The sequence below is a fragment of the Lontra canadensis genome, unplaced genomic scaffold (genome assembly GCF_010015895.1).
Source record: "Lontra canadensis isolate GAN:19392208 unplaced genomic scaffold, GSC_riverotter_1.0 scaffold42, whole genome shotgun sequence".
In the NCBI taxonomy this organism is placed as follows: domain Eukaryota; kingdom Metazoa; phylum Chordata; class Mammalia; order Carnivora; family Mustelidae; genus Lontra; species Lontra canadensis.
Window position 1 is genome coordinate 3536855 of NW_022631036.1, and position 72089 is coordinate 3608943.

Below are 72089 nucleotides of genomic sequence, written 5' to 3' on the forward strand. Positions count from 1 at the left end.
TTCTAGCAAAGGAGGTAATTAAAGTAAATGTTCAATATAGACGTGAAGGAGAGGAAAATTGGGTGTTCATAGTTAAGCAAAATATTTTTTATCATTTTGACGTGCTATAAGATTGGGTGTTCATAGTTAAGCAAAATATTTTTTATCATTTTGACGTGCTATAAGATGAAGGTTGTGAGGTGGTCTGTTGAGGGCTTGAAAAAAGTGATGAATATTCAGAAAAGCCTTTGGGAAGTCAACCCAGAAATGAAAATTTACTTGAAGTTATAAATCTCTTCCAGGTAACGATTATTTCTTGATCTGATGGATTATTCTCGTTAGTTTAGTTTTGACATCTCTTGCAAAGACTACTGCTTGATGCAGTCATTTTTTTCAATAAATATTTATTCAGCACTTATTAATGTTAGACCCTAAAATACTAATATCTGACATTTAGTGTGTGCTTACTGTATGGTTAGCATTTTTCTACCTATTATTTAATCCTCCTAAAAACCTTTAAGGTAAGTATTGTTTCCTTGTCATATTTCACATAAGAAGTCATTGAAATCAGAGAAGTCAAGGTCAGAAAGTTATGACTAGCAAAGCGTGGCTTGAATCCAGGCAGTCCAGCTCCAGAGCCTACACCTTTAACTTTTATGTTGCATGTTTCTGGTCAAGGTACAGTAAACAAAACTGCTCTTTGGAGCTTATAGTATGGGAACAAACAGAAAGAAATAAAATATGTATATAAGTGAAATAATTAAAAATTTTAGTAAATGCTAAGGAGGAAATGTATAGCTAGCCGGAGATAATGGCTAAGGTAGAAGAGATGTGGAAAGGGACTCTGATTTAGAGCGGTTGTCAGGGATCCTAAGAGGAATAATCTTAAGGTAAAATTGAGAGCTGAGAGGGAGCCAGTCAAGAGAGAAGCAGGGGACAGAATATAATCAGCAGAAGAAAATATCTGAAAGAACTAGAATGGGGAGGACCTTGTGGTTTTGAAGACCTGAGAGAAATCTGAAGCATAAAGAGGGGAAGACAAAGAAGCATGAGATAAAGAGGGAGAGAAAAATAGTTATCATATCAATTGAGGCTTTGAGGATCATGGTAAGAAGGTAATATTCTAAGTGACTGTAAGAAGTCATTGAAGACATTTAAGCAGGGAAATGACAATATCTGGTATATACTTTAAATTGGTATCTCTGAGTGATTTCGTGATTTTGGAAAAGAATGGATAGGTATGGGTGAAGGTGGCAGCTGGGAGACTGGTCGGTGACTGCCATAGCAGATCAAGAATGGTGACCTTGACTAGGGAAATGGCCAAGGAGACTGCAAAAAGTGAAATGGTTCCACATGTCCTGTGAAGAAGGAATCAACCAGTCCTACAGAGAGGAAAAATCCCTGCTATTCTCAGGGATGACTTCTAAGGTTTTGGTTTGAGCAGTTGGGTGGATAGAGATACAGTTTTGTAATGGGGAGAGGCTGTCAGTATGGAAAGCTTTAGAGATAAAAATCAAGAGCTGATTTTGGATATGCTAAACATGGGAAACATCCAAGTGGAGATACTATGTCATTCGATATGCAAGTCTAGAGGGGCATGTGGGTAGCTTATTTGGTTAAGTGTCTGCCTTTGGTTCAGGTCATAATCCTGGGGTTCTGGGATTACATCCTGCATCGGGCTCCCTGTTCCATGGGAAGCCTCTGTCTTCCTCTCCCACTCCCCCTGCTTGTATTCCCTCTCTCACTGTGTCTCTTTCTGTCAAGTAAATAAATAAAATCTTTAAAAAACAATAATGAGTTCAGGGAAGACTTTGATTTCTTAACATTTTTCCATGAATCAAATAAAATTTTTAAACTATATCTTACCAGTGATGACTTACTAACTAGAAATGTGGGAGTAGGGTCTCTGCATGTATACAAGCAAGACCAAGTCACTTGCTATTTCTCGGTAGGAGTTTGAGGGTATGACCAATTCTGTTGTCAAGTTCTATATGCACCAGCTCTGATCATAGTGAAAGATTTTCCACATATCATTTTGGCAAATACAAGGCATATACTGAGCCTGTGTACATGTACATTGTCTCTGACATTCTCAAACTGAAAAATCGACCACTGATACTCTGTTTCGTTGCTCCCCCCCGCCAAAAAAAAAAAAAAAAAAACCCAAAGTGGGCTGTATAATATTTGTGCACCTGTAAATCAAGCATTAAGCATTGGCCTGACAAGGACCTTCATAGTCATCTGGCATAACTATCCATTTCTTGATTCTCTGTAATGTTCTTGCCAAGGGGAAATCAGACAATTCTCAAATACTCCTGGTGTTATATAAATCTCTAGTTAAGGAGTCTGTTTTTTTCATTGGAAAGTCAAACTATTAGAAAGTTTCTTCAGTGAGTCAAAATTTATCTCATTATTTTAGTACAGCTGTCCTTCTTCAGTCTCTTGGGGACATGGAGCAAAATTTCACTTTCTTAGGTGAGAGTCCTTCATATATCCCCTCTGGTTCTCCTTTCTTTCTTTCCTTCTTTCTTTAGAGATATAAATCAAGAGCTGATTTTGGATATGCTAAATACAGGAAACATCCAAGAGGAGATACTAGGTCATTGAATATGAAAGTCTAGTATTAACTCCCTCCCTCCCTTCCTCCTTCTTTTCCTCCCTCTCTCCCCCTCCCCTTCCCTTCCTCCTCTTTCTTCCTTCCTTTCCCTTTCTTTCTTTCTTTCTTTCTTTCTTTCTTTCTTTCTTTCTTTCTTTCTTTTTCCTTCCTTCCTTCCTTCCTTCCTTCCTTCCTTCCTTCCCTCCCTCCCTCCTTCCTCCTTCCCTCCCTCCCAATTCAAGTATAATTATTATATGGTGGTGTTAGTTTCAGGTGTACAGTATAGTAATTCAACAATCCCATACATTTCTCCATGTACATCAAGATAAGTGTACTCTTAATCCCCTTTATCTATTTCATCCATTCCCCACCCACCTTCCCTCTGTTAACCACCAGTTCTATGTTTAAGAGTCTGTTGTTTTTTGGGAGATTTTTGATTACTGCTTCAATTTCCTTGCTGTTATGGGTCTGTTCAGGTTTTCTATTTCTTCCTGTTTCAGTTTTGGTAGTTTATATGTTTCTAGGAATGCATCCATTTCTTCCAGATTGCCTAATTTGTTATATAGTTGTTCCTAATATGTTCTTCAAATTATTTATATTTCCTTGGTGTTGGTCATGATCTCACCTCTTTCACTCTTGATTTTATTAATTTGAATCCTTTCTCTTTTCTTTTTTGATAAGTCTGGCTATAAGTTTATTGATCTTGTTAGTCTTTCAAGGAACTATCTTCTAGTTTCATTGAGCTATTGTACTGTTCTTTTGGTTTCTATTTCATTGATTTCTTCTCTAATCTTTATTATTTCTTTTCTCCTGCTTGGTTTAGGCTTTCTTTGTTCTTTCTCCAGCTCCTTTAGGTGTGAGGTTAGCTTGTGTATTTGAGACTTTTCTCGTTTCTTGAGAAAGGCTTGTATTGCTATGTACTTCCCTAGTAGGACCACCTTTGCTACATCTCAAAGGTTTTGAACAGTTGTGTTTTCATTTTCATTTGTTTCCATGATTTTTAAAAAATTCCTCTTTAATATTCTGGTTGACCCATTCATTCTTTGGTAGGTTGCTCATTAACCTCCAAGTATTTGAGTTCCTTCCAATTTTTCTCTTGTGATTCGTGTTTCAAAGCATTGTGGTCTGAAAATATGCAGGGAATAATCCCAATTTTTGGTGCTCTTCAAGACCTGCTTTGTGATCTCGTATGTGATTTATTCTGGAGGATGTTCCACATACACTTGTGAGATACCACTTCACTCCAGTCAGAATGGTAAAATTAACAAGTCAGGAAACAACAAATGTTGGCAAGGATGTGGAGATCCAACAGGATCTGACACTGTTGGTGGGAATGCAAGCTGGTGCAGCTACTCTGGAAAACAGTATAGAGGTTCCTCAAGAAGTTGCAAATAGAGCTACCCTATGACCCAACAATTGCACTACTAGGTATTTACCCCAAAGATACAAATAGAGTGATATGAAAGGGTACCTACACCCCAATATTTATAACAGGAATGTCCACAATAGCCAAACTGTGGAAAGAGCCGAGATGTCCATTGACAGATGAATGGATTAAGAACATGTGGTTTATATATATACCATGGAATCTTACCCATCAGAAAGTATGAATACTTAGCATTTACATCTAAGTATTCATCTTAGATGTATACTTAGTTACATCTATCCAACTAAGTTACCATGGGACTGGAGGGTATTAAGTTGAGTGAAATAAGTCAGTCAGAGAAAGACAATTACACGGTTTCACTCTTATGTGGAATATAAGAAATAGCACAGAGGATCATAGGGGAAGGGAGGGTACACAGGATGGAAAGAAATCAGAGAGGGAGAGAAACCATGAGAGACTCTTAACTATAGGAAACAAACTGAGGGTTGCTGGAGGGGAGGAGGGTGGGAGGATGGAGTAATTGAGTAATGGAAATTAAGGGAGGGTACGTGGTATGAGAACTGGGTATTATGTGCAACTGATTAATTACTGAACTCTACATCTGAAACTCATGATATATTGGCTAATTGAGTTTAAATAGAAGAGTCTTATTTTGTCTTTTGTCCTTTGTTTTATTTCTGAAATTCCACATATGAGTGAATTCATACGGTATTTGTGTTTCTCTGAATGTCTTATTACACTTAGCCTTATACTCTTTAGGTCCATCCATATTGTTGCAAGTGACTAGATAGCGTTCTTTATTATGGTTGATCAAACATCCTCATTTCCTCAACATTCTTCACATGATGTGTTGACCACCAAGGGCAGCATGTCTGCAACCATTACATAATCAAATACAATATTTTATGTGTGGTTTCATAAGTATACAATAAATTAAAATTATTTCCTACTCTGTTAGATATTGTACATCTATTAATTTATCCTAAAACTGCATTAGCTTATTTGAGAGACATATAAAAATGAAAATAATCATGACAACAAAAATACCATGCACTCAATATTGGTTATATACCAGTCAATATCCTAAGCAATTTATATATCCTATCTTTTGGCATTTGGATTTACAGTTGACCAAAACCCAGTGTCTTTTTTTACATATACTGCTACAAACCACATCTTCCAACCCAAACTTAAAAATACAGGTCTTGGACTCAAGAGAAGAACTTTACACTTTTCCTTTTAAATTTAGTTTTATCGTATTTGGCACGTACTTTCAGAATAAATTCCAACTTAATTTTTTTTTTTCATTTATAGATTTATTTAACATGTATCCATTCTCTAATTTTATTTAAAAAAATTGAGGAATTCAAGACCAAAGGTATTGTAAATTACCACATCACTAGATACTTTCTAATAGAATCATACTAATTCCTAATAAGAGCCCTTTAAGAACAAAGTAATTTAACTCTAGATTTTTCCCATCTCCACCACACATCATCAAACTTGTTCCTTTGCTAGTCTTCTTTTATCTCTGTAAATACATTTATCATCCTACCTGGATGCTCAAGACAACACCTAGAAGTTCTCTTTAATTTCTTCTTTTCCATATCCAACCCATCAACAAATTTTCCAAAACATATTGTGAATAGATTCACTTCTCTCCAACTCCACGAATCACTGCCCTGGTCTAGGCTGCCATCACCTCTCCCTCTCTCCCTCTCTCCCTCTCCTCTTCCCACCCACTGGGTATCTATTGGTCATACTGCAGTGTATCAGATTATATCACTGTCCTGCTTAAGAGTCATAAATACATTCTCTTCTCACTTACAATGAGACTCAAAGTCCTTACCACATCTTAGGTTCTTATATGATTTTGGCTTTGCCTTTCTCCATCATCTTCTTTCGTTTCCTTGAATAAATCAAGCTTGTTCCATTTCAGATAGATCTTCAGATCTTTTCTTTCTGTCTGGAATGTTCTCTTTCCTTTTCTTCATGTAGCTGTCTATTCCCAAGCTTTAAATTGTAAATCGAGGATAATGACATCAGGAAGACTTTCCTAGACTGTCAGAAATACCTGCTCTTCCCACATACCTCACTATTTATCTCATCATTTTGCTTGATTACTTTGTACCATCTATCGCTGTCTAGAATATTTTGTTTGTGGTCTGAATTTTCCACTAGGCTACAAGGTCTTCAAATAGTGGGACCTTACCTATTTTATGCATTATTTTGTTCCTATTGCTTATAATAAATGGCATATAATAGGTGTTTGTGAATATTTGTTAGATGAATAGCAAACTAATTTTACTAATAGCCAGCTCACAATTTTGGTCATATTGTCCTCAAGAATATGATGATTTTATCAAAATGTCTTGTTTAAATCAACACATATATTGACCCTTTTTATAGATCTACTAGTTAACAATGTTGCCAAGGAAGAAATGATTTCAATTAGGTATGATCTTAGTGTCTTATTAGCCAAGTCATAAATGAAATTAAGGGGGTTTATAAACTTTCTGAAACTGTCTGCAAATTTTAGTTTATGTGTATATAGATATTTTGGAAGTATGGATATCCATTCTATATTTCAGGTAAACATCTCCTATTTTAGGGGAAACATCTCCATAACTTAAGTGAGACTCCTAAAAGGATCTTCTGTCATTCACGAAAGGTTACCAACCTCTGAGCTCATGATGCTTACACACTTTCCTTTCTTAATTGAATCCTGCCTGGAATTTAAGTTTGTACTAAATATACTTGTTCCATTTGAAAATTAAAATCACATTTACTTTTTTTTTCTTAAAGATTTTATTTATTTATTTATTTGACAGAGAGAGATCACATACATTTACTTTTTTTTAAAAAAAAGATTTTATTTATTTGGGAGAGAGAGAGCGCATGAGTGGGGGGAGGGGCAAAAGGAGAGGGAGAAGTAGACGCCACACTGATGTGGAGCTTGATCCCAGGACCCTGGGATCACGACCTGAGCTGAAGGCAGACACTTAACCAACTGAGCCAGCCAGGTGCCCCAACACATTTACTTTCTTGATTCTTTATGCAAATTTAAGTTTTTTCACCATTCTCTAAACATTACTTAGAGCAGTTTGTTAACTTCAAGTGAAGGTTTGTTCAGTAACGTGAATAATTCTCAGGCCAAAAGATTTGAACTTATATATGGCCTATAAATGCTCCCTAACAAACTTCTCCATTTTGAGCTTCAATTCCCAGGAAAGAAATATTTATTCTACTCATTTTAGTCTAGATGTCATTTCCTTTGACAGCGAGTACAAAAGCAAAATGAGAGTAGGGGAGTGCCATTTTCTTCTTGTCATCTATCAACAATACATTATCAACTTCAAGTGGCAGGTGTACTTCTTTCTGGATGGGTTTGTTTGGAGGAACTTCTATTTGTAGGTACCAAACTAAGAGGTATATGAGTGAGGCTAAAAGAGAGCAACAGAAACAATACTGTTGTGGGTAGATAAGAAAGACTTCCTGGGGTAAATGATTGATTGAGAGACATATTGATATGTTCCTGACATTGGGACAGAAAGAAGATATGGCTGTTCAGATACAAGCATCTTCACATGACTGTTACTGGGAAATCTCCGTCAGTTATTACCACCTTTCAGATTATAAATTACCCAGCAACCTAGGAAGAAAATCTCTAAGGGTTTGAGAGAACTCTTCACCTTTCCCCATTCTAGTGTCTTCTTTAAGGTGCATTCAGTGCTTTCTAGATGGTACATATGTTTTCAGTGACATAACCTTCCCTCGATGGATAAATACATACCTTTGACTATCTGACTTTTATTGTTTTTTTTATCTGTTCTGTACTTTTTCTTCAGGGCCTAGAGGAGAAAGTAGCCTTAGGATGGGGAATGAGGTTCAGCAAGAAGGGTAGAAGATTTAAATTTGGGGGAGGTGGGCAATGAGAGAAGTCCTAACCAAAAGTGTGTCATGAGACATGGCAAAAAAATATTAACTTGAAAAATTTAAGCATATATGGGAGAATTCATGTTACTCTCTTATCTTGTTTTAGGTCAATTAGCAAACTTAGCCACTAGTAGCGATGGAAAAACCTCTGAGAGCCATGAGAATGTGAGTCCACACATTTACCCAAGGTTTTCTCAAACCAGGGCCATAAAATGCCAGGAACATAATTATGCAGCTCAGAAATGGTTCAGCCTATATTCCTGAGATGGAGACAAAGCAGTTTCACAGCTATTTCTCTGTAGCTATGAATTTTCTGACAGTTTATCTACATAAGTGGAATGTGCAAAATGGCTTAAGTATCCTTAAGATTGGGATTGAGTGAAGACGTGAACTATAATTTTCTTTTTCTTTCCCTCTTCCTCCATCCCTCCATTTCTCACATTTTCCACATTTTGTGATCTCACAGAGTGACACACCCTTCTTTATGTCAATTATGTCAAATCAATAAGTTGTTGCAATCAATGAATTGTTGCATCATAGTTTAGACAAATCAGCCACTCCATAGAAGGGTTTTCTCTTTTCACTGGGATGTAATAGCATATTGTAATTGCAAGTTTTTATTGCATACTTTAGATCTGCCCTATGGAGTCATTCCCATAAGAGTTCACCCTCCCCTCTTATGATGAATCTTTAACAAATAAATTCAATTTCAATGTGTTCTTCCCAGCATACTTTGGCTGAATTAATGCAGAATCTTTTACCTATACCTAAGGAGACAAATGTGCTACTATGAGGATTATTTCTTAAATTACACTAACTATGGATAGTGTTAATAACTTCAAAGACAGTTTAAAACTTAACACTTTTAAGTCATGAAGATAAATGCCCTGACTTTCCCTAAGCAAGCAAGCAAGCAAGCAAGCAAGCAACCTTCTAGTCACGTAACCAACCAAATAAGTCAACCAATAAACAAAAGAAGGTGGGAAAGAGGGAAGAGAATTAAAGAAACTGAAAGAAAAATCATTTTACCCATGATTCATTTCTGCTATATTTGGTTTTATAATGGAGGGGATTTGGGTGTATGTTTAGAGAATATTTGAAATATAGTTTAAGAAGAGGCTTGTTTGGAAGTCTGATTGCTTTGGGAGTAGATAAGGCCATGGTGATAGCCTATACAAAAGTAAGAAAGACTAAAGATACAGAAGTTTGTTGAAGGTTTGTTGAATGCTTTGGGTATATGACCCTTTGGAAAGTGAGGAACATAGAGCTATTTTGGATTTTTTAGTTTACAGCAACTTACACACACACACACACACACACACACACTTCCTTTTCTATTTCCTCTTTGGAAGCTCTGTGATTTTTATAAACACATTTCACCCCAAAGATCTTGAAATGAATTTTATAGGAGTCTGCAGTGGAAAACATTAACATGCTTCAGAATACAACTGAATTTGGCACCTGTAATAAATTTCCAGTGTCATTCTCTGAACCTGATATAACTTGCTAGAATTTTAATAGCTTCTCCACATACCTGGAAATACAGCTAAAGAGTCTGTCACCTTTAGAAAATAATCATTCTGACATGCTTTATTCACTTACAACTCATTTGACACATTTTCAGTTACATTTAAATGTGAGCTTCATTTAGTCCCTCATTTCACATAGCAAAGGTTAGGTATTCATTACGTAAGTTGTTTCCAGAGGTAGAAAGACCCAGATCAACAGAATTAGAATGTAATGTGAGCATGGTATTCTTGTTAAATCTCTGTGTTCAAAATATATTTGCAATTAATTACAAATGTCTCTAGTGGGATTTCAGGATAATGGAAATATCAATATTGACTGTATCACTACCTACCTGCACTTTCTCCTAGAAAAGAATAATTTCTTCTTCTCATTAGGAAATATTTTAAACTTGAAAATATGCAGTTTGCTGAAGGGAGGAGAGAACTGAGTCATTATTCAGATCTTGCATTTGAAATCTTCAATTTGAAGTATTTTCCTTTTCATTTAAGTTTGAGAAGGCACAGAAAATGTTCACATTTTGGAGGCAGGGTAGTTTATTTCCAAGCTAGAATGATTTGGCAATCTGTTAAGGACACAGGTGGACCAGGAACTCAGATTTTCCCTTTTTACTGAAATGGAATTTGGGGCTGAGGGAAACTCATAAAGAAGACAAAGCTCAAGAATTGGCTAGCTTTTCACTTAGTGATTAGTTTTCTGTTGCCAAACTCTAGTCTTCAGGATTAATGCTGCTTCATTTTTCCAGCCCCCAATGAATGTCTTGGCAGATGATTTGGATGATATAGGGCTTATGTCTACTAGGTAGGTAGCTCTGTGGCAGGGGATTGTGGCTGACATTCAATTTATGGCCTGGGAGTGGAGGCAAAGGATGATTTCAGCTTCCCCCAGGTAGAACATGGTGTGTTGAAGAGGGCTCAAAATAGGATCTTGTTCACTCTCAAGCTCAGGCAGCTGGACTGTTTGCTAAATAGATGTGCAAATTGTTAAATTAATTAAACAATTAAACAGAGGTGGTTTTAAGACTTTAGCAGACTATGTAAGCAATCCAGTACCTAAGCCTGTAAATGCCTCAATGTTAAGAAATCAAAACATAAAGACAAGGACTAAGTTATAGCCAATCAAATAATTTCCTTGCTTTGTTTCTGCCTTTTTCTATGAAATTTCACTTAGCTCCTGTAGGTGGAGCACTTCCAACCACATCTGGTTTGGCGTGGCCCTACTTCCATTGATTTTTGCTCAAATAAACTCTTAAAATGCTTAATATGCCTCAGTTCATTTTTTTTTTTTTTTAAACAAAATGTATTGTTTAACTATGGCTTCACATGGCCCTTAGTAGAAAAGGAAAGGCGGAAGAGGAAGGAAGGAAGATGTGGGTTTGGGGCATGCTTACTCTTACTCTGCAGAGAATGCCAGTTAGAGAACATCAGGTCTCAGTTTGACATGGAAATGCTCTCTCGATTGATTGTTTATAGGATGAAAAGTTCCAAGTAAGGAATGATTCTTCCTTCCAGGCACAGTGTAGGAAGTGAGCTTAAAGGAAGATTGTTCATTTAAAGTGGTGCTTGTTCAATTACGTTTGTACTGGCCTTTGGATTTTTCAAAGTGCCTTAATTTTTCATAATCTCTTTTGTCCTCTAAAACAGCCCTGTGAAGTAGTTCAGGCAGGCATTTTTCTCAGAGGCAAATGAGAACTCTAAAGTAGGCTTTCTGAAGCATGTTTACTCCAGTTCCCTGGAGGAGCAGTAAAAGGAGAAAGATAAAACATTCTCATGGTGAACACAGTAGGGTCACATCATTTATTCATTTAATCCAGACACTTGTTCTAGTTTCTTACTTCAACCAGCATTGCTCCTCCACTTCACTCCTTCATGCCAAGATGCACATTAGAGCTTGGAGTATGGAATTGGGCAATCCCCTGCAAAAAACAAACAAAACTTTAACTCCCATAGAACCTAGCCACACAAAACATAACCACAATGGATCACAGATCTAAATATAAGATGCAAAACTATAAAACTTCCCGAAGAAAATATAGGCAAAAAGTCTGTATAACCTTGGGTTTGAAAATGAGTTTTAACATATAATACCAAAAGCTTGTTTTATGAAATAAAAATTTGATAAATTAGACATTATTAAAGTTAAAACTCTGCTCTGTGAAACACACTGTTAAGAGAGTGAAATAAGTCATTGACTAGATGCAAATATTTACAAATCACTTATCTGATAAAAGACATCCAAAACCTATAAAACTTCTTAAAATTGAAGAGTAACAAAAAAGTCAATTAAAAAATTGGCAAAAGATCTGAACAGACACCTCACCAAAGAAGGTATACAGGTGGCAAATAAACATGTGAAAAAATGCTCAACATTACTTGTAATTACTTTTAACATTACTTATAGCAAAGAACAATAAGATATCTCTGCACATATATTAGAATGGTTAAAATCCAAAAAGCTAACAATACCAATTTCTGGTATAAATGTAGAGCAGTAAGAATTTTTGTGCATTGTTAGTGGGAATAGAGAGGGAGGCAAACCATAGGAGACTCTTAACTACAGGGAACAAACTGAGAATTGTTGGAGGGGAGGTGGATGAGGGGGTGGGATGATTGGGTTCTGGGCATTAAGGAGGGCACTTGTAATGAGCATTGGGTGTTATATGCAACTAATGAATCACCAAATTCTACCCCAGAAAATAATAATACAGTATATGTTAACTAAATTGAATTTACATAAAAAAATGGCATCGCCATTTTGGAATATAGTTTGGCAATTTCTTACAAAGCCAAACAAAGTCTTATCATACAATCTAGGAATTGTACTCCTAGGCCATTTGCTCAAGTGACTTGAAAATTTATGCCCACATAAAGACTTGCATGTGGGTATTTATAGCAGCCTTAATTAATAATCACTCAAACCCAGAAGCAACCAGAATGTTTTTCAATATATGAATAAACAAACTTTGATACATTTATCCTGTAGGAAGTATTCAGCAAGGAAAAAAAAAGGAAAGAACATCAAGCTATGCAAAAACATGGGTAAAGCTTAACCACTTGTTGCTAGGTGAAAGAAGCCAGTCTGAAAAGGCTTGATATTTTATGATTCCATTTATACTACATTCTGAAAAAAGTAAAACTTTAGAGTTGGAAGACAGATCAAGGGTTGCCAGGAATTTGGGAGGAGGAGAAAGATTAAGTGGGTGAAGTACAGGAAATTTTCCAGAGTGAGGAAATGTTCCTGTAATATTGTAATGGTGGATACATGACACTATTCATTTTCAAGACCCATAGAACTTAACAGTACAGAGTGAACTCTACTGTATACAAAAAAAAAAAAAGATATAAGAAGTTTGGGGATTCCAAGATGGAATGTAGAGTGTGATTAGATAATCTAACTGTATTAAATATGTAAAAAGTAACCTCACCGATGGAAATGAGAGGAAAAGCTGTTGACCTAACTAACTTTAGAAGTGAGTGGAGACTGAAAGACTGATGGCAACTGAAAATGAACATTAGCACTGTATTCTAGTTGATGCAGTTTTTCCCACTAGATATGGATAAAAAATTCTGAAACCCCTGCTATGTACATTAGTATTAGTATCCTGGAATTGAATGATGGTTGATGTTGGGAGCATATATATATATATATATGGTGTGTGTGTGTATATATATACACATATATATATATACATACATATATGCATATGTAAATATATATTTTTTGGTAGTTCCTTTAAGTTTAATATATATTTATTTTTGAGTGAGAGATTACAGACAAGGGGAGAAAGCTAGAATCATTCATGAAATTTTGAATCAGATATGCCTGGAATATCTTGTAGTCTTGTGGTGCTAAAAGGCATGGAAGTGCTAAAAGAAAAAAAATGTTCCAAAGTGACTCAGGAGCCAACTGAAAACTCTTGCTATGGCCAAAGCTAGAACAATTAGAGCAACACAATCAATAAAGCAGTATCTAAGTATAAAATAAGTACCCATGACTCATTCATGACATAAAATGAATGATTGAATAAATAAATTGAGGAAATAGACAAATCTGTGCAGAGGAATTCCAAATAATTTATGTAGATACTTTGTCCTCAAGGAGGAGGATCATGGATCATAATTCAGCTCTCCTTAAATGTGGTATGAATAATTTTCTTCCAAAGAGTACCTGCAGTATGCCAAGAAAGGAAAAGAATAGCTTTACACTGAAGGAATGTGATAAACCCTCAGTTTAGGGAGCAAGGTTAACATCAACAATGATAAATCATGTTGATATGATGTGATGAGAGTGGCACTTGATGTGGTTTTCTTTCTAAAACTCCATAACTCCAATCAATCTTAAGAAGAACGTCAGACAAATCCCAGTTGAGGAACATTCTACCAAATACCTGACCAGAACTCCTCAAAACTGTCAAGGTCACCAAAAACAAGGAAAATCTGAGAAACTGTTACACATAACAGGAGCCTAAGGAGACATGACAAATATAATTTGAGATCTTGGATGAGCTCCTGAAACAGAAAATGGATAAGACTAAAGAAATATGCATAAATTATGAACTTTAGTAAATAATAATGTGTTGTTATATTGGTTCATAAATTATAACAAAGTTACCACACTAATATAAGGTGTTAACAGCTGGAGAAACCGAGTTTGGGATATGTGGAAACTCACTGTACAATTTTTATAATTTTTCTGTACATCAAAAAACTAAGAAAAATAAACCCTGAAAACTCTGAAAAAAATTAAAAAAAACAGAATAAAATAAATCTTACAAGAAAATAAGAATATTTTGAAATTCTCCACCCATCCCCATTGGGTGCCAAGGATTTGAGTGTTATAGCAACAGCAATGTTTGAATAATAAGTCTGCATGGATGATTTTTTTTATCCCCTCCATTACTGTAGATAACTGATTCTCAAACTTTGATATGCATAATAATTACTATTCAGGGTTTTGATCAAAATCATGTACAGTGTACTTTATGTTTGCTATAAGGACACTTCTAGGTTAATTAGATTTATGTGATTTTTTTCCCTGTATTGACTTTATTATCTAATCCTAGAATAAGATGTTATTCTGCTTCAACTCATCTTGGTCAAGATACTTTGATGCTTTGATGTGGGCCAGTGATAATGGTGTGTTGTAGACAAAGGATTATGATTTATCATTTCTTTGCAAAGAATTTTTTCAGGAAGCAACAAAAAAGGAAAGGAAGGGAAACCTTAAGCCTGCTATCCTTTTTTTTTCCCCTTTTGAGTGTAATTTACATACAGTGTTACAACAGTTTCAGGTATACACCTTAGTGATTTGACAAGTTTATACATTATGCCATTTTCACCACACGTATAGCTATCATCTCTCCCATTACATTGCTATTACATCATTGACTATATTCCTTATGCTGTGCCTTTCATTCCCATGACATAGTCCTTAACTAGAAGCCTGTATCTCCCTCTCCCTTTCACCCATTTTGACAAACTCCCACCTCCCACCCTTCTGGCAACCATCAGTTCGTTCACTGTATTTAGTGTTCTGATTCTGGAGTCATATGGTATTTGTCTGAGTCTGACTCTTTTCACTTAGCATAATACCTTCTATGTCCAGCCATGTGGTCACAAATGGCACAATCTCATCCCTCTTTATGGCTATGTAATATTGCATTGCATGTGTGTATGTGTATCACATACACACACACATGTGCACACATACTAGATTTTCCTTATCTATTCATCTCTTGATGGACACTTAGATTGCTTCCATGTCTTGCATATATATCTTTTCGAGTTAGTGTTTTCATTTTCCATGGGTCAATAGCCAATAGTGGAATTATTGGACCATATGGTATTTCTATTTTTAATTTTTTGGGGAATCTATTTTTTTCCACAGTCACTATACCAATTTACATTCCTACCAACAATGTACAACAGTGCACCTACTTCCTTACTAACATTTGTTTCTTCTTGATTTTAGCTGGTCTGATAGGTGTGAGGTGATATCTCTTTGTGGTTTTGATTTGTATTTCCCTGATGATTAGTAATGAGCATCTTCTCATGTGTCTGCTGGCCATCTGCATGTCCTCTTTGGTAAAATGTCTATTCAGGTCCTCACCCCATTTTTAAGTCAGATTTTTTTTGTTTTGAGTTGGATAGGTTCTTTATATATTTTGAATATTAATCCCTAATTGGCTATATCATTTGCAAATATCTTCTACAATTCAGTAGTAGTATTTTTGTTTTGTTGTTGGTTTCCTTTGTTGTGCAAAGGCCTTTTATTTCGATGGAGTCCCAATAGTTTATTTTTGCTTTTGTTTTGCTTGACTTAGGAAACATATCTAGAAAAATATTGCTATGATGTTAGAGAATTTACTGCCTGTGTTCTCTTCTAGGATTTTTATGGTTTCAGGTCTCACGTTTAGTTCCTTAATCCATTTTGAGTTTATTTTTGTGTATGGTGTGAGAATGTGGTCCAGTTTTATTCTTTTACATGTAGATGTCTGGTTTTCCCAGAACCATTTGTTGAAAAGACTGTCTTCTCCCCATTGTATATTCTTGCCTATTTGTTAATTTATTTGTATATGCATGGGTTTATTTTTGGGGTCTCTATCCTATTCTATTGATCATCTATTTTTTTGTCAGTACCCTACTGTTTTGATTATTACATCTTTGTAGTATATTTTAAAGTCTGGAATTGGGATACTTCCTACTTCAGTCTTCCTCAGGATTGCCTTAGCTGTTCAGGTCTTCTCTGATCTATACATATTTTAGTATTTTTTTTCCCTAGTTTTTCAAAAAAAAATGTGGTATTTTGCTAGGGATTGCATTAAATCTGTAGATTGCTTTGGGTAATATGTACATTTTGACATATTAATTCTCCCAATCTATGAACATGGAATATCTTTCCATTTGTCTCATTTTCAAGTGCTTTCATCAGTGTTTTAATATTTTCAAAATACAGGCCTTTCACCTCTTTGGTTAAATTTATTTCTGGGTATTTTTTTGTTTTGGGGAGGTATAATGGTAAATGGTGTTTTTTAAAATTTATATTTCTGTAACTTCATTGTTAGTGTATAGAAATGCTACTGATTTCTGGGTATTATTTTTGTATCTTGCTACTTTATTGAATTCATTTATTACTTCTAATAGTTTTTTGCTGGAATCTTTGGGATTTTCTATGTATAGTATCATATCATCTGCCAACAGTGACAGTTTAACTTCTTTACCAATATGGATGCCTCTTATTTATTTTTCTTATCTGGTTGCTGTGGCTAGGTCTTCTAGTACTATGTTGGATAAAAGTGGTGAGAGTATATGTCCTTGTTTTGTTCCTGACCTTAGAGGGAATACTTTCAGTTTTATCCATTGAGGATAACTCTAGCTGTGGGTTTTTCATATATGGCTTTTTTTATGTTGAGGAATGTCCCCTCTAACCCCATTTTGTTCAGAGTTTTTATCATGAATGGATGTTGAACCTTGTCAAATGCTTTCTCTGCATTTATTGAGATAATCATATGATTTTTATGTTTTGTTTTGTTGATGTGGTGTGTGACATTTATTGATTTGTGAATATTAAAACTTTCTTGCATCCTAGGAATAAATCCACCTGAGGGTGGTGAGCAATCTTTTTATTGTATTTCTATATGTGGTTTGCTAATACTTTGTTGAGGATTTTCATAACCGTGTTCATCAGGACAATTAACCTGTAGTTTCGTTTTGTTTCATTTCTTTATGTTTTGTTTCTTTGTTTCTTTCTTTCTCTCTTTATAGTATTTTTGTCTTGGTTTGGTATCAAGGTAATGCTAGCTTCATAAAATGTGTTTGGAAGCTTGTCTTCCTCTTCTATTTTTTGGAATAGTTTGAGGAGAATAAGTATCAACTCTTTTTTAAATGTTTGTTAGAACTCACATGTGAATCCATCCAGTATTGTACTTCTATTTTTAGTAGATTTTTTAAGTTAAAAATTCATTTTTGTTACTTGTAATTGGTCTATTAAGATTTTCTATTTCTTCCTAATTTAGTTTTGGAAGATTATATGTTTCTAGGAATTTATCCATTTCTTCAAGGTTGTCTAGTTTGTTGTCATGTAATTTTTCATAGTATTGTCTTATAATTCTTTGTATTTCTGTGGTATCAGTTGTTATTTTTCACCTGTTTCTAATTTTGCTTGAGTTTCTTCTCTTATGATATTTTTATTTATTTATGAGAGGGAGAGAGAGAGAAAGAGAGGAAGAGAGAGAGAATGAACAAGGAGGGGGCAGAGAAAGAGGGAGAAGCTCTGTCTTTATTATTTCCTTTCTTCTACGCACTATGGGCTTTGCTTTTTCTTTTTGCAGTTCCTTTAGGTTTAAGATTAGATTGTTTGAGCTTTTTATTTTTTGTTGTTGTTCCTTGAGGTAGGTCTGTATTGCTATATACTTCCCCCTTAGAACTCCTTTCACTGTGTCCCAGAGCTTTTGGACAATCATGTTTCATTTCATTTATCTCCATTTTTTTTTTTTTCAATTTCCTTGCTTGCTTCATTGATCCATTGGCTATTTAGTATCCTGTTGCTTACTCTTCATGTGTTTCCGGTTTTTTTTTTTTTCTTTTCCCAAGTTAAAAAAAATATATGTATTTATTTGACAGTGAGAGAAAGAGAGGGAGAGCACACACAAGCAGGGGGAGCAGCAGAGGGAGAGGGAGAAGTGGACTCTGATGAGCAGGCAGCCCAGTGTGGGCTCTATCCCAAGACTCTGGGATCACGACCTGAACCGAAGGCAGTTACTTAACTGACTGAGCCATTCAGGCATCAGTTGCCAATTTTTTTTTTTTTTTTTTTGTGATATATTTCTGGTTTGATACCACTGTGGTTGAAAAAATACATGCTATTTCAATCTTAAATTTGTTGAGTTTTCTTTTATGTCCTGATATATTATCTGTTCTATAGAATGTTCCATGGGTACTTGAATGTATATTCTGTTGTTTTTGTATGGAATGTTCTGTATATATCTGTTATGTCTGTCTGGTCCAATGTGTTTTTCAAAGACATTGTTTCCTTTTTTTTTTTTTTTTTTAATAAGTTGTTTCCTTTATTGAATATATACTGTTGACTGACATATTTTTTAATCTTTGTTTTAAAAATTTCTTTTCAGTGTCCCATAATTCACTATTTATGCACCACCCCAGTGCTCCATGCAATAATGCCCTCCTTAATACCCACCACCAAGCTCACCCAACCCCCCATGCCCCCTCCCCTCCAAAACCCTCTGTTTCTCAGAGTCCACGGTCTCACATGGTTCATCTCCCCCTCCAATTTCCCCCAACTCACTTCTCTCCATCTCCCCATGTCCTCCGTGTTATTCCTTATGCTCCACAAATAAGCGAAACCATATATAATTGACTCTCTCTGTTTGACTTATTTCACTTAGCATAATCTCTTTCAGTCCCATCTATATTGATACAAAAGTTGGGTATTCATCCTTTCTGATGGAGGCATAATACTCAGTTGTATATATGGACCATATCTTCTTTATCCATTCATCTATTGAAGGGCATTTTGGTTCTTTCCACAGTTTGGTGACTGTGGCCATTGCTGCTATGAACACTGGGGTACAGATGAGCCTTCTTTTCACTACATCTGTATCTTTGGGGTAAATACCCTATCATGTAATTGCAGGGTCATAGGGAAGTTCTATTTTTAATTTCTTAAGGAATCTCCACACTGTTTTCCAAAGTGGCTGCACCAACTTCCTTTCCCACCAACAGTGTAAGAGGGTTCCCCTTTCTCCACATCCTCTCCAATACATGTTGTTTACTGTCTTGTTAATTTTAGCCATTCTAACTGGTGTAAGGTGGTATATCAATGTGGTTTTGATTTGAATCTCCCTGATGGCTAATGATGATGAACATTTTTTCATGTGTCTGTTAGCCATTTGTAAAAGACATTGTTTCCTTATTGATTTTCCATCTGGATGATCTATCTATCCATTGACATAAGTGGAATGTTAAAGTCCCTTACTATTATTGTATTACCAACAATTTCTCTCTTTATGACTGTTAATAATTGTTTTATGTATTTAGGTGCTCCAGTCTTAGATGTATAGATATGTTATAGTCTTTTGTTAGATTATTCTTTATCATTAAGTAATATTCTTCTTTGTCTCTTATTACAGTTTTTGTTTTCAAGTTTATTTTGTCTGATGTAAGTATTGCTACCCCAGCTGTCTTTTTGCTTCCATTTGCACGGTGAAAGTTTTTCCATCCCTTCACTTTCAGTCTGCATGCATCTTTAGGTGTGAGGTGAGTCTCTTTGTAGGCAGCTATAGATAGGATTTATTGATTTATTGATTTATTTATGCCATTCTTCCACACTATGTCTTTTGCTTGGAGCATTTAGGCCATTTGCATTTAAAGTAATTTTTGATATGTATATGCTCATTGATATCTTAAAATTTATTTTCTGTTCATTTTGGTAGTTCTTTGTTCTTTTCTTCTCTTGCTTTCTTTCTCTGTGATGAGTGAGCATCTATAGTGTTTTGTTTGGCTTTTTTTCTCCTTATATTTTGTATGTCTATCATAGGTTTCAGGTTTGTAGTTACCATGAGGCTCATATATGACATCGCCAGTAAATAGCAGTCCATAGTGATTTGATGGTCATTTAAGTTTAAACACATTCTATAAAAAAGAAAAAAAAAGTATCTCTTTTTCCCTATTCTCTTCCCTTTTTACTTCCTTCTTCACATTTTATGTATATGTTGTTATATTTTACATCCTTCTATTTATATTTTTCTTATGTCTAATTATGGCCCTATCTTTTCCACTTAACAAAATCCTTTAACATTCTAGTGAGGTGGGTTTAGTGGTGATAAACTCCTTTTCTTTTGTCTGGGAAATTTCTATCCCCTTCAAATCACAATGATGACCTTGCTGGGTAAAGTATTCTTGGTTGTAAGTTGTTTTTTTTTTTTTTTTTTTTTTCTTTCAGCACTTTGAATATATCATGCCACTCTCCTCTGTCTTGTAAAATTTCTGCTGAAAAATAAGTTAATAGTCTTACAGGTTTTCCCTTATAGATAATTTTTTATTTCTCTCTTGTTGTATTTAGATTATCTCTTTATCTTTAATTTTTGATATTTTAATTATTATGTGTCATAGTATTGACCCCCTTTGAGTCTATCTTGTTTGGTACTCTGTGCTTCTTGGACTTGGATGTCTATTTTTCTCCTCGGGTTAGGAAAATCTTCAGATATTATTTCTTCAAATTAGTTTTCTACCTTATATTCTCTTCTACTTCTGGGATCCCTATAATGTAAATATTTGTTTGCTTGATGTTGTCCAAGAATCTCTTAATCCATCCTCATTTTTTTATTCCCATTTTTAAATTCTTTTTTTCTTTTTTTTGTTGTTCAACTTGTGTGCTTTCCATTACATTGTCTTACAGATTCCTGATATATTTTCCTGAATCCTCTAATCTACAATTGATTTCCTCTAGTGTGTTCATTTCAGTTATTGTATTCTTCAGCTCTGATTGATTCTTTTAAATATTTTCTCTTTATTGAAGGTTTCATCGAGTTCTTCCATTCTTTGCTGTAGCTGAGTAAATATCTTTATTATCATTAAATTCTTTTCAGGCATATTGCTTATTTCTGTTTGACTTAATTCTTTTACTCAGGTTTTTTTCTTTTGGAGCATATTCTTCTATCTCCCCATTTTGTTTGATTTTGTGTTTCTGTGGATTATGTGAAATGGCTACTTTTTCTAAATTTGAAGGAGTGGTCTTGTGTATAGTGACTTCTATGAAGTCTATGTGCTTGGTGACTTTTGCTGGCTGGCCAGAGCTGCAGTTGCATATAAACCATGGCTTTTTGCAGAGAGAAGATAATAATGACAACAATAACATCAAAAAAGTAGTTAAGAAAAGAAAAAAAAAAGAATAATAAAAGAAACAAAAAAAAATTAAAACAAATTTTGAAATGTAAAACAGAAAACAAAAACTTCCAGAAACAACAGCTTGTTTTCTGTGTCACAGCACCACAGAAGGTGGCTGGTATGGGCTTGTGGTCCCTGGGCTCACTGAGGTTGCAAGATCCCTGTGAACCAGGCCCTGCTATGGTCTGGGCTTTTAAGGTGGAGTGGGTGATAACATTCCCACAATTCCTTGGCCCTCTTTTTTTATTATTATTTTTTAAAAAGATTTTATTTATTTATTTGACAGAGAAATCACAAGTAAGCAGGCAGAGGGGGTAGGGGGAAGCAGGTTCTCCACTGAGCAGAGAGCCCAGTGCAGGGCTCAATCCCAGGATCCTGAGATCATGACCTGAGCTGAGGGCAGAGGCTTAACCCACTGAGCCATCCAGGCACCCCTCCTTGGCTCTTTTAAACTATGGCTTTTTGTATATGCTGCAGTGTGACTGGACTGGTGTAGGCTCCGTGATCCTGGGGCTCACTGAGGTCACAAGCTCCTTGTGGTGACCAGACTTTCTGATTATGGTGTCAGAAACTGACCATTATGGTGGCCAGACTGGTCTGAGCTTTTGAGTTGGATGGGGAAAGAGCATCCCATAGTTGTCTAGCCCCTTTAAACCATGGCTGTTCTTCTGGATTCCAGTGTGTTTAGGTCTGGTGTGGGCCTGCAGATCCTGTGCTCATTGAAGTCACAAGTTCACTGAGACAAAAGGACCCACCCGCAGTGGTGTCTGGACCCTACTCTGGTCCAGGCTTCCAAGGTAGGGTGGGAATATAAACCATGTCATTCTCCAGTTCCTCTGACCTGGAGAACTTTCCTGTAGCTCCTCTGCCACTTGGCAGACTTCTAGTGTTGTCTTTTTTATATGCTAGATGCTCATTTAAACCTTAGGTTTTTTGTGTTTTTGTTTTGTTTTGTTTACTGTGCTCAAGGACAGAAGAATCTGTTCCCAGTTTCTCAGTACCATCCCTCCCCACTGCTATTCATAGCAATGGAGGTGGGGATTCCCTTTGTTACTGAGTCTCCATCTCTCTTCCTATACTTTAGCCATTCTCTCTGTCTTTGGTTGTTTAGTCAGCTCTTAGTTCTTCAGGGGGAATTTTTCTATTAATAAGTATAATTTGATGTGTCCCATGGAGAAGTCAAGTTCAAACTTCTTACATCTCCATCTTGAACTGGAACTCTCCTCCCTGCTATTCTTTTTACAAGGACAAATTTAAGCACATCCTCTAAACTTTTCTTGATTTCCATAGTGGAATAAACCATTCTCTGACAACATGACAACCTGTAAATCTAGGTATTTTTAAAATATATCTTTAAGATTTGATGCCCCTTCTGCTTCTTAGAGTATATATGAGATCTTTAAAAATCTGATGTCAGGTCATTTTGCAGGTCATTCTGCTTATTTATTCCACAGAATTTAAGCTTGATCACATTTAATGTGCCCTACAAAATCTCAAGTTAGTCCTAGGGAAAATGAGTAAGTGAAACCTTCTTTTGTCCTTTCTTTTTATTAATTGGTGCTCATCCTGGGCCTGTCCCTTAGAACTAAATGGGTTTTTCTCTCTATACTTTCCTAAGCCTTCTCACCTCCACCAAAATTAGTGGTCCTTTTCCTCATTTGTGAAGGCTATGTCGGGTATCTGACTAGCCTATCTCAGTGTTATTGGATGTCAGAACAGGAAAGGACATTCATTTATTCATTCAATAAAGCAGTTGTTTTAGGTCCTGCTTTTAGGTGTCATGTTAGGTGTTGGGGCTAAAAGGATGAATGAAAGATGGTTTTTTACTTGAAAGACATTTATAGTCCGAGATTACAGTATAGCATGATAAATGCTTGGGATAGGTGAGCATGAATGGCTTCTTGGAGAAGACAGTGTTTGAGCTAAATTTTGAAGATAAGTAGGATTAGAAAATTTTTAAAAAAGCCAAAATGTCATTATATGTACTCATTACATACCCCTGTGCCCAAGGAGGATAGTTTGGAAAGAGCCTTCATTCTCCCTGTGTCTTGTACTGCTTCCTTAAGTTATTCATCTGAATATAACAATTTCAGAGAGAATTCTATGCTCAGTAAGGGTTTTCCTGAAGGATCCTGACTTGTTGCCAAAAAGAACCTCCTCTTATGTGCTGTGGAATGCTGATGCTTGAGTACCTCCGTGGTGAGCCCAGCTAGCAGCTCTGGGCTGATTCCATCCTGCAGGCTAAAAATAGTCATAATGATGCTACTGTTTGTTTTGCCTGCAGCATTTCCTCAGCCCGCAGCTGTTATTGTAAACTTCTCCAGATACAGGGGTGCATCATGATCAGTGATATTTTAGGATAAATCATTTGAAAGCCTAGAATGTGGCAGTTCATTGAGGTTAATTTTAATTCCTGGTGAGCATTTGTATGGGTTTTCTAGGCTGCTGTGAATAGCTAGAATCCCAAGGCTTCCTTCTCATTTTTGAAATGGGGAAATTCTATACCATCTATTGCCAATGCTTTCACCAGGTTATATAGGTCGTACTTCTGAAAGTGTGTTTCATGGGGTTTTTGGTTGATACTGCCCATTTATTTAATGTTTTTCCCAAAGACACGCAAAGTTGAGTAACCTGAGGAAAGTAGCAAATCCTCTCTTTAAAAAGCAAAAACATTATTATGTGCCTAAGTTACACAGTCTTTCTGATCTGAAATGAGGATGTTACAGATAAAAGTATTGTCATCTTTTGAGTAATAACAAGTGGAGCAGAGTCAGGGAAGTGGCATTAGCTGAAAGGAGTGACAGAAGATTATAATGTTTCTGAAATATGGGAAAGTTGCAGGTTTTTTTTTTTGATGATTTAGAATTGTTTCTGTTTCATATGCATTGCAGTTTTTGAATGCTTGTGGAGTAAAATGACTTGATCAATTATTATGATAATGACGCACGAGTCAAATTATGAGTTTAATTATAATTACCATCTTTATACAGAGTTAATTAATCATAAAGGAGTACATTATATAATCTTTCTGTTTAATGAAATTCATTATAGAGGCTCCCAAAGGCCTAAATATAGTTTTAAACAAATTAAACCTGTGACCAGGGTGAAGGCTATTAATGCAAATGTGGTGTGGATTAGTCACTAAAAAGGACTGAATAAGACATTAGGCCCCCAAAGTGTTAAAGCATCAGACCCTGATGACATATCCTTTTCCTCTGGTAAGCAGAACACATAATTTAGTGACTTCTTGAGCAGTCTGGAAATTTTGTGATAAAGCTGAGACTGTATAATTTAACTAGTGCAGTTGAAACAAATGGCTGTGTTCAACACCTCTGCGTGTAAAGAGCTTCATTTTAAAGAGCTGAAGTCATTGACATGTAGCAAAGAGGAATCTATTAAGGATGTAAGCTTTGCACCGCTGCCTACGGAACCCTCACATTCACAGGGGCAGTAAATGAGAGGAACGTACATAGTAAGTGATGAGTATGGAAACAGAAAAATGTGTGGAGGACAAAAGACAAGATACAGGCCTATGTTCTTGACAGAACTAGATGCTGCAGATCTGTGCAAAGAGGAAATCCTGCATTTTCTGACATTCCTAATCAGGATCTGTGTTATTTTATTCCTTTGCATAGCTGATAGGATATGCATAAAAGAATAATATGAATAAAAGAATAATAAAAGAAACAAAAAAAATTAAAACAAATTTTGAAATGTAAAACAGAAAACAAAAACTTCCAAAAACAACAGCTTGTTTTCTGTGTCACAGCACCACAGAAGGTGGTGTATATATACATATATATACCTATATATGTAGATACATATGTACATATATATGTGATATATGTACATATATATGTGATATATATGTACATATGTATCTACATATATAGGTATATATATGTATATATATACCTACATATGTCTCTAGACTTTTATCACAGAAATGAGACCATACTAGGGGAGGGAGGAGGGTTATTATTACTTAATAGTTATAAAGTTTATGTTTGACATGATGAAAAAATTCTGGAAACAGATAGTGGTGATGGTTGTACAACATTGTGAATATACCTAGTGCTACTGAATTGACCACTTAAAAAGTTGGCTAGAATAATAAATTTTATATTATGTATATTTTACCACAATAAAAAGGCGAAAAAATTGGGACCTTACTACACATTCCAGTTGGAAACATATCTTTTCAAAAGAAAATTACAGGTTTCAACTTATTCCAAGGTCAATAAATGAATGTGATAGGAATGTAATAGATGGATATCTATAATGGCTATCCCCTATTTTTTTTTTTTTAACTCCGACATACTTGACAGTTTTGAGGCACTCTTAAAAGAACACTTCCTTTAGGTGATACTTTTCATACAGTCAAGAGAAAGTGCATCTTGCTGTTAGAGCCATATCAATGATTCTGATGTACTAAGAGATAGGACCAGCTTAACTCAACGTGACCTTATTGCCATATTCCAGTTTTGGGACTTTTCCTGGCCTTTGGGAAAAACAAAATATTTTAAGTTATATTGATACTCTGGAGATGAGGGTTCACTGTCTCATGTAAAAGATATTTAATGTTGGTGCTTCATGCCCATGTCAGCAATGTGTGGGAGTAACCACCTCATAGAACTTTCAAAGTTCTTCTCATGGAAAGATGTGATGTTCAAGAGGAAAGACCTCAAGATTCTCTTTCCATTTATTTTTATAACATCCCCTTGCTTTATAGTTTGGCTGATCTATTCTCATGGCCTAAATGTTTGTGTCACCCCCAAATTCACTTTTTAAAATCTTAACTCCTCAGGGGGTGATTTGAGGAGGCAATGATTCGGGAACTGATGAAGTCATGAGGGTGAGCTCTTATGAATGGGATAATTGCTCTTATGAAAGAGACCAAGAGAGCTTCCTTCTTCCTTTTACCATCTGAGGACACAGCAAAAAAGATAGCATCTATGAATCAGGAAATGGGCTGTCACCAGACACCAAATCTTCTGACATCATAATCTTGGTTTTCTCAAACTCCAGAACTAAAATATAAATGTCTGTTATTTATAAATCACCCAGTTTAAGGTATTTTGTTATAGCAGCCAGGGCAGACTGAGACCTCCACTTCCCCAGAGTATAAGTTGTTGAGTCTCCCTATCTATTGTAAATGTAGAATTAAGAGGCATAGGTTGTCATGGTGATGGTATGGATAATGGAAAGTATTGGTAAAGCAGGGAGGGTTTTAAGTTATACAACTTTCTGTGAAAGCTAGATGTGAGACATTATCTAAATGGCAATACTGGTGAGAGATAAAAGGATAATAAAATATCCTAAAAATTCATCCCAGAATTAAGGAATAAGTGTATAAATTTTAGTAAAATTCTGCAATCCTGGTATTTGAGCATTTACAAAGGAGGTCACTTCCTATATTAGTTTTTGAGGGCTGCTGTAACAAATGACCACAAACTGGGTGGCTTACAACCACAGAAATTATCTTACAGTTCTGGAGGCTAAAAGTTCCAAATGAAGATGGCAGGGCTAGACTTCCTCTGGTATCAGTAGGGAAGAGTCCTTCTGTGCCTCTTCTAACCTCTGATGTTTACTGGCAAGCTGTAGCATTTCTTGATTGCACATGCATTACTACAATCTCTGCTCCAGCTCATAGCCATCTTTTCCCTGTGTGTTTTTGTCTCTGTCTCTTCTCTCTTTTTTTTTTTTTTAGAAGATTTTATTTATTTATTTGACAGAGATCACAAGTAGGCAGAGAGAGAGAGAGAGAGAGAGAGAGGAGGAAGCAGGCTCCCCACTGAGCAGAGAGCCCAATGTGGAACTTGATCCCAGAACTCTGAGATCATGACCTGAGCTGAAGGCAGAGGCTTAACCACTGAGCAATCCAGGTGTCCCTGTCTCTTCTCTTTTTGTAAGGACACCAGCTATATTGGATTAAGGGTTTACTCTACTCAGTGTGATCTCATCTTAACCATATTTGGTCACATTCTGAGGTATTAGGGTTCAGAATTTCATACTTTTTTGGGGGACACAATTCAACACATAATACATGGTAAGTTGGTTCTTAAATTTAAGGTTATATATTTTCAGTTGGGATAACTGAAACTTACAGGGGTATAATCAACCTTTTACAAAGGGTGAATTGAGATGCAGAATTGAAGTAAACAGTCAAGAACATGCTCAGAGGTAGTTGTGTCCTTGGGGACACAATATATTTGATCTTCATCCAACTCTGGGAAACAGGGAGGCTCTGAATGTAAACTTCTGTGTATAATTCGTATGTGTAAATATCCATGTACATGAGTGTAAGAGTGTATGTGTGCATATATTAAAGGATAATGTGTGTACCTATCTGTCAAATCTAACAAGATGACTTATAGATGGTCTCATTCCCTTGCCTCCTATTTCAGACAGCTGGCCCAGTGATTCAGTGGGGAGTGGTGGTTGGGAGTAAGGAACCATGAGTTTGAGACTTTGGTATGCTACTAATTTGCTGAATTATATAGGTATAGTAACCGCAACTTTTCTTATACAAACTAGGACATTTTTGCATGTGAAAGAGAGGTTACCCTTAGTAAGTATGCCACCAGGATGATAGAAATAAATCGGGACAGTTAAGTCCAAGTTTTAATTGTTTGGATCTTTGAGAATTAAACTAAAGTGTTTTCCCCCATATCACATTTATTGGTGTATGAATTAAATATAATAAAACTAAATTATGTTCAATGAATTTTAACAGAAGTATAAACAGGGAATGGGTGGGGGGGATGGGCTAAATGGGTGATGGGAATTAAAGAGGGCACTTGTAATGAGTACTGGATATTATATGTAAGTGATGATTTACTAAATTCTATTTCTGAAACCAATACTGTACTTGAATTTAAATTAAAAAATATATAATTATATAATTACCAACATGATTTAGAACATTTTTCTGTCACCTTACTGGTTTCTCTGTGCACCTTAATTGTCAATCCCCAACTCTACTACTAGCCTATACAAACCTCTGATTTGCTTTCTGTAACTACAGTTCTGCCTTTAACTTTTAATTTATCTGTGTCTTTATGTTTAAAGCAGGCTTCTTGTTGAGAATATATATCAAGGTCTTGCTTTTTATCCAATTTTTCAATCTACCTTTTAATTGGAGTATGTAGATCATTTAGATTTAATATAATACCCATAAATGTAGGTTTACTTTACTATCTTGATATTTGGTTTTTCATTTGTCCCAAGTTTTTTCTGTTCTCTTTTCCCCTGACCTTTTTGAATTAATTTTTTATCAATCCACTTTCATTCCTACTCTTGGCTTAAAATCTATACCATTTTATTTTGTTTTCTAAATTTTACAGTATACCTGTTTGGCTTATTATACTCTACCTTCAAATATTATACTATATTACCTGGAGTATAATATGAACATAGCTCCATTTCTTTTCCTGTCCTTTATGCTATTGTTGGCATGCATTTTACTTATATATGTATAATAAATGTTCAAATATATCATTTGATATATTTGAATAGTCAATTATCATTTAAAGAGTTTTAAAATGTGAAATACATGTCTTTTGTGTTTACTGGTATGTTCACTATTTTCATCATTTGTCCCACTTCCGTGACTTCATTGTATTTTCACCTTAGTGTAATAATTACCTTTGTATAGGTCTGCTGATAATTATTTAGATTGAGTTTTTGCTTAAATAAGAGAGTCTTTAGCTTGCATTTATTTCTCAAATATATTCTCCTTGATAAAATTTTCCAACTTGACTTTTTTATAGCTATCTTTTATGATTATTTTAGCTTTTTTTTCTTTTTTTTCCTTAAGGGCTTAAACTCATAACTCTGAAATTAGGACCTGAGCTGAGATAAAAAGTCAGTCACTTAACCAACCGGGGAGCCCTTATAACTATTTTAAACTAAGTGCTTTTGTCTTCTTGCTTGTATTGGTCTGACAAAAAGTCTGCTACCATTCTTATATTTGATCATCTGTATGCAGTGGTGTGCTGGATCTGGCTTGTACCATGTTGTGAGATCTGATTGTGCTCCTCAGTTTAAACTCAGCATTCAGGGACACCAAATTAACAGGCCGAAATAGGTTAAGTGTAAGTATTTATATTTTAGGAATCAGCAAGTACAATGTCATGATTTTGTTCTGTTTTGTTTTGTTTTCTCAAGGGAACAAGTTGTTAAACATTTGACAGCAACTCATTATCTCTTATAATCTTTCTCTTTTTTTTCTTAGACTACTTTTAAGATTTTTCTCTTACCTTTGGCATTTAGCAATTATAATGTGACTGTGTGTGTGTGTGTGTGTGTGTGTGTGTGTGTGTGTTATTTATTTTTTCTTCAGGTTTGTTGATATTCTTAGATCTGAGGTTTTATATTTTTCATCAGATTTAGAGGTCTTTTAAACCACTATTTCTTCAAATATGTTTTGGTGTTATTCTCCTTCTGGGATTCCAGTTACACATATGTTAGATGATTTCATCTTATCCCATGAATTATTGATGCTCTGTTCAATTTTTCCTCTGTGCTTTATTTTGAATAGTTTCTGTTGTTGTCTTCAAGTTCGCTCATATTTTTCATTTGAAGTATTTATTCTAATATCAGTTCCTGAAAAGCACACTAGATGAAATTATTTTATCTCTAGAAGTTCAATATGCATTCATTGTATCATCCATTTCTCTCCTTACCATGTTCAGATTTTTCTCTACCTTCTTCAACTATGGAGTGTATTTATAATACTCATTTAAATTTAATGCTAATTGTAACATCTCTTTATTTCTGTTCTGGTTCTATTGACTGATAATTCTTTTAGTCATGAGTCCTAAATTCCTTTTCCTCTACATACCTAATGTTTTTATTGGATGGTAGTCACTGTAAATTATATGTTCTTGGCTGTTGTATTCTTTTAAATTATAAGGGCTTCATTCTAGCATAATGTCATGTTATTTGAAATCAATTGAATCATTTGAAACTTTTTAAAAACTTTGTTAGAGTAGTCTTAATCTAGGGCTAATTTGGCCTCTCTACTAAGGAGATATCCTTCTCAGAACTTTATATAATGCCTGTTCTATTATGATGTATTTCCAATCCATCTGGTAAAAATATGAACAATTTCTAGCCCTGTGTTAACTTTGCCTATGACTTGTCAGCAGTTATTTTCTGGATCTTGGGTAATTTGTTTCCCTATATGAGCAGATTGGTAATTAGCTAAAGACTCTACAACTATCTCTGTGCAGTTCCCTTTTCTGTAGTATCCCTAGGTAACAAATTTAACTGCCTTGGCTTCCTCAAACTGAAGTCTTTTCTTCTTAAAACTTGGTGGGACTTTGGACTCTGGTTGGGCTCTACTCCTTGCATTGTAGCCTCGCAATGGACTCTAGGCAATAGATTAGTACAATCATAGGGATCCCATTGCTTTTTCCCTTTGTTCAGTTCTCAGAGCTTTGTACTGCCTGTCGTTATTTTATAGCTATAAATCCCATCCCTTTTATTTCATCATATTTGGAATAAGAAGCTAAAGATTGTTTTTAACTTAATTATAAACACCATGAAGCAAATGATTCTTATTGTATGTTTAACCTTGGTTGTAGATAGTAGAGTGTAAATAGTCTCTTAATTGTTGTTGAAAACACTAAGAAATGCAGTGTTTAGTCTTTACCTACTTATTCTTCAGGGCCTGCCTTCATCCTTTAATAAACTAATAATACTTATTCAATGCCTGGAGTATGCCCAGAGCAATTTCCAATGGGTTTAAGCAACATAGTATTTATTCATAATATGTTTTCTAGAGAATATTGTGGACACTTTTTATTAAGTAAACCTGAAGCTGAGATTTATTTTTCTGCATAAGTCCTAAACTTTTATTTTTACTTTCTTACTCATTCTTCTTTCATATACAAAAGCTATCATTTCTACCCTCCTAGGGGGGAAAAAGCAGAGGTGATCACTGAGTGTGAATTTCTACTATCTTTAGAAAGTGGGATATAAACTGTGGAGAAATCTATTTCCACTTATGATTGTAAAAATTGGAAGGCAATGGAAAAGATATATTGTCAAACAGACACATTCTGATTTCTTATCTTGGAAAAAAACATAGAAAGCATCATGAGTCACATAAAGGAAGGAAAGAACATTGGCATGACTGGCCATGGCAGGAAAATCTATCAAATCTTTGGAAATAATAATTTCTTTTTGTAGGTGCTAAGTCAAGCTTCCTGTCCTTGGGCACTTTGTAGTAAGTGGAAATAGGTAATGTAAAATATAGTTCTTTCTTCTATGATATACCTTCATATTTCTCTTTATTAGCCTAACAAATCTGCTCTGTCTCTTGGCCCTTTTGCTTTTTAGTTATCTTACTATCTTCCATCCTTGAAAACTTTTTTCTTCTCTGACAAAATTTGTCTTCCTCACTTCAAAATTAGTGTTTAGACCTCTTCTATTCAGGAAACCTTCCTGGGACATGTTCACTTGGCTCTACTTCCCTTGACTTAAGGTCTTTTGTTGAGAATAGTTGATTTTAAAAAGTTATACATAGTCAAAATGACTGAATTAATCATCGTCGACTACCTACATACGGATGGAATCTCAAAAAGTGTACTTATGGTAGGCAGTATTTCTTCAATAAAATAAATCACAATGAAGAGTATACAAGTTTTGAGTTGTGTCTCTAGGATTGAAAAATAAATAAGAATCACTGCAATACTTAGTCTGACATTCATGGTTTTCTAGGATTTGATGTCAACCCTTTCCACGCTTCTATTTAACTGCCTCCTCACATATACCAACAGTTTAGCTAAATTTTACTTTGTGTTTTCCCAACTCTGAGCCTTTGTTCCTTCTCCTTTGAAGGCCACTTTCACTTACTCTTATCTTTCAAGGAACAGTTCCAAAACAATATTATGCTTAAAGCTTTCCTAATATCTTTCTCATTAGTCAAAATTTCTCAATTATGGGCAGCAGCTTCAAAATTATAATTGTGATGCTTTTCCATACCTTAGGATAGAGTTTTTCTAAGCTTCAGAAATTTTCATTTAAATCATGTAAGTTTTCAATACCTTTCAGTGAGTTTTACTTTATCCATTTACGTTTATTTTCCTTGGAGAGGAGGTGAGCAAAATAAGGGTCTTTTGGCTTTGTTTTGTTTTAAGCCTAAAGTCAAGACTTATAAACCTCAACTGTGAACTCTTATAGCACTAGTTTTTTCTTAATATTATATTTATAGATCTTGTTATTTCTGTAAGATAAAATTGTAGTAAGAAAAAGAGAAACTATAGAGTTATTTTGCAGAGTTTATTACCAACTGTGGGCATAGTTAGTTCTGGTTAGTTTGTTGCCATTTTCTGTTTTTCACCCTGTGTCAATTTAAAAACCTATACATTTCTTTCCTACAAGAGTGAGGTCACAGTAAGCAGGAGAAATAATGTATAAACACATGTAGCAATTTTTTTTTCATTTTGGCATGTACATTAACTCTGTAATCTGCCTGAAACATTCATCTGCCCAAAAAAGACTAAGATGATGGCAACAGAAATGAAAAGAGAATAAAAGTGTCAATTGCCAGCTTCTGACATTCAGAAAGGATTTTGCAGCATGATAATTGGCTGAAATTAAAATATTTTTTAGAGAGGGAAGGTTTTCTAAATTTTTTCTCTCTTCCTTTAGGGTCCTACATGGTTTGGACGCTGCATTGAGTGCTGGGCTATCTGCCATGGGGTCTGTTCTGCCACGAGGCATAAGAAGCATGTAGGGAGAAAAATGCAGACTGGCTAGCTTAATGTGGCAGAGGTTCAAGGGGACCAGCTGGGGCATCTAGAGTTGAGAAAAGCCAAGGAGCACTATAGGATCCTAACCAAGAGCAACTTCTAACTTTAGAACTAGCAGCTGTGAGGATCAGCTTGCCAAATAGCAATCCACGAAGCAGGAACCATCACCCCAGATACCTAAGAAACAAGAGCACACCGCCCCCCCCCACCACATATCTTTAGCCTTCAGATTACATAAACTGTGCTTATCCTTATGAGCTGTACCCTGAAGCCATCTTAAGAATAACCAGGAAATGGGAACAGAAACATGAAACTAAGCAGTTTTGCCTAAAAAGTTTTTGCTTTACCTAAAAGTGGATATTTCATCATTTTGAGTTTATTAGAGTTGACATCTAGTATCTTTTGTTTATTCTTCTGATTTCATTGTTGTTGTTACTTTTTTGTATACTTTGTAGTTGGGATGCTGAAGAAAAGATTAGTTGGGGAAAAATTAAGATGGACTTTTTCTACCTTGATGTATAGACAGTTTTGTGATTGTGTCATACTTATTGTGCACCGGGCCTTCTGCTAAACTCTTGGACTACAGTAAGAGAGAGGCATAATAATTGCCCTCTGGATCTTACAGTCTCATGGGTTAGGAGCACAGCAAACAAGATAACAAATACATGATTGCAAATCATGATGAATTTTATTTAATGTAATGATGTAAGTGAGGAATGGAGTTGGGGAGAACTGTCCTGGGAGGTAGAACTTTAACTAATACTGAAGAGTGAATAGGTACCAAGCAGAATAATGGAATTTGCACTCCAGGGAGAAAGAACAGCATGGGCCAAGACCCCCAGCTTTCTCTTCAGAGACCAGGAGGGCTAGAGTGTCCTAAGAGTGTTGTAAGATGTGATAGGAGAGGTAGGCAGGTGTCAAATCAGGACAAGCAATAAAGGCAATGGTGAGGATTTTGGATTTTAGTCCCAGTGCAACAGAATGATTTTGTGAAGATGATTGGAAAGGGATGGTTAACATTTTAAGAAGATGATTGGGTGGAGTGAAGGTTGGGGCCAGAGAAGGAATGAGTGTCAAATTATTCTTAGGCTTTGCCAGTAGTTTAGGCCAAAGATGACAGTTGCTTGGGATGAAGATAGAAACAACAGGAAAGAGTAGGACATATACATTAGGAAAATGCTTTCTTCTGCTCTTTTCTTGAAACCCTAATTGCTTTTGTAACTTCTTTGTCAACTTTGCTCTTTCCCCATGGCTTTCTTCTATAAAATGGATGCTATTCTTTTCTGTTATGGGGCATTATAGAGGTGGAAAGGGAAAGGATTACTGTAATTTTAAGGAAATTGCCTAAAATTGAATATTAGATGTTGTAGTTCTCAGGGACCTTTGATTATTTGGTCATAAGGATTTCTTTGCTGATGTCCTTCTCCTGAGGCTTCACTCTGCTGATACTTCTAGGGGCTCTTTTCATCCTAACAGCTCAAATCCTTGACTAGGCTCTGATGGCTACCTTTGATGAACACTAAAAGTGACCCATCACTGAACTTTCTTAAGCTAAATTCTATCTACTCCGGAGATGAATGTGAAGGATAGCCTACAACAAAGAAACAAGCTGTTGCAGTAATTTAAAAACCATTTTCCCACTAATGTTACATAAAATAGGAGCAGACAATACCTATACAGCAGACTTGTTGTTAGAATGGAAGGTTATGTGAGTAACAGTACCTTGAGGAGGAGGATGCCGTGTTAATGAATTGCCACATTCAGTGATTGCAGGACAGGGGCAGGTACAGGTGTATCTTGCACAGCTGTCTTCATTCAGGTGAGATGCCTTTCTAGTTGCAAGAATGCCACAAGGGACCTTGTGTTCCTGAACTGGAATGAAAAAAAATTGCAGGTGGTTAGTTCTCCCATTCTTCCTATTATTCCTATTCCTATTATTCCTATTAAGGACCCCCAACAAATTTTCCCATCAACATAAGGCACTGTGACAGGAAGAGCTTGTTCTACTCTGATACGTGGGTTTGAAACAATGCATTGACTTGCTGTGAAGCTACTGAAGTCTTTAATACGCAGATACATTATGCTTTTTCATTACTTTCTAACTTGCTTATCTATCTCTTTTGCCAAGAATGCCCTTCCCATGTATAAGACACCTAAATTTCTGCTCAGCTCATCTCAGCTCTAGTACTGCCTGCTCTTTCCTGACTCACCACTTCCTGTCTTATCTGCTGCACTCCATGGTGAGCGATTTCCCCTCTATTCTGAGTATGTCTTATAAATATCCCCATTATAGAACTTTTCACTTCATAGTATAATTGCCTGCTTTGTCATTCTGCTAAATTATAAACTCTCCAAAGGCAGCCTTTCTACTTTTGAATCCCCACCACTTCACATAATGCTTGACACTCATTGGGCACTCAAAAACTGCTGAATGAATACAGGAAAAAAATTGTGTTTATAACTGGAATTCCTACAGGTTAAGTTCATGAGGTTTTTATTAATATGGGCCCTACATAATCTGGTGTTTCTGCTCCTTCTCTCTTCTCTTTCTGAGGCTGCTCTTTGGCTGTTCTCCTCCTGCCTCACTCTGCTCAGCCACACTGTCTTTTTCATTGTTCATCAAGCCTACCAGGCATGCCCCTTCCTCAGGGCCTTTGCAGGGGCTGTTCTCTTTGTCAGGAATGCACTTTCCTCAGATACCCAAATGGCTTATTCCTCCTTCAAGTCACTACTCCCTGATTGCAGCCCTCTCCCTGCACTGCCGGTCTCCTTTCCCTGTTTTATTTCCTTTTATTGTTTTCCCATAGCACTAACTGCCTTTTAATATATGAATATACTTTTGTCTGTATATTGTCTCTCTCTTCTTGCTAGATGTAAACTTCATGAGAGCTGTGATCATTGTCTGCTTTCTTCACTGATATTTTTCACTGAATATACCCCTAATGGCTTAGACGAGAATAGTGTTTAGAGCATTGGAGACACTCAGTGAATATTTGTTGAATGATGAATATATTAATATTAAAATAGTTTCCTAGAGGATTCTTTATTAAGCTGCTATATTAACAATGTCTTAGTCTGCTCGGGCCGCTGTAACAAAATGCCATAGGCTGGGTGGCTTAGAAACAACAGAAATTTCTCACAGTTCTGGGGGCTGGGAAGTCCAACATTATGGTGCCAACAGATTCTGTGTTTGGTGAGGGCCCACTTCCTTGATGGTGCCTTTTTGCTATGCTTTCACGTGATAGGAGGGGACCAGAGACCTCTGTGGGTTCTGTTTATAAGAGCATTTATACTATACATTAAAGGCGGCCCTCATGACCTAATCAGTTCCCCCTAACTCCATCTCTTAATTACTATCACCTTTGGGAGTTAGGATTTTAACATATAAATTTTGAGAGAACACAACCATTCAAGATATAGCAAATAGCGTAGTGGACATTAGCTCATTTGCTTTCCTAATAGATGTCTAGGACCAGAGGAAATGAGATAAGGGCAGTACATTTCAATGGAATGAGAAATGAACACTGCCTTGTGTTGGGAAAGGTTAAGCTCAGGAAAGGTTTCTCCTGTGAGAATCCATGACTGCCCCATGGACAGCTGTAGAGTATAATGATGGGGAAATAGAACAAAAGAGGTGGCAAGTGCTAAGAGTTTTAGCACTTGTAACACAAAGCTAGTTTTTTTTTTTTTTTAACAAGTTTGCTTGGGTTAAATCTTACTTAAAATAATTGCTTACATCACAATTTTCAACTGAATAGATTAGCTGAATTTTTGATATTTGTATTTTAGACAGAGACCCAGGATGGTCATTCCCACTAATTAGAGTTCTGAATGGAAAAACCCTATTTACCAGCTTGATGAACTTGGAGTACTCCAGAGAAAACAGACTCTGTAGTACAGAAGGCTTTAGTTAACATACAAATAAGTCTCAAGGGTTTTGACCAAACTCTGTTTAAGTTATACAAAGTGGAGACAAAATGATTAATTTGTAATATTTAATGCCTTTTGTATAAAGCAAAGACATAATTAAAACCTATTGTGTTTGTGCATGTGTCTATGTGTGTATACAATTCATCATTATATCGATGTGGAGAATTAAAACTCCCTCAATATATCTACATTTTCTCTTGTTCTTGAGTCCATTTTTTTTTAAATCATTTGTTACCTTTACAAGAATTGAGCAAAGATTTAATATGTAACATTCTGGAATCTTTCCTTGTCACTTATACCATTTCAAGCATAGGACACAGAAAACCATATTTGAGATATGAAATTGACTAGCATTCATATCTAAGATAAATGGAAGGAAAATATATCAAAATGTATTTCAATAAGCTGTACCATGTGTTGATCTATGATATTTTGACTTCCAGAAGAAAATTATATCTTTATCCTCCACGTTTGAGAACTGTATTAATGCTGCAGGTTTCAGATTCATGATACAGTACAATCTTCCTTGGATTATCTTTGCTAATATGTCTTATTCAAGTCTAAACAACAATAATGTTGCATGTTTTTCATCACCACTGCAGAGGTAAAGATTAATATGATGATATTAAAAAAGAAAGCATTGTATCTTGGAATGCTGAAAGTTCTTATTTATTTTTTCTCTTCCTAATAAAAAGAAGCACTTTGGAGAAATTTATCTTTATACTTCAGGTCATAAGCTGATGACATAATAAAGACATGAAGAAACATTTTCCTCTGAGGTGTAGTGCTAAACATTTGGACAGGTACATCAAATATATTTCCTTTTCTCTCTTCCTAAATATTGATTGTAGAGACCACATTTGTAAAGTGCATGTAGAATCAGAGAATAAATCTAGGATCACAATTTTCTTCTATGGAAGAGCTAAACCGGAGTTTGGGAGTTTTTTTTTATTTATAGTCAGAGCTTACATTTATGTTAGATGGTGGCTGTGATGATGTCTGTAATCTACTTTATAATACTTCAGTAAACAGTGTGATGTGATGTAAATATGCACTAGTTAGCTTTAATCTCCATGGAAGGGCAGCCAGTTGTCCTAATCCAATATTCACACTCTAGGGGTGATCAACTAGAATTTAATTAGCAAGGTCACACTCCATAGGCACTATTATAAGTGCTTTACTTTTCTTTATTCCTAGCACCAAAGATTAGCTAATTAGCACATTCAGCAATGGGTTTTCATTGCAGAATTAATGGTTTATTAATTAGAATAATGTAAATGAAATATGTAAATGAAATGTGGTGAAAGTAGTAGTTTAAAAATATTAGATTGACTGAAATATTTTTGAGGCATCCTGCACCTTGCTGGAACAGGATGTTAAATTGAAGTGAGCTTTTTGTCCTTCTTCTTTAGCAATGGTACTGGAGGCTTACTGCTGATTTGGAGGATTCTGATTGCTTAAGGCCCATCAACAGGTTTAGTGAATTCCATTTTTAGAATATGTTCAAACATGCCCCCTCCATCCAGGAGAAGTTTATACAGTGTATGGTTAAAGCACTTAAAATATCATAAACCTAAGATTAAATTTACAGTACAGGCTTTAAGAACATTTTATGCCTGCTTGCTAATAAATGCATGTATCTCTGTTTGGAGGTATTTGCTTTATTTAGGATCTGGATGTGAGCATTAAAAATACTTCTTGGGGCGCCTGGGTCCCTCAGTTGGTTGAGTGTCAGATTCTTGATTTCGGCTCAGGTCATGATCTTGGGTCCTGAGATAGAACGTTTGTGGGGCTCCCCTGCTCAGTGGGGTATCTGCTTGAGATTCTTGCCCTCTGCCCCTCTCCCCACACAGGCACACGTTCTCCCTAAAATAAATAAATCTTAAGAAAATGTCTAAAAACTTATACTATCTGCTGGCTAACTGAACATAATAATAAAAATTAATTAATAAATCCTCAATAAAAAAGTAAAATGTTTCTTGATTTTAAAAAAATGTCTAAATCATCCTTCTACTTAATAATTTAGTTGGTCACTTATTTACTTATTTAATGAATACTCAACAAATAATTACTAAACATCTATGTACTAGCCATTGTGCCTTTTGCTGGGGATATAAAAATGGAAAAGATGAAGCCCTTGTAAAGAGGGCATATTTAGTGGGAAATATACAAACACACAGAGATATATATAGTTAAGTGTTGAATGTTACCTTTGGAACATTATAGAGGGCACTTTGCCCAATTAGAGGGAATCAGGGAATTCAGGAAAAAGTGACAGGTAAGCTAATCAGATTGAACACATCAGATTTGGTTTGTTGAGGGAATAAGAATGATATAGGTAGGAAAAAAAATACAAGCCAAAAATCGGAGATGAGAGACAACACATTGTGCACAGGCACAATTTTGAGAGAGTAGGCTAGAGAGGTGGGTCCGGGCTTGATCTTGGAGGCCTGTGTGCTGTCCACATCAGGGAGACTGTGTTTTGTCTTTGGACTCAGTGGGACATCTAAAGAGCTTTAAGCTATGGAGTGACGTGTTACATTTACATCTTAGAAAGATATCTGACAGCTGAATGAAGGGGGACTCAGGAGGACACTGGTTTAAGAAGCTGTATCAATGATTGGGGCAAGAAATTATAGTAGGAATTAACATGAGAGGGTGAACTTGAGAAATATTGAGATAAAACTTTTGATTTGGGGGTAGTGAAGGAAAAAGAAGAGTTATTGAAGATACATACCAGGTGGTAACTGAAGCCATGAGGTGGTAACTGAAGCCATGAGGTGGTCAGGGTTTCCTAGGAGGAGGTATTGAGTAAAATGAGCAGTAGGTAAAAAGAAACTATCAAGGACCCCTGCATTTGGCATGTAACAGAAGAAGAGAAGGAAAGAAGGAAAAGCGTAGTAGAGGGTGATCAGTATGGACTTAACATTTCCCCAAGCTATGCTAAACTTTAGTTTCTTCCTGACTATAGACTCCTGACCTTCCATTTCTTCCATTTACAAAATAATGGAATTGTACATTTTTTCTGTCTTTTGGGGATCTAAATTTTTTCTCAGCCTCTTCCCAGGTTTGTAACTTAGGACTATCTTTCTCAAAAACCTGGAGCATCCTTTGAAATGTGATCATCAAGAATGATAGTGTCCTATTTTCCAGTCTCTGTGGGAGAATAGGAGCCTAGCTTCTATAAACCCCAATTAGCAAACACAGTTGGTCTAATTACATTGACTGAGCCCCCTGACTGAATTCCTCCAGTACTTTTCCATTAGCTCACCCCAGCATTTAAAAATCTTCCTTTTCAGTGGAGTTTAGTTTCTATTTCCTATTGCAGTAGTCTTGAATAAAGTCTTCCTTGCCTGTTTAACTCCATCCGGTACAATTTTTCTTTGAGAATAAGCAGAAAGAAAATGAAAAAATCCAGGACATAGGAGCACCTGGTGGCTTAATGTGTTAAGCATCTGCCTTCAGCTCAGGTCATGATCCCAGGGTCCTGGGATCTGGTCTGGCATCAGACTCCCTGCTCATCAGGGAACCTGCTTCTCTCTCTGCCCCTCCCCCTGCTCATGCTTTCCTTTCTCTCTCTCTATCAAATAGATAAAATCTTTAAAAAAATAAAAACCAGGATGTTAACATGTGGAGTGAAGATTGTTGAAATAACACTCTAAAATAGCAGAGAAAGTCCAGAAAGAGGCTGAGAAATGTTTATGAATTTGACACTTAAGAATTCTTGGGTGATTAGGGATGAGTTAACTGCCAGACACTTATGGAGCATTGTGGTCAATTTTGTTGAGTAAATGTACTATTGATTTAGTGCATGGGAGATGAGGAAGTGGGAATACAATGTGCAGACTTCTTTTCAGAGAAGGTTGGATAAGACATGATAAAAATTATCTGGGCAGTGTCTAGAGATGAAAGAAAGGCTCAAGGAAGAGTTTTTCTGACAGACTTGAGTTTGTTTTCAGGTGAAGGGAACAACGTAGGAGAGAAGAAAAGAAGTTTCATATAAGAGTCCGAATGATGACAAAGTGAGCAAAATCCTGAAGGAGTAGAAGAAAGGAATAAGATTTAGGTGAGGAATTTGACATTGAGCAGGAAAAGGACCATTTAATCTTTTGAAAATAGAATAAGAGAAGGTAGTATGGTTGTAAATAGGTTGGTTGAAAGTGATCTTGTGGGTGCCCTTTTCTTAGGTTGACCGCTGCAAGAGATACGGCTTTGAATAGTTATGGGTTTCTTAGATATTTTTTTGGTGGTCACAAGATCCTTGGTGTGGCCTTGAGAAGAAGACACTAAAAGTGAACTGAAGTGAGTATCATTAGAGTAAAGGTGGCTTAGAAATTATAAGATGAGGTTAGAGGCTTCATGAAAGTTAAACTTTCCTAAGATTATAATAAATCTAAGGTAGAAAATTAGATTTATAGTAAGTTAAATTTGGTTTAAATTTAGTAAAAATGAGGCTTCATGGAAGTTAAATTGTCCTAGGAATTTAGAAAATATAAGGTGGAAAAGAAAACTTTGAAAAAAATCTAAAGAACTCAGTATATCAGGAGGATAAGGCTGTATATAACAGATGGGTAAATCTGAGTTAAGGAAACTCTCATAATATTAATAGCTAATGTTAGAGTGTGCCAGAGAGTAGTGTAAGTGCTTGATTTCTCTTAACTCATCACTTACAGCCCTACAAAGCAGGCACATTATTCTCTCCATTCTTAGATGAGGAACACAAGTCCTAGAGCGGTTATGTAACTTGGTTCAGATTACACAGCTAGTATATATGGTGGAGGTGGGATTTGAACCCAGTTACACAGTCTCTTGTTACTTTGCTGTTCTGCCTTCACAAGAATGAAGGAGTAAAGGTCTGGAAGTGGCAATGGGAGAATCTACCATCAACCCACTGGAAGTTACACAGCTTCTGGAGAAGCAAGCATAGCAGTGGGGACTATTTGTGAAGGTTGAGTACATAAGGGGAGTTATTTATAACAGAAAAGGGATTCTGGAAAGGCTGAAGGAAAGGGGTGGAGTTTCAATGATAAATCGTTGGTTATAATCTAAATGTCTTAAGTAAGACATTGGTTACATGTATTATGGTATATTACATGGTAAAAAATGATGCAGTCATGAAAATATAGAATATTTAATAACATAGACATGCTCAAGGTGCATTCACTGAAAAAGTTGGTGACAAAAAAAATACTATGGCATCATTTTCTAGCAAAAGACATTTATAGGGATGCATCGGTGGCTCAGTTGGTTAAGCGCCTGCTTTCGGCTCAGGTCATGAGTCCACGGTTCTGGGATTGAGTCCCTCATGGGGTTCCTTGCTTAACAGGGAGCCTGATTCTGCCTCTGCCTGCTGTTCTCTTTGGTTGTGCTCCCTCTTTTTCTCTCTCCCTGACAAATAAATATATTGTCTTTAAAAGAAAAGACATTTATACATATAACTGGTTATGTATATAACATAATAACAATGTTATTATAAAAACTCAGTAAAAAAAGGTGGGGAATTATTGTAAGATACAAAGAGCATTTTTGCAGATTCAGGGATTGATTAAATTATTGCCATAGGTCATAGAAACAAGCACTCAGTGCTTACTAGCGTTGATGTACTGATTTCTCTGACTTTCAAGTACCGTATGGCTTCTCTTATTTCTAGCTTCTGTACATCTTTCAATCTCCTTCATCCCTCTTTATCTGCTTATATAATAAATAATATAAGTAGCAACTACCATTATCATTGTCAGCCTTTCTGGATCTTAACTCAGATTTTTGAGACAGGTGTGAAGAGAATGAAACTGATTTTTGGCCAATCAGGAATTTGCCTCCTGATCTATCAATTGTGACCAGGAGCATAGGATTGTGTGGTAAAGCGAGACCTCTGTTCTGCCCCAGGGGCTGGGGCTATGGGTGGGAGAAGTTTCTAGTGGATAGTATTCTGATGAGTCAGAAAATGAATATATATATATATATATAATCACTATATCCTGATGTTAGCATCCTTATGGATATTGGTATTCATATGGATGATTTTTGCTCTATTTAAAAATATTTTCTAAATTGTCTGCAATAAGTATTTTTTCATGATAAAATTTTATCAAAAGAAACATAGTGGGAGGAAATAGGAAAGTGCAGAGCAGTAAGGCAACATGAACAAGAATATTGGAGGTGATGATGAACTAGAAATAATTGGCTTCAAGTATGTTTGATAAAATTTGTTTGTGAACAATAGATTGACGATCCCTGCTGATGTCTGACTGAAGCTCAGGGGGCTGATGAGGGTGTCTTGAGATTTCTAAAAATTGACTGGGGCTCTACATAGGTGAGGATTTGCAAGACTTTGGAGGAGAGTGCTCTGCGTATATTTTACTAGTAAAGTTTATTTGTCCCATGAAGATTGTTAACGTTACCAAAACTAATAATGAATAGGCTTGCCTGTGTATATATACCCTTATATTCTCATTTAAAAAATTGTATTTAATATTCTTTTAAAGGAAATATTTAAAAAATAACTACATGTTTCTGTCAAATAAGAACATAGACTTGCAAATCTGAGCATTTTTCATCAGGATCCCTAATGATACACTATTTGGGGGCATTGATATTTCCATTCCAGCTACAACTTTTGTTCACTTGTTTCTGCTGTGGTGATTATGCAGAATCAGCTGTGATGTTCCTAGGTAGGAAACATCACACAGGAGAGGAATGATTGTAATGAGTAAAATGAAAACTATCTTAATCAATTGAGCAGAATAATTGCAGGATCATACCTTAGTTAGAATTTGAGAAGGAATGCTAAAGTCCTGCTGTGACTGGGAAGAGATGCTTTTGGAACCATAACAAATACTATTTAACATGTTGCAAAGCATTCTTAAATCATTATTTTTTTTAAAGATTTTATTTTATTTATTTGATAGACAGAGATTACAAGAAGGCAGAGGCAGGCAGAGAGAGAGAGGAAGGGAAGCAGGCTCCCCGCTGAGAAGAGAGCCCGATGTGGGGCAGGACCCTGGGATCATGACCTGAGTCGAAGGCAGAGGCTTTAACCCACTGAGCCACCCAGGCACCCCAAATCAATATTTTTTTAAATTTGTATTTTATTTCTTATCTTAGCACATTGCTGTTCAAAGGGAAAATGCAAAGTTAGTCTTTCATCTAAAAGAATAAATACAAAGATCAAATCCTATGTAATATTTTTGGATAGGCAATATTGATTATTTATAGATGATATTTTCCTCTGGGATGAATGCTCATAGAGTTCCCATGCAACATAATTTTATAGATTCATCTGGTTGATTGGATATCTATCTAATATTTGTTTTATTTTTCAATATTTGCTTCTTCTGGTTAAGTCAGACCTCTGTTTCAGTATTAATTCAACAAGAAACATTTACTAAACACCTTTTAAGAATGTGGTTTATCTTTGGTACTCAAAATGCAAAGATGTATCTTTGACTTCTTGGACATATGTACATAGTAGGGGAAATAACTATGGTAAGGGTGTCCACAATACTATGTGAAATTACTACATCAAAAAATGTTCCAGAGAGAGAAATTGACAGAAATTGACTTATCCTGGGAAAGTAAAAAGAAGCTATTAAAAAGTGTTCGGTGTAGACTCTTAAATAAAGTAATCCTATTTCCAGATGTGCTTTGACAGTCTGCTTATGCTTGTTGTCCCAGGGTAATTGCGAAGAGCTCCTTCCTTCACAATCAAAAGTATCCTGGTATACCACACATCTATTGGGTCATCTCACCCTTAAAGGACAAAACCAAAAATCTTGGTTGGATCCAGGTTACAAAAACACAGGTCCGCTTCAGTGTGCAAATTTCACTTGTATCCTATAGATTTGGGGATCCTGGGTTTCAGCAGGAAGTGATATTTTAGAAAGATGCCCCCATGGCAGTGTGGAGGAAGAACTGGAGGAGAATGCTTGAAGAAAACAGTTGAGGTGGTTTTTTGCAATTGCCCACAGGTAAGCAAATGAGATCCTGAATGCGTGACTCTGGGTATAGAAAAAAATAAATCAAGAGAATAACAAATTTGAGATAAACACTCATTTGTTAGTTTTAAGATTACATTAATATATATAGTTTATTGTGGTCTAGAAATGGATACTTTGCTTTTCTAAGTTAAAATTATCATTATATATCACCATCACTTTTTTATAGTAGAGTGGACACACAATGCTACGTTAGTTTAGACAGTGATCCAACATCTATGTCATGCTGTGCATCACTTTTGCATTCTTGTTATTCGAGGCAGTTGTTGGTGTATAGTTGGCTGACAGTAAACTTTGCAGGTTTGTTCTGTAGGAGACCAAATTCAACTCAATGCAACAGTTAAAAAATTTATACATAGAAGCTTTATGATTTTTAACTCTTATGATAAACTGATTCTTTAAAATTATTTTTGGTCATTCATTAATAAAATAATTTGTGTCTTAAAATGTAAAAGTTTATCAATTTACTCCTTTTCCTTTCCACAGTTTGTATGTAAAAGTCTCACCATTTACCACTCTTAATAGTCTTCATTGGCAGTGAGTAGGCAGCTGTTTAAGACATTTATGGATGTCATAAATCCAGCTGTTTTCATTTTCCATTACCCAAGTTTCTATAGTAACCAGTGACATTCAGTACTGACTTAATGATTCCCACTGCACTAAAACTGCTTTTGCTTTTACTCAGATGAGTTTCAATTGCTTAATATCCTCTAATTTCCTACCTTTTACATCTTTTCATTCCATATCCATCCTGTTCCAATCCATCCCCCAACATGTTTCTGAGCTTGAAAATGTAGCAATCACAGTTTTTCTCAATGTAATCACCTAATTCACATATAGTGTTGAAATTCACCAAGCAGATGAGTGTATTTTAGAGACTTCAGATTCCAACAGGTTAACCAGAGGAAATTCTCATTACATAAATGATACCTTAGGGTTTTAATATATCTTTTTAACTTGAATCACAGAAAATTTAACTGAGCTCTGTTGTGAGCTAGATTATCAAATGTCACATTTGAAAACTTCCTTATTTATTTTGGAATACAATTTGAAATTCCTTAGTCATATTCCTTACTATTTCATAAAAATGGTGAAATAGTTTTTCATTTGCAGAATTTGAGTGTCAAGAATGTGATACAACTGTTATGTGTATCAGTGCACAAATCACTAGTGTATATGATTTCTCAATTTTACTGTCTTCTTAAAAGAATTTCAGCCTAGGAGCACCTGGATGGCTCTGTCATTTAAGCATCTGATTCTTGATTTTGGCTCAAGTGATGAGCTCAGGGTCCTGGGACAGAGCCCTGTGTTGGGCTCTGTGTTCAGTGGGGAGTCTGCTGGAGAGTCTCCCTCACCCTCTCCCTCTGTCCCATACCCTGCTCACTCACACTCCCTTTAAAATGAAAAAAAAAAAAAAATCTTAAAAAAAAAAGTCAATTTACACTTTCTAACCTACTTGGTAGGGGTGAAACTTAATGAAGTGATAGAATCTTTTTCTCCTAATTTAGTGAAATAGGTTGAGTCCAACAAACACAGTTGGAATATGGACTTTGCCATTTACCACCCATGTGGCTAGAGCAAGTGACAATCTTACTTTACTCAAAAGGAGATAAAGAAATCATGGCCCATAGGCCCAATGAGACCAGGCTTTTGCTAGCCTCTTGGACATCATCCAATGGCATCCCTACTACCCTGAACTTGCTTTGCTGCCCATTCCACATCCCTTGATGAAGGCTTCTGCTTATTTTTTGTAAACATACCAGACTCATTCCGCAGTTATGACTCTCCCTCTGTCCAGAATGTTTCTCTCCTGGTCCTGCAAGTTGGGTTCTTTTTCATCACTCATGGTTATCTCAAGTGTTTTCTCTTAAGAGGGGCCTTTCCTAAAATAGCCCCTTCACACCATTACAGGGTCACATTAAGTCTGTTATTTTTTCTTTAAGCTTGTCACTGGCCAAAATTATCTTATTTACTTATTTATGTCTGCCTCCTCCCATAAAATTCCCATGAAGGAAAGGATCTTGACTGCTTTCTTCACAGCTGTATCTTTAAGGCTCAAACAATGTCTGGCAAACAGTAGGGGCTCATTGAATTTATACTGAATGAATGAATGAATGAATGAATGAATATCTATTTTTACAAGAGTGTTGTAAGTGAAGTGCTTAACCCAGGATTGATGTTTAAATGATGGCATTCATTCTTATCAACTATGTAAGTGTGATTGTATCTTGAAAGTTGTCAAGTGGTTATTTAACTATAGAAATTGTTCAGAAATGAATGATCTTTGCAAATCAACTCCTCATACTTTACCTCCCTGAAATACTCCATCTCCTTCTTTGTGGAATCCTGCTTGATACATCCTCTTTCTTCATTTGATAAGAGATAACTTACTATTTTTAAGATTCAACACTGTTTTTTCAGGTATAACTTTTCAGGAGTTCTTCTCTTGGATTCCAGATGGAAAGAACTACTCTTTTCGTTGTTTCCGTGTTTATTACATACATCCATCATAGCACAGGACTCTAGTACATCTCGGTGCTAAAGCATTAATAATTTTTACTAGGTCATGTCCCTGTGGAGAGGGTTTGTGTTATATCTATCTGTGTATGTATAATGGCAAGTACAATGCTGACTTCATAGAGGCCACTCAATTATTGCTGTTGAATGACTCTGAAAAGTATCACATATCCTGTCCATTCTAGGGATTTATATCTTTATTGTGATTGCTAAAACTTCAAGTCCAGGCTCACAATGCTGATGGTAGAATTTAAGTGGAGTAGCACTTAATCTGAGAGGGCAAAAATTGACACATCTCAATGCTACAGCACAGCTAAGAAGAGCAAAGGAAATAGGTTGTGTTAGTTACGTGATTCCAAACTGTGGGATTAATATTCAGTGGGTCAATGAACAGCAAAGAAGAAGAAGAATAGGGAAACAACATAGGAAGGAGTTTGAGTAGATAATAACATTTAAAATTTCCATCCCAAATGACTTTTAATAACTATATATGGTGTTTTTAAAATAGTGGAACAAAACTAATTTATGATTTAAACAGTTTTGTATTAAAATATTGGTCTGTCTGGTTCAGAGTTAGATTTCAGTAGCTCTTAGAAAGTGTAAGGTTTGTCTTCTTGAAACTTGTTCCTACTTTTTTTCTTTTGCAATTGAAACCTCAAACAACTATGATAGACTGTGTTTTATAAAGGTAATATGTTAAGGGTGATTACAAATTATGCTCTGTTTTTATATTAAGCACTGTTAGATATTTTAGATAGAAGTGTATCTTTACTGTACATAAGCAAGCTAGCAACATTTTAAATATACTCTAGATATGTAATTAATAACTTAATGGCCCTAACATTAGTATTAACAAGAATATGTATTGTTCTTCATTGCTTTTGTAATGATATTAGAAGGGTAAATTAAAATTCACCTACATGGCAGAAGAAGAAGAAAGCAGTTCTATTACTTATTTAAATGTCTCTTAAGACAAATTTACATAACATATAATTCAAATAACCCCACTTAGTCATACTAAGTCTTCAGTGAAAGTCTAGTTACTGACTTCAAATTTTCCAGGCCTGGTACACATTAATCTGTATAGATTGTTTTATTCTTTTTTCGGGGAGAGAAGACTACACCAAAGTCTAGTGAGGATTTAAGGACACTCTTAGTTACTTGATGAAAGGTTTTAGAATCAATATTTTACAGAACTCTGAATGTCAGATTTGTGTCTTTGAGACCTCAAAGGCTAATGTGACTGCAGAGTTGGCCCGAGGCATGGGAAAATAGGAAGGCACCTATGTCGTATGTTTTGAGAGGAAAAAGAAAGGTTTTCCTGCCAATATGTCTTCCCACTAAACTAAGCCAGTTCCTACCATTTCTCATTAATATCACTTATTTTAAATTGAAATAATGTTTCCTAATGATGGTTTTAATATAAACATTCAACCTCTGATAGTGAAATCCTACTAATAAACAAGCATCAGTGAACTCATAAGCACTGAATAGTTTATAAATGAAAGTGACACATCCTCAAATTCCATCCTTGGTCCTTCCCTGTTTCCACTCCAATTCTTATTCTTGAGCATTCTTTTCCACTCCTGCAAAAGTATTAGTATTTTCCAAGGGTGTCCTGCAGACTACCTCCACCAAGATTACTTCTAGTAGTAGCCAAAATTTAAACTACTAGGGTACCTGCCAGTCTTGCTGTATCAGCAACTCTAGCGGCAAGATTGTAGAATAGGCACTGAAATATATTTTAGGCTTCCTAAGAATCATTGACCTATTTGTTGATGGCCCTTGTATTTATCCTGGGGCCCTACATATTCTTTTAAAATTAAAGTATAATTCATATACTATGAAATTCACCATTTTAAAGAGTATACAGTTCAGTGGTTTTTAGTATATTTATGAGGTTGTATAGTCATCACCATTATCTGGATGGTTTGAGGCAAGTGCTATGGGCAATTCAGTTATGTGGGAGAGTCAGTAAGAGAAGAACTAAAAAGATTAGATATGTTGCTAAATGTTACAGACGCTTAACTTAGATATTGCATGGCTTTGTCAATTTAGATATTAGCATTCAAGATCTCTCTGGGGAAATAATACATAGCTCTGGGAGTGGCGACAGAGGATAAGGATTGTTCTGAGTTTACAAGATGAGTCATCAGTCACTGGAGTATCTTCTTTGTGTATGTGTGTGGTTTTTACATTGGAAAATGTAAAAGGAACAATCCAACCCAAACAATACACTTCTAATGGTAGTCTCTGTGGCTCTCAGGGGAAAGAGCTGCTTTGGGCACTTTACTTCATGCGATCCTTAATACAAACTCTCTATATCATCAGAGGTGAAAATCAGCTTTACTAAACCCAGTGTCTCCAGTGCCCACCATGGTCTCTGCAGGCAGTTGTATGGCCTCTTCTCTGAATGGAACTAAAAAGAACTTCCATCAATAAGAACTCTAAAAGCATAGCACAATGCTGTTCTAAGTCATATGCATTAAAAATGAAATTGTTCATATTGCATGGAGCACTGGGTGTGGTGTATAAATAATGAATTCTGTTACACAGAAAAGAAAGAAATAAAAAAAATGAAATTGTTACCTTCCACCCTCAATGAATTTATATTTTTTAGTTGAACTTCAAGAATATAATTTACATATATATTTTGGAGATATGCTTATTATTATCTGATATCCAAATATCTTATTATTTGGAGATTATTTGCTTCTTATTATTTGTCAAATTTCTTCAGGGTTTCCTTTTAGTTAATTCTTTTTATGGAATTTCTCTTATTTTAAAAAATTGGAACAACATTTGGGTCAGGTCAATATAGTGGGAAAGCCCGAGTGATGCCTTTAAGGTACTAAAAGGTTGGGATTTTAAAACATTTAATTGAAATTGTAATGGTGGTTTTTTTATGGCACAAATTAAAGTGAAAAATTCATATAGAGTGAATTAGGTTAATTTGTTAATAGATGACTTGTGTTTGATAAAAATTGGTACTTAGGAGCCCAGATGCTTTCTTTGTGTGCCATGTGTTGACAACCCAGTTAGAGATTTGTCAATCTCTCTTTCATGATGGAAAGCTACTGTGTGAGCGATGGTCTACAAAAATGCTATCTTTGAAAAACAATAAGGCTGATTTAGGAAAACTAAATTCCAAGTATATAAGCCATCTTTTCAATCAATGACCTGACTAAATTAAATAAACATATTTTTAGCAAACTGTTTTGGATATAGACAGAATTTAAATAGCAAAAACATCTCAGTGTCTAGCAAATAATGCATTTGCCCTTGGTATGTTAATGAAGCCCTGTAGAGTTTTCTTCCTCCCTCAACTAGCATATTGTATATTTAGACTAAGCTTGCAAATTCCAGGCTGAAGTGAAGGTTCCCTTTTTACCACCCTTGCCCAAACTTGTAAGTGTCTCAGGAGGGAAGATTTTACTGAAAATGCCTTCTCAGCCTTTGCTACCACATGCAGTCAGACACTGGAATACTTGTTATTGGCAAGTTGAAAAATTTTAAATCATGAAAGATTTACATGAATGATAGAAGATTTGAAATGGTTTATGGCATGTTCATTCACACTAAATCAGCCTTTGCCTTTTTAGGCTTTTCTTTCAAGACACTTATGCAAATCCAAAATGACAAGAATGGGTTTTAAATGATTTTCAGCATCTGAAGATAAGCAAAAAAATGGCAGACTCATAAAGTACTGTACTTTTTTTGAGGCTGAAAACTTCCAGACATTGTAAGCTGGAGCAGACTGAAATGAGAATAGATAAACAGGTTAGAGCTATTAATTTCATATTTGTTATTAAAGCAGCTCAACTCCTTATTCTCAGGATGTCTTTGTATTCCTTCCCTGGGCTTTGGGAAGTAATACCATCCTTGGCACACGTACTGCCCTGCTTAAAGTTTTATCATCTGTGTTCTCCTTGTGTTATATTGAACTAAGCATAGAAGAGGTTTGTGTATTATACAAGAGTTTTATGGCAAAGGACTGAATTTGACAGTTCTCCACAGAAGTTGATTTTTCTCATAAACATAAGCAATTTTACTATGTACTTTTTAGTCATTTAAAAATGTGATTAATTGCATACCAGTAAGTAGAATTTGTTTATTGTTTCCCCTTAATTTTCAGATATTTGTGTTCATTTTCTCATACTACCTCCCTCCATCAATAGGATCAAAGTGAGTGAAGGGCAAGTTTGGTGCTTAGTCATTCAATTATTTGACAGTCTGGTGGAGAATACAGAAAAGTGGATAGACAATTATAGTAGACTCTAAGTGCTATGGAGAAAAATTAAAGTTATGGTGTATTTTCCAAAGGTGGTAATAGTGATATCATCCATCCTACAGGCTCTTCTGCAATGTGGTCTTGACCACTCCCATCAAGAGATGGAGTCTAATTCTCCTTCCCTTGGTTCTGGTCTGCTCACAGTTATACTCTTGTGTCCAATAAAATGAGATAGAAGTAATGCTGTAGGATTTTCAGAGGTTAGAAGTGTGACAACTTCCTTAGATTCTTGGAAGCTTGCTTTCTAAGCTTGCTCTTAGATTGTTGCCTCTCTGAAACCAGCATCCTGTACTTCCCTTTGACCTGGGTAAGTGTAGCTGCTTCAAGTCTTATGTCTTAGGGTGTTGTTACATTTTGGAATACCTTTCTTGGAATTTTCCAAGACCCATCTGGCATGTGGGACTGGTTGGGCTGGCACTGCTATCTGGACAGGATACCTCAGGCTAGAGTGAATGCTTTGTGGTCCCTCATATTTGTTTCTCAACTCTCCCACTCCATACATAGGGTTGACCAGAAAACCAGAGGATTCATGACTATGGAGTTATCCTGAAGCTCTGTGGCTGGGTCCAGTTTCCAAGGGAGATCTTGATGAACAATGCACTCCTACTAGTCTGCACTGTATATATTTTATGGGATCATGTCTGAGTGGTGCTGACACACTGACTTGGGGTAACTCAGTCTCACATTGGACATAAAGGGGTCTAAGGGCTCAGGGTGGTGACAGTCCATCACTGACTCCTGAGCTCCATTTATTATCCATGTTGCATCTTCACTACAGACTTCAGTCTATGACACTGTGAGTGTCCAGCTGGGCTGGATGAGTGTATAATTATACATAACATGCCAGTGACACTGCTCCTTTCACTTTGCCTACATAACAAATGGAAAATGATCTCACACACACACAGGGAAAGAAAAAAAAACAAAAACACTGTCAAGTGATAAAGGAATCTGAGAACAAGATTCAGAGATCTCTATGAGGTTGAATATTGAGCAAAGCATAAGTAATTGAGTGAGGGAACTGGAAGAAGACATTAAATTTAGAAAAATGCTTAAAGAATTGTTAAAAAACTTAAAATTATTACTTCAGTATCAAAGAATGCCAAATACTAGAGTGTGAGCATAGACCCATATGGCTGAAACAGAGTGGGATAGAAGTCACTGAAGTTTTCAAGGAAATGGAGAGGCTCACAGTAGTGGCTTTAAATTTAAGAACATTTAGAATATAAGCAAAAATTAATTATATATAACTAGATATTTATATATGTTCTTAAACCCAGATGAAGGATGTTCTAGTGTATCAATCTTAAGAGAAATTTAAGGGGAATGAAATTAATAATAGCCAGAATCCAAATGGAGGAGGAAGAAAAAAAGTTTTAAAAGGATTTTATTTGAGCACTGATAAATATAAAATATGTCAGCTATCCTTTTTAACTTAAATAATAGTTCTGTATTTGGAAAGGAAAGTAATTTTAGGAATGGTGTTTTAGTCTCAGTGATTTTTACCGTTTGTATCCTGAAAATATACTTTACAACAAAAAAGCTGCTGTCTGCTGACCTAACTTCCATTACAAGGTCAATGTAACATTTTAATTCATAAATAAACCACTATTTCGTCCTCAGAAGTTTTTAACAACTAAAAGATACCTTACCACTTTAAATCAGGTATTTATAATGAATGTCCATATTTTGTTATAATATTTTATTAATAAAAAGGTAGTCATTTCTAAGAAGCAACTTCATTTGGTAGCTAATAATAAATAAGCAAGAACAATTTAGAAACAAATACAAATTTCAGTCCTTCTACCATTGTCTAATTTCTCATTTTCTTCTTGTGAAATATGGTGATAACAGTAACTATATATGTTAGAGAATTGAGAGAAACAACGATAAAAATAACATAATTTGGTTTCTTCACCTAGAGAGTACTCAGACATGTACATTATTCCATTTAGAACGGCATAGTTCCTGTCTTTTATGACCTACTGGCTGATAATTCTGTGACTAACACCTCAGAGATGGGAATAATTGAAAGTGATCTCTATATATTAGAGAAATGATCCATTAAAACCAAGACACATTGTGTTAGGAAAAATTCTTAGACAACAACAAAGTAAGTATTTAAAAAAAAAGATTTATTTATTTTAGAGAGTGGGCAGATTTTAGGGAGGGGCAGATTGAGAGAATCTTCAAGCAGACTCCCTGCTGAACATGAGTCTATTGTTGGGCTCCATCTCAGGACGCTGAGAAAATGACCTGAACCAAAATCAAGAGTTGGACCTTTAATTGACAGTGCCACCCAGGCACCCCTAAGTAAAGAATTTTTAATATAAAAATACTTAGGAATTTGATTCCTGCATTTTATATAAGATTAAAAAAACAACTAGTGGGTTGGACAAAAGTTCAGAGAAGAGCTTTAAATTTGGGGTGACCCTATATCCCAGTGTATATTTGTTCCAGCACAACTATTTGTGAACGGCAAATTACACGGTTGTCTTATGTCCTAGCTATTTTCCAGTAGATGAACATGGCTATGAAGGAGATATTCAGCTTTTTTCCTATTGCCTCAGTATCTAAAGGCAGGAACTCAGAAACAGAATTTTCTAGTCTAATCATATGGCACTTCTTTTAATAAAATCCCTCATTGGCTTCATATTTACCCCAAAAGTTCAAAATGTACACTGGATTTCAAGGCCATTCATAACCTGGAGCCTGCTTATTTCCTGAGGATCCCCTCTTTATATTTCTTTTCTTAATCTTAACTCCCCTGTCAAACTAAACTTCTTGGATTTTTTTTTTTTTTTAAACCAACACTCTCTCTTGTGTCTTTCAGGCTGTGTTTCCCACCCTCCATTTCACTTTATGACCTCCTGGTTGTCCTACTGACCTCAGTTCAGATATAACTTCCTCCAGAAAGGAGTTCCTAGACCACTAACACCTGGCTCAGGGGCCATCCCTTCTAAGTGCTTCTATAGTGCTTTGCAGTCACTGAAATCATGACCCTCACTCCAGTGTCTTTTAATTTTCTGTTTACTGTATGCCTAGTTTGACTGAACATCCCACAGAGACAAGGGTGTATTGTATATTCAGTGTGTAGCCTTGGGCTTAGCCTACAAGCCCTTAAAATGACTATCTATTGAATTGGTTTGTTGAATTAAAGATGCTCTAATGTTAAGATTTCCTGGGCTTACACAAATAACTAGTCAGATTAAAACAAAAATAAATTTGAGTTATAATCCATAATTCTGCATTGAATAATCATCGAAGCTTCTGGGATTTGTCAAGTCTAGCTTCCTTCCTTCAGCCTGAACTACGATTGCCCAGACATCTGGGGATGGGCAAAGCACAATTTGGCAATATGATTGCATTGTTATAAGAATACTTGATATTAAGGAATTTATAAGAGGTAATTTTTAAAAATGAGGACTTAATTCCTTGTGTATTAGACTTTTGTTCTGTCCCTAAAATGGGCAGATGGTTGTCAGTACAGCTATACATTTGTTACTAGAAAAGGGCCCTTTTTATGGGTAAAATGGATGTTACAATTCTGAAGCATACATGTTAGTATATATATCCAACCATGTCTTATTCTATGGGGAACTAATTCTAACAAGTATTACAAAGTTTCTTCATATATAATTTTAAAAAGAAGAATTGGACTTTAAAATTTTGGAGCCATAATATCTTTAAAATATGTAATTTTAAATAGTACTCTTACAAATTGAGTTAGTATTTTCTAAGTCATTTGGATAAGAGACATCAGTATTTAGGACTGCTTTCATATGGTAAATATATTCTCACTACTGGTATTTTCTTTAACTATGAAGAACTGTAAATCTTATAATGTCTTACCATGTGCTAAAAGATGCTGATGTATATGTGTTTCATTAATTAATTCATGATTTTCACAACAATCTTATGAAATAAGCCTATCGTTATACCTCTTTTACAAGTAAGAAAAATAAATCCTAGGGGATTATATAATTTATCAAGTATTCACGTAGCTAGTAATGAATAGATCTGGAATTTGTGCCCAGGTGGCTGGCTTCAGAGTCTGAGAGCTCGACCATTCTTCTCTTAGTGTTAGGAGGTTAAATATAAATATTTCTATTAGTAAACTAATGAGTTTTTCACTTAGAAGTAGAGCAAATGATCTGATTATGGTCAACTAATCTGTAATGTAAATACAGAAAACGAAATTTGAACAATCAGAGTTTCCATAGGATGGTGAAACAGGCCCACACTTTAAAGGGGGTTACCTACACATAAGGCTAGTAGACATTAGAGATGGAATCAAGTAGAACATCTTGAAATACATGTCCATAAATCCTTCAATCCATTTAATAAAATGTTTGTAAAACTCTATCACATAGAACTTGTAAGTGCTATTACTAAGCACTGTGAAAAATACAAAATATAGAATATGATCCCTTTCCCTTAGTCCCTATTTAAAAAAAGACATTTTAAGTATGAACAAACATAAGTACTTCAAGGTATTACTGAAATTTTGCTTTAAGATTGGGGTAATGGTATTGAGAACATAGATAACAAGTCTTAAAAGATATAGCATGGAGTAATCATGCCTCTGTGAAGTACTTACTAGAGCTGAGTACAGCTTCCCAGGTGATTTTTAGGCTCACTAAATTTAAGAACCATGGAGACCTTAGTCTTGAACTTTTTTTGTTGTTATGTGTCACATTATACAACATTGTTCTTAATTTTTTTGTGTGGGGGTACCCATTCCTTTGGCAGTCTACTGAAACCTTTTGTAGATACATGCTCCTAAAATATTTAGAGCAGAAATGGGATATGGTATGGTGAGTGTTATGAGTTGAATTATGTTCATTCAAAATTCATATTCTGAAATGCCAACTTCTAATACCTAGGAATGTGATGTTATTTGTAAATAGGTCTGCTTTAGATGTCATTAGTTAAGATGAGGTCATACTGAAGTAGAGTGAACCTTTATCCAACATGAACTGGAGTCCTTATAAAAAGGGACTCTCATACAGAGGAACATGGTGTGAAGATTGGAGTTTAATGCTGCCGCAAGTTAAGGAATTACCTACAAAAGCCTGCAACAGATCTTTGGAGAGAGCATGGCTCTGCAGATACCTTGATCTTGGACTTCCAGTTTCCAGAATATTGAGACATTTCTGTTGTTTTAGTCACTCAGTTTGTGATACTTAGTTATGGCAATCTAAGCAAACTAATATAGTGGGGGAGGAAAATAATCTTTTCTAAAATTGTTTATTCAGCTTTTGGATTATTCTTGCATTAAAGTAATGTATATTAAGGTTTGGCTTCCCAGAAATATTTCGGAAGTGGAGGGATAATTGGGAAGCAAGCTAATAGTTAAGGGAAATGATATTGTTTATGGAAAATGGGCTTCAGCATTAGAAAGACCTTGGTCCAAAATCCGACTCTGCCGTTTATAAGCTGTGTCACCTCCCACAACATTAATGTAGCCTAGTATTCTTATCTGTTGAGTGGCAATGATAGTAAATGTCTACCTCATGGAGTTGAGGAGATGAAAAAAGGTAATATCTGAAAACAAAACATCTTAAAGCACTGCTATGTACTATGGAAATATTCAATAAATGAAAACTCTCATATCTATTATTATTATCTTCTTATTAGTGTTAAGCCTTTAAAGATTCTGCTACAGAAAAAGAGCAAAACTAGTTCTATTATTTCTATCCCCCAACACTTTACTAGATGTGAGAGTCTTGAAACTTGCTTGGTTTGATGGTTAGAAGAGAATTATGGATGTATCACTATGAGCCTCAAAGGGCAATTTGCCAGTGGGTAGAATTTATAGCTTTGTAAGTAACGTGATTTAACTTTTAAATAAATAGTTTTTCTATAACATAATGCAACACTGACTCATCCTGAAGAAACAGGTTTACCGAGTCAAACTTTTCAGCCTAGAAAGATCTACTCACAAATTTTTTTCTTTGTGTCCCAGGACATTTTACTTAATATATGCAAACTAATGTAGTAGGACAGCAGTCAACTTAAGAATGTTATTTTTTGATAATAAAGGTAATCCTTTCTTATGTTAGGAATTTAGAAAATATAAAGAAGAAACTAAAAATTGTTCTTTACTACAGTAGCTCTAAGTAAACAACCCACTAACTTCCAGATGTATATATATATACATATAACACATATATATATACATATAACACACATACATGTATATGTGTGTATGAAAATGAATGAATATTACTCAGTCTATCCTAATTGCTTTGTAATTTTTCCTTTTTTTAAAACAAAAACTTTTATATTCTGTGCATGAGTATCATTTTTTAAGAATGAGACCACTTTCTCATATATTTATATATTCCATAATTTAGTAACCAGTCCCACATTTTATTCATGTACATTGTTCTAAAGCATTAAAAATCATTGATGTGAATATTATTGTACATAATTCTTTATGAATGTCTCTGATTATTTCCTTAGAGTAAATTCCTGAATTATTTATAAATCACATGAACCTTACTTTGAGGTGACTGATCTGTAAATAAAACCCCAAGAAATCTGACTTGGGATGCATTTCACAAAGGGTCAATTTTGACTAAATTCAGTGAAAAATGAAGTGGTAGTTAAATAGACATAGACTTGTGACATAAAAATGAAAATCAGGATCTGTTCTAGTGTTCCGTACACAGAGTCTTTATTTACCTGGACCCCAAACTGGCCAGAAACCACCATTCTCTCATCATTGCCATCATCATTATTATAATAGCTAACATTCTTGAAATACTGCAATAGGTGCTTTTTATATTATTTTAGTCTTTTTACTAACTTTCTAGCATCCCATAGTAAATAGCATACACATCCAAAGTCAAGCCCAGAGATGTCTGACTTTAGAGCACAGGCTCTCATCCATTATGTCCCAAGACCTCTCCAAAATTTCAGGGATTCCCAGGATTCTCAAACTTATTTATAGCTCTAATCAATTATAATTTATAATTATGCATCTCTTACACTTTTGTTCATATTTATCCCACATCAAAACTGTTTCAGTTTTTAGGATAGTGCTAGATTTTGTTAAATAGCTGAGCTCTGGTAGTTTGTTTCAGAACATTTGAAAGTCTGTGCATTTGAGAAGGGTAGGCCAGGGCAAACCTTGCCTTGCTCTGGATGCTTCCTGGCAAAGACAATGTGTTCTACACCCTTTCTCTCTCCTCCTTTCCTCCCTCCCTCCCTCCCTTCCTTCCTTGATTTTATTTATTTGACCAAGAGAGGGCAGGAGAGAGAGAGAGATGGGGCATGCAGATGCTCCCCAGGGGCACCAGCACAAGCAGAGGAAGCAGCAGAGGGAGAGAGAGGCAGACCCCGCTGAGCAGGGGGCCCGATGCAGGGCTCGATCCCAGGGCCTCAGCCAAAGGCTGATGCTTAACCAACTGAACCACCCAGGCACCCCTGCACCCTTTCAATTTATTATAACCTAAGGATTAATCTAGAAATTATGTAATTAAAATGTATTTTAAAACATTATTGGGGTGCCTCAGTGGCTCAGTTGGTTAAGCATCTGCCTTTGGCTCAGGTCATGATCCTGGGGTCCTGGGATCAAGCCAGGCATTAGGCTCTCTGCTCAGCAGGGACCCTGCTTCTCTCTTCTTCTCCCCCTGCTTGTGCTCTATCGAATAAATAAAATCTTTAAAACAAACAAACAAAAACATTATTGATGGTATCTTGACTACCAAATACAGGTTTTCATTTCTGCCTTAGTATGAGGAAAATAGGTCACTGTTAAAATCTTGTAAACTTGACATTGACACCCAACTTTGTTATAATTCAAAGAGAGCAATGTCAAAGGGAAATATTTAAATATCATACATATTGTATAGAAATAATCCCTGTACATTGACTAACAGCAAAGCAAAAAGAAAATACATTTAAAGAATTTATGTAATATTTTGAATGTTTAAGAAATGGTATGAGAGGGGCGCCTGGGTGGCTCAGTGGGTTAAAGCCTCTGCCTTCCACTCAGGTCATGATTCCAGAGTCCTGGAATCAAGCCCCGCATGGGGCTCTCTGCTCAGCAGGGAGCCTGCTTCCTCACCCCTCCTCCCCCGCCCCCCTCTTCTGTATCTGCCTGCCTCTCTGCCTATTTGTAATCTCTGTCTGTCAAATAAATAAATAAAAATCTTTAAAAAAAAGAAAGCAATGGTAGGAGAGATGGATAAGTAAAAGCAATGCTAAAACCACAAATGAAGTTGTTCAATTTGATTAAAAAAGTAAGTGGAGAATTTGGATACTTAGTCTTCTTTTCAAGTAATTGTTTCCATATTATTAGATCTAAATTCAGTTATTGAAAAATATATTTTATCCTGGACTGGGAAAATAGATGAAAAGGAATAAAGTACAAAGGTTTGTAGTAGTTTTTTTGGTTTTTTGTTTTTTGTTTTGTTTTGTTTTGTTTTTAAAGAGCAAGAGCTAGCACAAGTGTGGGGTTGGAAGAAGGGCAGAGGGACAGGGAGAATCGTAAGCAGGCTTCATGATCAGGGCAGGGCTCAATTTCATGACCCTGAGATCATGACCTGAGCCGAAATCAAGAGTCATATGCTTAACCACCTGAACCACTCAGGAACCGCTAGTAGTCTTAAACCTATTAGATCCTGCCCCAATCTGTAAAGTTTATGTTCTTGTCAACGTAGTAGGATGCTTCTCTAAATTTATTCAGATTTAAAAATGTAAAACATAAGCTTTAAAGGTGTAGTTTGTAATCTGTATCTCAAGAAAATGAGAGCAGATTTGAGAGTTCCCATTGATGTATTATCACAATATAAAGATGAGAGAGAGAGAGAATGAATGAATGCATATGGATTCCTTCCTTCTTTTCCTTTCGGCTCTCCTTTGTGAGAATGTTTGCAAACCAGAAAGATAATACCTGGCTAACCTTTGACTGTTCTCTAATGTCTAATCAGTAAAATTCAAATCTGCTTGAGTCAGAGGCTTCATGTCATGGGATGGAGGAATGATATTTTGCTTTTGCTAAATCTAAGGTTCTGCATTATATGTAGGTTTATATGTAGAATATGGGGTTTGAAGCTAGAGAGAATGGTTAAACCGTTAGGAGCAGAAAGAGCGTTGATTATGATGCCTGGCACAGAAGCTGACACCCAGTAAGTGCTTTCTTTTTACCTTTTAGGTAATAAGAATAGAGGGAAAGTTATGGAGAAGCAACATAGGATGGAGAGCAGAATTGAAACTGATGAAAGAAATTAAATATGCTTCCTCTTATTTTTTTCCATCCAACAAACCAGTTCTTCTTCTGATAGCAAGAATTTATATCAAAAAGGGATTCATTCTCACTTTCTTTGGTTAACAAAATTAGTATTTTGTGTAAGTGTATCTCAGACTTTGCAAAAATCATGTGTGAAAATTAACATTTTAATAAATTACTTAGTCTTATATGCTTAACAGGATTCCAGTAATGGTAGACTCAAGGTGGTACTGGGAGACAGTTCTCCAAGGTCTGACACATTTATGTGTGTTTTGTAAGTGAAGAACTGATGGGTCTTTCTTCTAGACTATCTTTTAAAGGAGGTCTGAATAGTGAACACCTTTGAAAAAGACATGCTCTCCCTCCAAAGGAAGGGGCAGGCATGATTACTGTATACTGTAAAAGATTCAGGGTTCTCTAAGTTCTGAGTTTCTGTCTTCTCCTGCAGCTCCCTGTATATGTAGGCATTTGAGTCCATCTGTATCACCTCCATAGGACTTGGGGGAAAGGGAAACTGCTACAAATATGATGATGTTCCTGCTACATTATGTGCCATAAATAATAAAAGTCCTTTGTTTCTGACCCAGGAGTCTCATATCTTCTGCCAGCATCAATGGAAATGGCAAGTTAACTTGTTGGTTTGGGAATATGGTGAGCTCAGACCCTTTAGGGATTATAGATAGGTTTCAAAACACTGGTTGAATAACTATACAGTTTTTCCTGTAAAATAAAAATAGAACTTGATTTACAAAGTTAAATTACAATGTAAAAAAATATATATATACACTGGGTGTAAAGCAAGGCATATCCTTACTGACTGGTTTTTCGGATTATCCCTCAGAACTGAAAAGCAAGAAAAAGGATTCTGAAATTTGTTAAAATGGTAAGGAAAAATTATCCAAGACTTTTGCAGTGGTGATGTTGCAAAGGGGAAAGCGATTGGGCGCAACTCCAAACACAGCAAAGACAGATGAGGATTTATAGCCAATGAACAAAGTAGAGGAGGTCATTGGATGAAAAATGACTAAGTTGAAACAGCAAATATGGGAACATTCTTGCTAAACTAATTTGATAGGTTCTTGCTGAAGACAGGCCAAGGGCTTAGACATCAAGAGTAATGGCTAAGAATTTGATCAGATCTCAAGTGTGGGGGGAATTCTCACTAAATTGACCTAGGAAGATTCTTACTAAGATGGGGGTAGGCAGTTCAAGACAGGATGGCCTCGTTGAGACTGAGGCTTCGTTGAGAAGAAAGTTCAGAGGAGACTCAAGTTTGGTCAAGGGAGAGTCTTTGTCAGATTTTAAAGGCCAAGTGTGGAAAAAAATTTTTATTTGTATAGATGGCCTTGTGTGCTGTATGGTTCCTCCATAGGAAAATGTGTTTGTATTATTTAATATTCCTTTGTTATGTAGGGTTTCTGCTGACTTCATAGGGAGTAAATGATCATCACAACTGCAGCTCAGATGATACTTCAATCAGAAAACCTAACCAGATCAACCAAGTCAGAAATAGTTATTGCTTCCAGGAATACAGTTTCTTAGTCTAAAGTTTGGGAACTCAAAACTTAGTGCTGTATGCTTGTCTGCATTATGTGACTTCTAATTTGTATTATGTAAAATGTTATCTTTCTCAGATTTCAAATTCATTGGTGTTTTAGTCATTGTCTGACTCATATTTATAATCCCAACAACAGCCAGCAAACATTCACACAATTCTTCAGCCAACACAAGTTTTAAAATTCCCATTCTGCCTCTCTCCCTCCATCGCTCTTTTTCTCTTCTTCCTCCTCTTTCTTTTTCTTCTCCCTCTCTCTATATGTATGTATACTTATATATACATATGTATGTATATGTATATACACACACAAACACACACACTCATATTCATATATGTGTTTAAACTGGTGCTTTTCAGACTTTAAGATCATATAGGCTGTAACATTTCAGTGCACTGCATATGGGAAAATCAGGTTGGGTGACAGCTATTCCAATAATCATTTTTAATGTATTACTTGGCAAAAACCTAGTAAGAGATTACAGAATTCTAACAGGTATAATTTGAGGAAAAATACAAGTTTTGCTGTTTGAATTAGCACCTGATATGTGAACTACTTTTGATATTTCTGAATGAGTGCAGTCTTATGTGGATTAATCACAAAGGGAGTTTGAGTTCAGTTTTTACTTTTTTATCTTTGTTTAAAATGCTTGTTTTTCCTGAGCCATAGTAAATCAGGCCTGATTTCTTATACTATTTTGGAAGTAGGATTGTAGGAGTTTTTTGTTTTTCTTTTTAAAACCAGCATTACTCATGATGCTCATCAAGTCATTTCCCAATAAATGTTTGGTCAGTTAAAATGAAAGTTTTGGATTTCTTTTATAAATAGTGATAATAATTTTTATCTGTTATAAAAGTACATATTCATTGTATAGAATTTTGAAAATAAATATATACATATTTATAAATATTTTATATTTATTTATATTTATAAATATTTATTTATATATAAGTATATAAATAAATATTTATAAATATTTATATTTATTTATAAATATTTTATATTTATAAATATGTATATATTCACAACAAAATGAAAAACATCTTCAAATCTAACATCAAAATAACTACATTTAACATGTTAGTACACTTATTTCTTTTATTGTATGTATTTCAGAACTTTCACTAATACACATATTTTAAATAAAATCATGTGTAGGCTGTTTGTTAATGTCATTGGTATTCAGTTAATAGTGATGCAAAGAGAAAACAGTGGAGAACAGGTTAGTATTTTCAACAAATGGCTTTGGAAAATTGCAAGTCTGAGTGTTAAAAAAAAAAAAAATCATGGGGCACCTGGGTGGCTCAGTGGGTTAAGCCTCTGCCTTTGGCTCAGGTCATGATCTCATGATCTCAGGGTCCTGGGATCGAGTCCCACATCAGACTCTCTGCTCGGCAGGGAGCCTGCTTCCTCCTCTCTCTCTGCTAACCTCTCTGCCTACTTGTGATCTCTCTCTGTCAAATAAACAAAATAAAAAAAAATCATTATGATAATTGTAAACCTGAAACTATGAAACTCCTAAAAGAAATCATATGCATAAACCTTTGTCACCTTGGATTAGGTAAGCATTTCTCAGGTATGGCACCAAAATCATGATCCATAAAAAAACAAATTGATAAGCTGCATTTCGTGAAGATTTAAAACTTTGGTTCTTTGAACTGTATTATTAAAGGAATGAAAAAGCAAGCATGGGCTGGGAAAATATATTTGCAAATATATTTGCAAATACCCATTTGCAAATGATAAAGGAGAAAGCTCTCAAAACTCAATAACAAAAAATCAACATAAAATGGTCAAAGATTGAACATACCCTTTATATAATAAAGCTTTACAGTGGATGTTAGGTACATGAAAAGATGCTCAACGTTTAGTCACTAGGTAAATACAAACTGAACCACAATGAGACACCATTACACACTTACAATGGCTGAAATGGAGAAGACTCATCACGTCAAATATTGGTGAACATGTAGAGAAACTTTCAAATATAGCCACCAGGAATGTAAAATTTGGAAAACAGTTTGTCTTAAGAGTTAAATCTCAAGAGTTTAAAAGTATACCTATATGTGATTCAATCATTCTACTCAGGTTTTACCCAGTAGAACAGAAACTAAGAAACCACACTCCATATAAATGTATACAAATATCCATAGTGGGTTTATTTGTAGTGGCCCAAACTGGAAATAATTAAATTGTCTACCAGCTGTGGAATGGATGAACTGATTGTGGTAGATCTATGCCTTGGAATACTACTCAGCAATAAAAATATGCCACTCTTCCTGGTATATAAGCATATACATACACACATATATATGTGGTGTATATGGTGATGGTTTTATGGATACATAGATATGTCAAAATCTTTCAGATAATGTACTTTATGTGTCACTTTTTTCAACATGTCAAATATACTTCAATACAAAATGCTAAAAAAATTACATTCTTCTTGAGGATATTCCCTGAGAATTGATTTTAGTTACTGGTCAGTAATTATCATTTGTTTGTGACCTTGTGCTGAGTCCAATTGTAGAAGGTACTATCTCATCATTTTAGCTTAAATCCTTTTCTAACCAGTAACATTAAACTAAAATATCTCTAAAACAAGCTTAGCTGGCAATCTGATCTAATGAATAACATGATATGAGGACATGCTTCTCTTTTAGGTGTCTCATTGCTGTTTGTAATTTAACATTTATTTTGAAAATCAAACATGTTTTAAAAGTGAACATGTCCTAGATAAGTGTTTGCACACATGCAGATCATGCATGTATGCCTAGAATACTCTTGTGCTTAGTGAGTGTACACCATGTGGGAGGGGGCAAAATATCTCAAGGCCACTGCTTGGCAAGTCTGAAAAATATTTGTTGTCTGTTCACATTATCCCTAAGATAATAGAATATTTCTCATGAGGGGTGATTTATAAGCTGACAGATCTAGGACAGTCTCTTCAGTTCTTCACATCACCAGGATGAGGCACTGACTGGCCTACTGTCCCTCATTTCTGACGTAAAGAAGCAACGGATCAAAAGTCTAAGTCCTTTGTGCCAGGTCAGGCAGCTAGGTTGTGAGAATGAGCATCTCTTGACTCTTGTGAAGACACCAACTTAGGTTCTTCTATGCCACTCCACCCTGATGGTTGAGGACAATGTTGATTTTTCTTCTGCCATATGAATTTTTTTGGATCAAATGCTGACATAAAACTTACAGAACGTGTGGATCTTATTTCGAGATACTGAGCTATCAGCTTCTTTAGCCCACAATTTGTTAGGCATATGTGGAAATAAATACCTCTAAGGTTTGTACATTGTAGAAGTGTCCGAGAAATGCTTTTCTGAGCATGTTATTATTTTTTCCCGGACAGTCTACTAATGGTGACAATAGTATTCTGTGTGTGGATGAGCCTGGAAAGACCGTACAGAACTACCTGTCACCCCTACATTGTGTGTACCTGACATTTGTCATTTGTTTTGTTCTGCTGGCTGCAATTTGAGTATGTTGTTACAGTTTATTCTGAGCCATGCCTAAAGAATTTTCTTTATAGCTGGATGTCATTTTGATCAGTCTGTTTCTACAATTGTGCCAAGTTGCTTGAAAATGTTAATCAGTGGCTCATAGAAAGCCTTTCTTCAACGGCTTGTTTGTGATGACCTCACTTTGGTTCACTTACACCATAGCTAATGGGCTACCCAGTCATTTTTCTTTGAAATTTCCTGTCACATTTTGGGATAGCTCTATGGTGGGATCTGAACTCTTCACTACTGGAATGGGCTTTTTTCCCAGAAACTCGTTATAGCTCATCTTTTATAGAAAGTGGTATCTAGAGAGTGCTCATCACCCAAAGATGTTTTCTGTGATAAGTCTAGGTATCACAGCTAGATAAAAAGGTGAGGAAGGCTAGTGATTCACACACTAAATTACTAAGTTCTGAAGCTTATTGTTGGGGCTATGGCATTAGACTTCCAAAAGTATCTACCAGCTTTACGATTTCAATCTGTGCTCATAGGCAACATTGAATTATTCATTTATCTAACAACTATTTCTTAATTACTTTTTTGGGCCAGGTGCTAGAGCTACTACAGTGGAAAATAAGACAGAAATACCATCTATTATAGGGTCATCATCTAGTAAAAATTTTACTCAGAACCGTATCTTGTGCATATGAGTTTAATTATATCCCTTCCCCAATATGTTATAGTTTTAACCCCCAACACCTCAGAATGTAACCATATTTGGAAATAGGGTTACTGCTGTCCTTGTAAGAAGACCCGTGTGAAGACACAGAGACATAGGGAGAATGCCATGTGATGACAATGGCAGAGGATGAAGGTGTGCAGCTCCAAGCCAGGGAATCCAAAACTACCAGAAGCTGGAAGGACTCTGCAAGTTTCAGAGGGACCATGGCCCACCAACACCTGAATTTCAGACCTGTAGCTCCCAGAATTGTGAGACAAGAAATTTCCACTGTTTAAGCCACCCAGTTTGTGGTACTTTGTTATGACAGTCCAGGAAACTGATGCAAGAGGGGTTGAATATTTTTATGGGATTAAATTATTGTCTCTTTTTGGAGAAATAGTTTTTCTAAAGTTGTCAATCTCCTTTCTTCACTTACTCCTACAAGAATTTGATATGACATGTAAACCTTCAGAAGAAAAATTCAGTGATAAAATGCTCAACTTTTGAATTTGGAAAGAACGTTCCAAAGTTTCAGATTCCACTTTCTGCTTAATGCCATGCTTCTTCCATAACATAAACTATATCATGTTCCTTACCAAAGTTCTTAGAAAAACAAGTGTTACTAACAGGGTGATACAGTCCACGTTAAAGGTTTTTTTTTTTCATATCTGTTATTTAAGTGTGATTAATACATACAATGTAAAATTTACTATCTTAACCATTTTAAGTGTACAGTTAAGTAGGGGTAAGTGTACCCAGATTGTGTGAAACCAATTTCCAAAAAGCCTTCATGACTGTAATTCTATACATATTAAACTCTCCATTTCCCATTTGAAAGCTCCACTAGAATTTATTTTATTATTATTATTATTATTATTATTTGCCTAGTAATTTCTAGAAGGCAGTTTTATCTTCTTCTACCTTTGGAGTTGACCAGATTGACATAATGCCTTTCCTACATGAAGACCCTGTTAATTATGATGTAGTTATCTGTCTTCCAGGAAATTCACCCAGTCTGTAAAGTATTTACATTTAGCCACGCAACAAAAGCCTTCTATGTCTAATATTCCTTGGATTTTTAATCTTTTTTTTTCCTCCATTTCTGCAATGATTGCTTGGGTCTAATTCACTCAGTTCTTTCAACGTTCTCTGACTTCCATAAATCTCTTTCAGCCTTTCAAAATGATCATCTACCTTAACATAGTTACCAGGATAGTATTTTAAACACATTTTTGTACCCTGTTACTCTTCTAGGACTTGTATGTTAGTCCTCCACTTCCTGTGCTAGTCAATGTAATTCCTTGGGCCATTGTTCAGTCTTTTCTTAATGCCCCCTCCAGATGTATAAATCACATGTTGACTCTTCTCAGAATGCTCCTCTTGCTGCCTGCTTTGAGCCACAGTCTTAGGATGTTGTAGCATTTTATAGCACCATCTTTCAAGACCTGGACGGTGATTGAATTCTGCCAATGATCTTGGCTAGTATATTTAGTTTCAAGTAACTTAGGTTTTCCTCATCTGTAAAGTGAAGGTAATAATAATAGAATCAAGCTCATTGTATTTTTTGAAAATGAAATTAAAAAAGACAATAAAAATTCTTGGTAAAGTGAGTGTCTCATAGTAAAGAATCAGTACGTTGTGAGGTTTTTGTTATTTCTGTACTTTTGACAAATGGCCATTATATGTATGTAAATCTTATTTCTCTGGTTAGAATTTGAGATATTTAGAGGCAACAACCAAGTTTTAAACTTCTTTTGAACTCTCTATAGCCATTTGGTACAATGCTGGCCATTTGGCATTAAATTAAAACCTATATTTAATAAATATATGAAGATACTTTTTGTTCACGTAAAGAGAGTTAGAACGAGATTTTGTGGAATCCTGGCAGATGCCATGTTTCAGATAGCTTTCTCTTATATTCTTAAGATGTATACAGATCTGCACTGTAAAGAGAAACCTGTTATTTCTTATTAAGACACTGTAGCAACATTAAAGCTGTTTTGAAATTCTATGGTCAGGGCCTCTGCCCAGCAGCTATAGGATTGCTGGTGAGGAGTATGTGTATTTTTGTCCGTATGTTTTTGGTCAGGTGTGTAAATGATGGAAAACTCTTCATGAAGATGTGTTTTGAAATGTTTACTTTTTGGACTCACTGTGATATATGCTGAAGAAAGAGGTACTGAACTATTTCTCTGAAGCAAGAGACTATGTTGTTTTCCAAAGTAGGTGTTTTACAGTGTGTTGGTCATTGCATCTTACTGTGTTATCACAGAAAGTTCTACATTAGCACAATCTATGTCATCTTTAATGGTTATGCAATATCATCGCAAATGCCAAGCAAATTTTGCTTTCATACACAAAAACCAAGGTTTTGTCAATGTTTACATGGAACACAAGGTCATTATTGATGACTGTGACAGCTCCTTTTGAATTTCCTTAATATTTGGCATACAGTATGTCTGCCCAGAGAACATAGTGGTTTGTTCTACATAACTTAGATTCTCTTTTTTATTCTGCTGTATAGAGTTATTCTTTGTTGGTTGTTATGTACTTTTTAATCATGATCTGACATTTAAATGAATTCATTAATTTAGCAAATATTTAATGAGTGGCTTTTATATACTAGACCCATGTGAGGATCCAGGGAGATGCTACTTAAAAACAAAACAAAACAAAACAAAAAAAACAGATAAAATCACTGTCATATAGATCTTACATAATAATTTATTTACAAATAAAATTAAAGATGACTTTAGTTTCAGCAAAGCAAAAGTGATGCCAAAAACTGTTAAGTCCAAAAAGAGTTAATCTAATTGGTATCATGTAACAGCATCAACTCAATATGCCTTTTAGAAATTTCAAATTCACAAGACCAGTGAATTACAATGCATTTCTGTGGCAAAGAGTAATTACTTTCCTTATTTATCATACAAATTAAGGTCTATTATTTCAAACATATTTCTACATTTTCAGAATGTTTTGGTTTATTTTTATTGAACTATGAATTATGCTTCAGTGTCTGTGGTTTTATCAATGAAAACAGAAATAAGGATTACAATTTAAAATGCTTTTGTTGGGGCATCTGGGTGGCTCAGGCATTAAGTGTCTGCCTTCAGCTCAGGTCATGATCATGGGGTCCTGGGATCCAGCCCCACATCGGGCTCCCTGCTTGGTGGGAAGCCTGCTTCTCCTCCCACTCCCCTTGCTTGTGTTCCTGCTCTTGCTGTCTCTCTGTCAAATAAATAAAACCTTTAAAAAATGCTTTTGCTGATATAAAAAGATTATTTTTTCAACATTCCATCATTTCTATACATTTTTCCACTTCTCTTCTAAAGCTTGAAAAATACATGTACAGTTAATGTTACTTTATAAAGCCAGGTTTTCAGGTGCTCTTCAAATGTTATGAAGAAGATAAGTGCACTTTTTTTTAAGTGATTCACAGTGTGCATATTTTCCCCATAAATTAAGATAATAGCACATTACTTAATTTACAGAACTACTTTTTATTAAATGTAGATCTTTATTCAATATAAATTGACTAGTCAGATCTCTTAATGACTATATAAGAACTAGTTGGGAAATGACCTATGTTTGTTTTTCTCTGATAGGTAAGTAATGAATGAGATTTTCTACACATTTTGTTTGACTCAGCATTTCAAAAAGAGCTTTCTATCATACATCCAGTTTTGTCAACCGTAGTGAGGGGTTATTGTTGGGGTTTGGCTTCCAGTGTGAAAATACACCCTTAAAATAAGAACCAAATGACGTTTAGAGTTCATTTTTCCATTTTTCCATTATGCAGTCTTCATATTTTAAATGGTATTATATTTAGGCTAGGTTTCTTCTAGGGAATGAGGTGTAAACTTGGGAGTGAGAAACATTGTAAAATTCAATTCCTGGTTTTTCTAATTCTGTTTATTATAGGTAGTATGTAACCTCTGGTGACAGTACTTAGAAATATAAGTTAGTATTTGTTGTGATATTTCAGATTAGAAATAATCTTAGCCTTTCTTTTTCAATTTGTTGTTTAGAGACTCTTACTCCCCCCAAGATCTTTGAAAAGAAGAAAACACTCTCCCCACTTCGCTGCTGATTGTTCATACTGTCAAAATCTCCCTAGTGATGATTTCTTGCTATATTATGGAATTGAACAAAGTCCAGTTCAATATAATACAACATAACTATGTCAAATGCCATCCCAGTTTTTTTTAAGAGGTTGATTCTCACAATGGACATTGGAAACAAATTGAGAATATGGCTTTGTAGCTTAATATTTTATCATATGCTTTAGATATTGAGTCTCTTTTTCGACCTTATTGTATTGGACCATATTGTACCATATTGTGTATGAAATCTGAAACCCCTGGGTTGAGGCATATCTCAAAAGTTATTAGAATTTTGTCCAGCAGAGTGGGCTTTTCTCCAAGATTGTTTTCTTTCATACTACTGCTAAGTTTACTCACTTCTCTATGTAATGTAGGAATTTTGGGGGGTAATATGCCCAGGAGATGGTCAGAAAGTTTATGTGCAAATAAAAGGTACAGTTGTCCTGGGATGTCATATTTATTATATATCTGGCAACAGGGTATCATTATGTGACAAAAGACATAAAGAATAAATTCCAGTGTAAAATATTAACTAATCTACTGGGATTGGTAAGCTATCTTTTGGGCATGGTTTAAAAAGAAATGATAAAAATCATAAAAATTGTAATGTAAAACACTTACAGACCTTTGCTTATGCTATCTGAGATATTCTTTAATTTGTGCTCCTACTTATTTAAATTTTCTATATTTTCTAAGGAATCAGACAACCACCCTATGAAAGTCTTTTCCAGCCCTTCCAGAACTCCATATACATTATGCAGTCTTTTTGCTTATTGTTGTTATAAATATATTGCAAAGAAAAATACTGGGAAAAACCTGCCATCACATTATTTTTTTTCTCAGTGCACTATCACAAAGCAACACAGATGGTTCTCTGTTGTTTTATATTAACTATATGCTTATTATCCATTATTTTGAATTTGGAGAAGTCTAACAATTCTTTCCTTTTGACAATTTGCTTTGCCTTAAAACCTTTTATAGATGTTCCTCATTTCTAGGATTATTCTCATGAAGAATGCCTTCTGGAGCGAGGCCATTTGTAGACATGGTTATCTATTTAGTGTTGCCTGGATTGTTGAAGATGATAAAATTGAGATCTAATGATCAGTTATACAATAGAACCACATTCTGAAGAGCTTCACAATGTTCTTGAAATGTTTCCACTTTGAAATTGAGAAAGAGTAGAACAGT